Source organism: Mixophyes fleayi, chromosome 1 (assembly GCF_038048845.1).
Source record: "Mixophyes fleayi isolate aMixFle1 chromosome 1, aMixFle1.hap1, whole genome shotgun sequence".
NCBI lineage: Eukaryota > Metazoa > Chordata > Amphibia > Anura > Limnodynastidae > Mixophyes > Mixophyes fleayi.
Window position 1 is genome coordinate 170,516,846 of NC_134402.1, and position 72,089 is coordinate 170,588,934.

Sequence of the window (72,089 nt, forward strand, 5' to 3'; positions counted from 1 at the left end):
ATAAATGGTCATCCAATGTGTGTCAAAAATGAAGACTGTGGGAATTAAAAAAATATAACCATATCCAAATGATCAGACAGAATCCTAAACTATTCATGCTGCACCTCAAGATGCTAGAAAAAAAAAGTGTTTTTATGATCCTCTTTTAACTTGGTGTAAAGCAGTGATGGACAACATGTGACCCTAGGGCCAGTATGTGGCATTCAGAGCCTTCACCTGCATCCCACAGCCCTTTCTTGCTTTATTGTCAGATGTGTTTGTTATAGCTTGTAACACTTGGTTAGAATGCCTGCTGATATATTATTACAGATAGGTGTCCCTTTCTTTGATTAAATATTAGGGATGTGCACCGGCGACTTTTGAGGTCTCGTGTTTTGTGTTTTGGATCCGAATTTTCTCGATGTTTTGGGTTCGGATTTGTTTTGCAAAACACCTGCCGAAACGTTTTGGTTTGGATTTAAGGTTTTGGATTCGGATTTTTTTTGAAAAAAAACTAAAAAGTGTAAAAATCAAGTTTTTGGGCTTATTTTCACTCCTACGCTATTATTAACCTCAATAACATTCAATAACAATAATTTCCACTAATTTAAAGGCTATTCTGAACACCTAACACCTCACAATAATTTTTTTTTTTTAGTACAAAACGTTGCAACGAGGTATCTTTCTGGACTGCGTAGAGGAGTGTTCCCCACAATACAATTAAAAACCCATCCACTGGTCTAAATTACACCCAAAAATAGTATCTGGACTGCGTAGAGGACTGGCCACTGGCCACCACAATATAATATATAGAAAACCTTCAACAGGTCTGAATTACACCCAAAAATAGTATCTGGACTGCGTAGAGTAGTGGGCACTGGGCACCACAATAAAAAATATATAGAAAACCTTCAACAGGTCTGAATTACACCCAAAAATAGTATCTGGACTGCGTAGAGTAGTGGGCACTGGGCACCACAATAAAAAATACATAGAAAACCTTCAACAGGTCAGAATTACACCAAAAAATAGTATCTGGACTGCGTAGAGTAGTGGGCACTGGGCACCACAATAAAATATATAGAAAACCTTCAACAGGTCTGAATTACACCCAAAAATAGTATCTGGACTGCGTAGAATAGTGGGCACTGGGCACCACAATAAAAAATATATAGAAAATCTTCAACAGGTCTGAATTACACCCAAAAATAGTATCTGGACTGCGTAGAGTAGTGGGCACTGGGCACCACAATAAAATATATAAAAAACCTTCAACAGGTCTGCATTACACTGCACATACGGCTGCTCCTCCATCCTCTCCATCATATACATGTTGGAGTTCCAGAGTGTGAAAACCTCTTGTTTTTGATAATGTCAGTGCATTTTGAATATTTTTCAATTTGCCCCACAACACTGAATGTACTTTATCTATGATACGCATCTATCTATCTTGACTGCGTAGTGTGGTGGCCGCGGTACACAATTTGGTACCGAGGCTACAATATAATTAAAAAACCCTCCACTGGTCAGAATTCCACCAAAAAAGGGTATGGACTGCGTAGTGTGGTGTGCCCGGAACACAATTTTTTACAGCGCCAACAATATAATTAAAAAATTGGGCATCAACTGTCACCGTTGTTTAATATCTGATACACCTAAATATGGACTGCACAGTGGAGTGGCCCTGGTAGTAAATTTGGTGCCGGGGCCACAATACCTGCTCCAACTTCCAAGTGTAGTGTTTATAAAGACAGACAGCGTCGAAGTGTTATTAGTTGACTTTCTTAACCCTAAAATTGTCCCTGTTGCAAATATTCGTGCAATGGACAGTTACTTTTTCATTGAAAGACTCAAGCTTTCAAGTGTAGTGTTTATAAAATATAAACAACAATACAGTAGTTTTAGAGCACGTCAATACCTCTTGTTTTAAATTATGACAGGGCATTTTACTTTTGGTTTAATTTCTTGAATTTGTTTAAATTTGGTTTTACTTTTTGAACATGGCAAACGACTGTTGATTGGTCATATAATGCAAAAAAAAAAGTTCCAAGATGGAATTGTCCTTGGGCCCTCACACCCACCCTTATGTTGTTGAAATAGGACATGCACACTTTAACAAACCAATCATTTCAGCGACAGGGCCTACCAAACAACTTTGGCTGAAATGATTGGTTTGTTTGGGCCCCCACACCAAAAAAGCTATTCATCTCTCCCTGTACAGACTAAACAGGCTCTACTGAGGCAAGATGTCGTCCTCATCCTCAACCTCTGATTCCTCTCCCCCTACAGTGTGTACTTCCTCCTCATCACACATTATCAATTCGTCCCCGCTGGACTCCACAACCACAGGTCCCTCTGTACTATCTGGAGGGCAGTGCTGTACTTCATTGAGGAATTGATTATTAATTGCAGAATGTGTGAACTTTGTAATATTGCAGTACCACTGGACTTTTACTGCTGAATGTGTGAACTTGGTAATATTGCAGTACCAATGGGCTTATACTGCTGGATTGGTTTTGCAAATTTGGTTATAATTATTTTTTTTTTAAAAATTTTATTTTTATTTTTTTTATAACTTTTTTTTTTTTTAAAAAAAAAACTTGGGAATAATGGGGAAATAACTATGCCCTTAGAAGCACAGAGCACAGGACACAGCACCACTGGACTGAACAGGACACAGCACAGGACCCAGCAGCACCACTGACCTCAGAAGGACAGAGCACAGGACACAGCACCACTGGACTGAGCACAGCACAGCACAACACAGCACAGCACAGCACTGAACTGAACAGCACGAGATATAGCAGGACAGAGGACCACCTAACACACCCTCCCTCTACCCTGATCAATGCCCGAGTGAAGATGGCGGCGACTAGCGGGGAATTTAAAGGATCCGAGTATCGCGAGATCCGACAACGGGATTATGAGTCAGAGCCTCAGTTTCAGATTTGAATTTGGCGCCAATACCCGGATCTGTCTCGGATCCGACTCGGATCGGCAACGTTCGGGTGGGCTCGGATTTCATAAATCCGAGTGCGCTCATCTCTATTAAATATATTGTTTTAACTACTTACAAAGATTATGGGTAATGTGCTGCCCTTTTGAAGGTTAGAGGGCCACCCATAAGGCCCCTGAATTGTATCAGTTTGCCTAACACTGGTGTAAAGTCTCCCTAAAGGCTATGATATACCACTGTAGCCTTCAACGCATTTTGTATGTCCATCTGCTCACTTCTTCAAATAAAGTACCCTTTTGTGAGTGAATCTATCCCCTTTTTCTGAGCAAGTAAGATACACTCATGAAATACGTTGATGGCTACTGTGTTGTACTACCAGACTTTGATATTTTTTTTTCTATTTTTATTTAATTTACTATGCAGATCTTTGAGAAATTGCATTCATTAGAACCTCACCTGGTTGATTTTGAGTATAGAGTATTAAAGTATTTTCATCGTTTCCCAATAAGCATTGTCTAAGCGTTTTGTGTGGTTCCAAAGCACAAGCAATTAATTTAGCAAAAGCAAAAGTTTAGCAGTTCAATAAATAAGTAAAGTACAGTACAGCCGATATATTATACATATATACATACGCCGCACCCGCTGCACTCTGCTGGTACCAGCTACAGTCCTTCAGTCCTGAAGACTGTGGTCAGAGATGACTGTTTATCTGGTTCCAGGGAGCTTTATATAAACACTTAGTGATACAGTGAGAACAATACAGATGAGTTGGCTTGCTTCCATAGGTTCAGGCTTCAGGAGGGTCCAGTGCAATGCAAGCCATTGGCCAGTTCAAACAACCCCCTCCAAGGGTTGGGGTCAACATTCCAAGGGTGGGGGTCTGCTCTCCAGATGATGCATACTTAGTTTTCCCGACAAGAACTGGTCTATTAGCATTACACTGACAATATCATTCTAATCATTTATTCCCTATCATCGATAACTAGCGCATGCAATGTGCGATCCTTTCGGTGAATGAACCAGACAACTGCGGATTAATAGGGGATTAGAATGATACCAAACATTACATGCTTCCCATGACCTGAACTTAAAATATCACTAAAGTGTACATATAACCTTATAATATATAACTATAAACCAAATAACATCTGCTCATAAACGACTGTGGAATGGAACCATTATAAATATGAAATATATATATAAATGAATGTGAAAGTGCGAGTGTATGCGTGCGTGCTTTATTGCGCGATTGCGCCATGACACGTAACACGTGGCGTACTGATCGCAATCGCACGGTAAAACAATATTAATCAATATACTTTCTTTCATCCAATTATACAACTTCGACAAGAGTGACACACAGATCCAACAAATGTCATTTAACACAGTGCGCCCAAAACTTCTTCAAAACAGCCCCCATGTGTGCTGTTAGCTGGTGTACTTTACGCTTTTTGTACATTTCAACCCAATGATACAAGCAACAAGTCTTAAAGAAATCTATCGCTGTCTAGCTGGAGATTTTGAGTCCAAATTAATATAGTCACAACTTAAAACAAAATGATATTATTTTTACAGGTACGATTAGCTATTCATTACTGCAATATTTTATGTACTGTATGAAGATCAACTCCAGTCCTATTGCCAAGCAATATTTTACCACTGTCTTGGTCTGAAATAATAAATGCCATTTCCGAAAGTGCCAATTTGCAAAAGCAATTAGATAGCCATGGGTATACTGTACATTAATTGTATACTGTACATTAATTTAAGAAATCAGATGATGAAATAATAGCAGTGCACTGACAGATAAAACACTTGCTACCTTATTTAATAGTTAATCAATCAAGTACTGTGTTCCAGAGATCTTGGTAAATCCATCCTACACCATGCCATGAAATGTCACATAGATATATAATTTCATAGTTAAATAATTTGTGGTAACACCCAGTCTAGGTGACTGGCAGCAAACATCTGGGCACCAGTGCATAGTAGAATGAGGCTGCCCTTTAAATAAAACAGGTTGCATTCTGTTGCTCTGCATTTTTCTCTTTTTCTTTTAATATTCTCACTGTTTCCTATGTTTATCCCTTGGGGCTGTATTCTCTATCACATGAATGGTTACTTTTCCCTGTGAATCTTTTGCTCATGAAAGAAACACACATGCAGTCTCTGTGAAAGGAGAGCAGATTCAATTCTTCCATTTACCTGTACGTGTTTCAGGGACATTTGTGGCTGTCCTTTCACCTGCGTCTAGTCTCTGAAGGTGATTTTCAACAACGCCAATACCCATGTTTTTATCTGGATCTTGAAATCTCATTTGTTTGTTCACCTCCGGTTTGTTTTTTTCCTGCTTTGGAAGAAATGATTCTTTGCAATTTTAAGAAAATTGAAACGTTGCTCTACTACAGTATACTGACTCTGCTCACTGGCTTCCAAGGTAAGGATTTGAATATTATTAACTGCACTGTTGTTTTTAATTAAATATGTGTTGTTTGTTTCCATAATTATCCTAGAATACTTATCAAGTTTAAATTTATCTCAGGTAGACATATTTGTTTTTTTTATGTTTATGCGCTTAAACTGTAATACAGATATAGATTTTTCTTATTTCATATTAACAACATTACGTATGTAATCGAATTTTTTTTCAGATTTATAAATTAAGGTTTGTTATTAGGGAAATCAGTCTGTGATTGGATATCATTGATATATTGGGGAGCTGTCTTGATCTGTCAATGGATAAAGTAATAGGTTAACAGCAGCATTATTTGGTATATTGTATGTTTATTTTCAGAGGAATCAGTCTAATAGTATTATTTGTTTATTTTTATTAATTTTTCAGAAGCGAACAATAGTTTTATTTTATGTCACATATTTATAGTTTGTTTTGGTGAATTTTATTTTTAACAGAGACATGTGTTTTTACAATAACCCTATGCATTTTTTCTATCTATTGTTTGTAATATACATTAGTACTATGTGGTCACTTATCAGCAATGAAAAAATTAACAATTTAACTGCCAGAGTACGCTGCATTGAATTGCAGAAAATTGCAGGCCCTCTGGCACTAAAAGGGTTGAAAGACCAAGACAATTTAGTCAATGAAATTTTAATATGGTTAAGCCATGCATTAAACAAGGACTTAGGGGAGAGCTGCAGTCACAAGTACCTTGTGTAACATCTGCTTCACTTGTCATATCAAGATTAAGTGGATATTGCAGAAGTGCTCTGAAAACCTATTTTTATGTTCCATTCAGTATGTCTGCTCAATAAAACTTTAAAAATCTTGACGTTGCAAGGCTTTTAACCTAATTTACATGTCGAACAGGTTACTGTGAAGACCACTGCAGTCTTTCTAATTTTATCTATATGGTAGTCTGTGTGTTTAGGGGCCTGCGAATGAGGCATATAAGTGATCATTTTGGTGATGGCAACAAACTCAGCTTCCTTCATGGTGGTGCAACACATATTTTAATGCAAATGCTCCTATTATTCTGCTTGGAGTATTTTATACGAGCCAGAAACCGTGGTATCCCCTATTTCCTTTTTTATGTTTGTCTGTGCATTTTGTGTGACATCTTTCAGGCTTTATATGACAGAAAGGCGCATATTGACAAAAGTAAAAATGGCGCCTAAGGTTCCCCATACTAACACCTTTGGACGGCTGCTTGAAATACAAGTATTTCTTTTGTCACCTAAAACATACCTCACAATATTAACCCAGAAAAAAATGGCACAAAATAAGCCCCGTCTCACTAAAACTCCATGCAATCACTAACTGCCAAAACCCACACCTTTCCTGTAAACCCTGCCCCATTTATTGACCACAATTTAAAGCTGTCCCTCCAAAATGAGCACCATTGATAAGTATATCTAAAGTACTGCTCACTAGGGCCTTATTCATCAGGGGCATGATTCACCTTCTGATGTAAGTACCTTTGCAGGCCATATCTTGCGTGAAATAGATCTGTGCAAGCTCAGAAATGGACTTTACTCCATTGAATGCAATTGCATGCAATTCATGTCTGAACGCAAACATACCTCCCAACATTTAGAATTGCAAAAGAGGGACAAATTAAGCAGGGCCGCCATCAGAAATCATGGGGCCCAGTGCTAATGACGCAGGCAGAGCCCCCCCAATGAAACCCCTCACCCCACTCCACCCCCCCAAAAAATGCCTGCCCCTGGCGATTCACATTAATTACAATTTCATTTGCTTTTCATTTTTATTAATGCAGACCCTTGAAAACAAACAGAAAAACCCGAAAAAAAAATCTTTAAAATATACTTACAGTTAGAGATGTTGCAGCTGCTGCTCGCTGCTCCTTCTTCTTCTGCGGCGGCGGGACAAGGGAACAGTGGTGTGACGTCAGGTCACACCACACTACCAGTGAGAAGGGAGGATCACATGATCGCAGGGGCGGAGCAATGATTCCCCTGATCACGATTGGCAGCTGCCTGGCTGTCACAGGCAGATCACATGATTGCAGGGGAATGATTCCTCCTCCACCCCTGCGATCGCATTCTACTGGCTGGCTGTCACGGGGACAGCCAGGCTGAAGACAGCAGCAGACAACAGCGGAGACGCAGTGGAGACCAACGGAGACGCAGTGGACTGAAAGACAGCGGGCACCCTGGTAAGTTTGTGTTGCACCGCCACCGGGTCCCCTGGTGAGTCCGGGCCCGGTACAACAGTACCCCCTGTACCCCCCTGATGGCGGCCCTGAAAATAAGCCCCAATCCTGATCCACCCAAACCCCATCCACTTTTCTGTAATCGGGATACCCCACCAAAATGGGGACACTTGGGAAGTATGGACAATGACACGACAGTCTACGACTTCAGTGGTGGAACGGGGGAGGGAATGTGTGGACCAATGTAGGCAATGTACAGTAAGTGCATGTCAAGGGCATATTGACACAGATGCTGCTACATATGTGCAACTTCATGTCAAGAGAGTGAGATGGTGACAGTGACAGTGACAGTGTTCCAAACATGAGTATATACCAAGCTTCAGCCCAAAACTTATTTTAGCGTAAAACATAGTCCAAATTTGTCCTAACATTAACCTTACTCAAATGCTAAATGTATCCCACCCTAACAGAGTTGTGATGATGTCTCACCAAATTCTAGATGTATAACAAACCCTCACATGGCAACATTTCTACTAACGGAACCATAAAGAAAATGATCTTTTGCCTTGTCTGTGGAGACACTTGATTCATTATACTTGTGAAATACCGTTAGAAGTTGCCCTTAAAGTTTTGTAAAAGAATATGGATGCCCACTAATGTGATTTTTACAATAGGCCCATTATTGTCTAAAGGCAACAGGTCCTGTGAAAATCCTCCCATTTTGCATGACTAAGAAGATTCTGTGGACACCTGCTAAAATGAGAATGCTTCCAAATATGCACACTACATTTTTTTTTATAATATCTCATCTTTTCCTTTATTTTCAGAGTCAGGCTCATTACTGCATTTGTCCTACTTTTTCAATGGAACACCGTGATCCGCCTTTGTATGGACAGCTGCTCCCATAAAAAATGTTCTCCTCTTGCAAAACGTCTTATCTTACAAATCTAACTCATCTGTATGTCAATAAGAACAAGCTCAACTGCACAAAAATAACATCACAAAATCACTGACATTTTTCTGCTTTTTGGAGTGTTGTTGCTTACAACTATTGTACACAGACAGAAATATCTGCTAATAATTGGTTTGCAGTTACATAATAAGAGAGGAGTACATCTTTATAAAAATGATTTGTGACTAATTACTTAAATTTAAATTTATTTAAAATTTGTGTATTTGTTGAACCACTGGATAAACTGCCAGTTCAGTCAGTTCCCTCCACCCCTAGAACTTTCTTTCCCGTTCTCTGGTGTGGCTAGTGAGCTGGTAGTTAGTGAAGGTGTTTTCCAGCGCTGTTTTTCATATTTTGCTGTTTAAATTTGTACTTTATAACTGTATTGTTTTTGCAGTTTGTAAATTATCTTTATTGGTTTGGGCCTGATTTAGAATTGAATGTAGAGCTGGACAAACGGTATTCCATATTAGCAATAAGGCACATACACTCTTGTGCTCCCACATCTATATTTTGAGTTTCATGATCATTTTAAGATATGTGCAAACTTGTATGTAGTGTATAGAAACGTTCAGAGCAAAGATGTACCAGTCATCATCATCAACTCCTAAATTTGCACCCGGTTTATGTTGGATACTTAAAAATGCCTAAACCATGCGGAAAAAGACATTTCTGCATGGATTATGGCTTAATAAATAGGCCCCACAGACACATCTCACAGGGACTTGACAGGGGATAAACCATTTTTTATATGCTTTTTATTTTGATCTAAAATTTTATTTACACATTCATATTTTAAGGACATGATTATTTGATGTTCTGTACTACTGTATATTCTGAAATTTCCAGATTAAAATGAATAATTTAAAAAGCTTTTTACTACCTTAGGGGTGTGAACAAAAATGAATTAAACATATTTTCACACAAGATAATTACCACATGTTTTGCCATTTAATTGTTTACTACCCTATCCTGCCACCTTCGGCTACCCTGGCCATCCTTACAATTGCACAGTATTGACCTTTTTAACACTACTTGATATATGTTACCGTTTTTGTATTTCTACTAGTATTTGTTATTTGCGCTTCCAGTTATACTTGCGCTATGTATATTCTTGTGAACTTTTGTTTGTTTATGTGAACTATGAACCGTGTTTGTACTGTTCAAACTCAAATACGAGTTTAGTTTAAACCTATTAGGCTCTTCTTTCACATTGTGATGATCAGGTCCCAGACCTGCCTTTGAGAACTGGACACATCTGTGCTGTGTGTATAATACATTGGAACTTTTTACTTTTTATTGCTTGTGCTTGAGCCAGCGGGCACAGCTTGGCAGGTGAGCGGGGAGCGTGGTAAGGGCACACACGCAGATCCTACACAACAGTCTAGGCACTGGCTCATGGTCACAAGCCACACATGCCACTGTAGGCAGAGACTGGCACACACTTCACGTGAGGAGGAGAATGCACATGTATATTTTAGCTGGCAGTGAGGGCGTGGGGGCCCATGGAGTTGCTGCATCAGGACCCAAGATCCCTTTCAGTGGTCCTGGTGGCTTTATTTTTGGTGACTCATAATGTTAAGGGGTTGAATACACGACAGAAAGGATGAACAGACTAGGAGACTGTTTTAATTCCTCACATGCTCAGAAATTTTCCCCTCATGTTTGCTTTGCTAACACTCCTACAGACTCAAAAAAGGTTCTGATTTGCTTTCACAGTGATATTTTGGTTGAGGTCAGTGGCGAATTCCCCAATCTCCATGGCAGGTTTGATGTGAATTATACTATAGTTAATGTCTATACTGACTCTTTTTTACTAACTTTTTAAATATTTTTAACATAACAAAGGTTGAAAGTTTGAGAAACTAAAAATTGGTGTGTGTGTGAGGGGTACTTGAACATACCCCTTAATCCCACCAGCCCACCAACACACCACACTATTTCTGTTTGCACATCGGGTAACCCATTTGATAAGTGAGTGCAGTACTTTGATATGCTGGACATCTGGGTTCCACTTCCAGGGTTTATATTATTTTCATCCTTATCTCCATATCTCCTTTTCCTATCAGAACTATTTTTTCTGCTCAAGTAATTTGCTTTTTTTTTCAATTCTGACCTAAAAATAGTTCTAATAAGTTGGGTGGATTGCCCTATTTATCCTCTCTAGATAACCTCGACCTCCAAGTGCAATACCCCATTAAACTAAACTAATTTGGGGGCAGATCTGTTATAATCTACTTAAGGGTATGGTTGGTATGCTTAATGTGAGGACACATCTTGCATGGACCATTTAGCGGAACAGCTATTATAATCAATTGGTGGAATTTCTGAGTGTATGCTAAAATGACTAATATATTCATATATTCTCACATTCCTGATTACAAACTCAGGACAATTAAAATCTCACTGCCTAATCTGCTCAAATCACACTCGAGCCACAGACCACGCCTCTTTTTGGAAGGCCCATGTTCCATTGGTGGACAAAAATATTACTATTAACAACAATAATAAGACCAGAATGGGTGAACACACTGAATTATTAATGCTTGATGATGCATAATTGTTTACAAATGCTTCGGCACACATGAACTATAAATATAATACAGCACTGGCTACAGACATGTTCAGTATCAGTATTACTGATCAGGGCCGCCATCAGAGGGGTATGGCCGGTATGTTTTTTTGTCTGGCATCTCGGCAGCTCCCAGACACTAATAGACTGATGAGAGAGGGGGGAAGCGGAGCTTGTACGGCGAAGAGAAGGGGGGCATGTGTGTCAAAGAGGGAGGCATGGGGGCTCTGCCAGCTTAATTAGTACTGGGTCCCACAGTTTTGATAGCAGCCCTGCTTCATATTTTATGAAAAAATCTACTGTCCAAAAGTTTGATTTCAATTGACAAATGGAAAATCAGGAAACATCACATTATTGTTGATACAGTTATAAAGAATTAGTGAGTGTCACACTATGCCATTTACCACTCTAGTCATTGAGAAGTTAAATGTCATACCGCAACAGACATTTTTTCATGTTCTCTCATGAGATCACTCACAGTAACACAAAGTATTTAAGGAGAATAGGGTATAGGTCTTGTCTACTTGTGTGATTGTCTAAGGGAAGGATATGACAGGAGCAGTGTCACAATGTTGGGCGTGCAATAAATGCATGCAAGAAGCTTCTCGCACCAAACGCACCAATTTATGAATTTAAGTTCATGCATTCAACTTTGCCGTTTACAGTATTTCTTACATAATTGACCCAGAAACAATTACCCAGTATTTATTAGTATTTATTATTGTTTATTTACTTAGTACAAACAATATTATGCACAGCTGTACAGAGAATATGTAATCATACACAACAGTTCCTGCCCCATTGGCGATCTCACCCACAGACACGTTGTACCTGTTCACACGGGAGCTGTCAGCGGCAGAGCGTGATTATAAGTATTACAGCACTGCCACTACGAGCACAAAATGATGCTATATAAATTTAAAATTATTTATTTACTCACACCCATTGCCTAGTGCTAACAGCACACAGCTGGCTTGTGTCCTGGTGAGGGGGGCTCACATTTTATTTTGGAACCAATCACCCAAAGGGATCAATCCCATGCTAACTGGCCCAGTGCTGATTGGTGCTATGACAGCGGTGCCCCATTCTGTGGGTTTTCTTGCTGTAGTACCAAGTGTCCTGGCTGACATAGCCCAGTGCTGGTATTAGCATTTTCAAAGGGACCCCAATCTTTTCATCCCCTGATTTTGCCAATATCAGCATAGGTTAGCAGCACTAGAGCTGGTTTCTGTTAGGAACTCCCAAGTCAGTACAGTGAAACTCGGGAACTACTCAGAAGGCCAGGTGTTCGCTGGAGCCCCTAGTGGTGGGGACAGACTGGGCTGCGGGCCGACTGAGGGTCGAGTAGCGTATACTGACTTAAAGGAGTTTCCCAGAAGTGGAGTGAATAGTGGACTGTAGTATAAGAGGAATCCAAGGTCCAAAGGTCACAGGCTCAGAAGCAATATCCAAGGGCAAGCAAAAGGTCAAACTCACAGACAGAGAAGCGAAATCCGAATTCCAGGCAAAAGGTCAAGATCAGAAAAGAAGGGTCAAAGGTCCAATAACAAGCAGGGGTCAAACACGGGTGGTCAAATCTAAGGTAACAGGAACCTAAATGGATAGTACAAGCAGGCAGCAGGACTGAGGACAGAACGCTATAACCGGCAATGAGGCAGCAGACCTCATTGCCTTAAATACATAGTTGGCCCAATCAAAACTTACATGCACCCCTGCAGACTAATGAGAAACATAGCACCAGACCAATCAGGGCTAGTCCCTGATAGGTGCACCCAGATGCAGGCTAATGCCTGTAACTAGTCCCCTAATTAGCCCACAGGCTGTGTCCACTTTTGCGCATGCGCCTGGCTTCAAACAGCGCCGGGACGCAGCGCTATGTGTCAGGCGTCCGGCCGTTGCCTTGGCAACGGCCGGGTAGGAAGGGGAAGTGACGTCCCGGTCGTCATGGTGACATCCGGGACACTGGAGCAGGTAGGAAGCGAGCCGCGGCGGCTGTGAGTACCGCCGCGGCTCGTGACAGTACCCCCTCCTCAAGGAGGGGTCAAGAAACCCCGACATCCAGGCTTAGTGGGAAACTTCCTAAAAAATTCTTTAATGAGTCTTCCAGCGTGCAGACGTCTCTGCGGTATCCAAGAACGCTCCTCAGGGCCATAACCCTTCCAATGAACGAGGAATTGGACTTGACCCTGAACCCTCCTAGAATCAAGGATTTTTTCAATAACATATTCGTGGTCCCCGTTCACCATCAGAGGCCTGGGCCTGTTAGAGAGAGACCGATTAAACTTGCTGGGAGCAGCGACTTTCTTCAGAAGTGAACAATGAAAGGTCGCAGGTATTTTTAAGGAAGTGGGTAGTTTCAATCTAAATGCCACTGGATTAATTTTCCTCTCAATTGGAAACGGTCTGATGTATCGGGGCCCCAGCTTCCTACAAGGTTTCCGCAACTTGATGTTCCGTGTGGATAACCAAACATGATCCCCCACTTTCAATGAACAGGGTCTACGGTAACGGTCAGCGAAGATCTTGGATTTTCGGGAAGCTTGACCTAGTGCAGCGTGCACCTTTTTCCAAATGGACCTTAGCCTGGCCGTAAAAGCAGGCGTTCCGGAATCTCCACAGGGAACAGTAGTAGAAAATGAATTGGATTTTGGGTGAAACCCGAAGTTGCAGAAAAACGGGGACGTGTGAATAGTAGAATGGCAAAAATTATTGTACACAAATTCTGCCCAGGGCAGGAGAGAGGACCAATTGTCGTGAAATTTAGACACATAAATGCGCAAAAACTGTTCCAGAGCTTGGTTCATCCTCTCTGTCTGTCCATTCGACTGAGGATGATATGCTAAAGACAGACTGATAGAGATCCCGATAGACGTACAAAAGGCTTTCCAAAACCGGGCAATAAACTGGGATCCTCGATCTGATACTATATCTTCAGGAGTCCCATGAAGACGAAAAATATGCGTCAAAAACAAGGTGGCCAGGGTCCTGGCATCCGGTAGCTTGGGCAAAGATATAAAATGTGCCATCTTACTGAACCGGTCGACAACTACCAGGATGGTGTCTGCTCGGTGCCGGCAAAGGTAACAATAGCCCAGAAGGACGGTTCCTATTGGTCTTGTTTTTAGCACACTCAGGACAAGCCCGAACATAATTCTCCACATCGTTTGACAAGGTGGGCCACCACAACCAACGAGAAAGAACCTCAATAGTCCTACGGATTCCCGGAGGGCCAGCAGAGCAGTTGTTGTGGCCTTCAATGAGAACAGATTTCCTTAAATGGACGGGGACAAATAATTTGTTGACCGGTGTCTGAACTGGAGCGATTCTCTGGAAGCACCGGATGGTTGCTCCTAGGTCCTGGGTGAGACCAAGATGAACAGCAGTTGTAGGAACAATAGACAACGGGTCCGGAGACTGAGGATGATGGGCCAAAAAACTTCGGGACAAGGAATCGGCCTTAGTATTTTTAGAACCTGGACGGTATGTAATAATGAAGTTAAATCTGGTGAAAAATAAGGCCCAGCGAGCCTGCCTAGGATTCAGAGTTTTAGCAGTCTGAATGTATTGGAGGTTTTTATGGTCCGTGAAGATGGTGATGGTATGGGTAGCTCCCTCTAACCAATGCCGTCATTCCTCCAGTGCCAACTTAATGGCCAACAATTCACGATTGCCGACATCATAATTACATTCGGCCGCTAGAAATTGTTTAGAAAAGAATGCACAAGGATGTAATTTTTTTGCTCCTTGGGTCTGTTTGAGAAAGAATAGCCCCAGCACCGATATCAGAAGCGTCCACCTCTACAATGAACGGTAGTTCCGGATCAGGATGTCTCAGCACTGGAGCAGAAATGAACGCGGCTTTGAGTGCCGAGAAACTCGCCAATGCCTCCGAAGGCCACTTCGCTGGGTTAGCTCCCTTTCGAGTGAGAGCAGTGATAGGAGCTACTAATGAGGAAAAAGAGTCAATAAACCTACGGTAATAATTCGCGAATCCGAGGAACCTCTGGATCGCCTTCAGATTAGTCGGGAGGACCCAATCCTGGATTGCTCGAACTTTGGCAGGGTCCATGGCGAATCCTGTTGAGGAGATGATATATCCCTGTAATGACACTGTGTCCACCTCAATTTCACATTTTTCCCTTTTTGCATAAAGGTGATGTTCCCGCAATTTCAGCAGAACTTGTCGAACATACTGACGGTGCTGAAGTAAAGACTCCGAGTAGATTAAAATATCATCCAGATACACAACTACTGTTTTACCCAGGAACTCTCGTAAAACGTCATTGATCAGGTCCTGGAAAACCGCCGGAGCGTTGCATAACCCGAATGGCATCACGAGATATTCATAATGTCCCGACTGGGTATTGAAGGCAGTCTTCCATTCATCCCCTTTCTTGATTCGAATGAGATTGTACGCCCCTCTGAGGTCAATCTTCGAGAATATAGTGGCAGATTTTAATTGATCAAACAACACCGAAATCAATGGTAACGGGTACATATTCTTAATAGTGATGTTATTCAGTCCACGGAAATCGATGCATGGTCTAAGACTGCCATCTTTTTTTGACACGAAGAAACAACCTGCGCCTACGGGAGATTTAGAAGGACGTATGAATCCTTTTTTCAGGTTTTCCTCCACGTATAGCTCCATGGCCTGAGTCTCTGGAATGGACAAGGAGTACAACCACCCCTTGGGCAACTTGGAACCCGGGACTAAGTCAATGGTGCAGTCATACTCGCGACGTGGTGGAATGGAATCAGCTTTTCTTTTGCAGAACACATCAGAGAAGTCCTGGTAGGGTACCGGCAACAAGTCTGGACTAGGCTGTAAGATTCTAAGCGGCAGGGTCAAGCAAGACGTGGAACACTCAGGACTCCAACGAGTAATCTCTCCACTTTTCCAGTTGATAAGGGGATTGTGACTGTGAAGCCAGGGATACCCCAATATCAAAGGAGCAGAGGGACAACTAATGAGATAGAAGGAGAGCTCCTCTGTATGGAGAACTCCTACAGTCAACCGAACCATTGGAGTCCTAGCGAGAATCCTTCCCCCAGGCAAGGGGTTACCATCCAAACCACACGTGGTGATGCTTGATCCTAACCTGATATGCGGAATATCAAGCGTCTGAGCCAAATGTATATCCAGGAAATTACCAGCCGCACCACTGTCAAGAAAAGCTTTCAGGTCCATGGATCTCCCACGGAAAGTTAAACGTCCAGGGACTAATAAAGAGTTTTCTGAAGAGGTAATCTGAAGATCCAAGCGCACCTCTTCACCTGCACTTAGGCTTTGGAGTTTCCCGGTTTATTGGGACATGAGCGAACTAAGTGGCCTGTCTGACCACAATACATACACAGGCCTAGTGAGCGTCTTCTGGAGCGCTCCTCCGGAGGCAAGCGGTAAGCGCCCAATTGCATGGGTTCAGAGGAATCGGGCAGAGTGTTATTGGAGCTAGTGAAAACGTCCATCGGAACGGAGGACTCCCGTTCAGCCTTCCTCTCTCTGATCCGACGATCAATTTTTATGACAAGTTGCATCAAGTTCTCCAGCGTGTCGGATATCGGATACTGGACTAAGGAGTCCTTAATTTGCTCGGTAAGTCCTAAGCGGAATTGACTTCGCAATGCGGGGTCGTTCCAAGCGCTATCCGTGGACCATCGCTGAAACTCCGCACAATACTCTTCCGCTGAGCGACGTCCCTGCCTTAGCGTACGGAGATGAGCCTCAGCTGAGGCTACCCTGTCCGGGTCATCGTATAATAACCCCGCTTGAAAAAAGGCATCTACAGACTGTAAGGCTGGACTTGTGGAAGGCAAGGAGAAGGCCCAAGACTGAGGGTCGCCCTGGAGTAATGAGATGATGATTCCTACCCTCTGTTGTTCGGAACCAGAGGAACGTGGTTTCAGACGAAAGTACAACTTGCAGCTCTCTTTGAAATTACGGAAGGCTGGCCTGCTTCCAGAAAATCGGTCAGGCAAATTCATCTTAGGCTCCGGTGTGTCACCAGCGGGAACTTGCTGGGGCTGCCGGCCTCTGGAAGCCTCTTCTTGGACTGCCAGGCGCTGGGATAAAGCCTGCACCACTTGGGAAACCGCCTGTATCTGGTTAGCCAGAATCTGGGCTGGGGACAGATTCGACTCCTCTCTGTCCATGGCCGTACGATACCAATCTTCCTGGCCGGTTATAATGTTAGGAACTCCCAAGTCAGTACAGTGAAACTCGGGAACTACTCAGAAGGCCAGGTGTTCGCTGGAGCCCCTAGTGGTGGGGACAGACTGGGCTGCGGGCCGACTGAGGGTCGAGTAGCGTATACTGACTTAAAGGAGTTTCCCAGAAGTGGAGTGATTAGTGGACTGTAGTATAAGAGGAATCCAAGGTCCAAAAGTCACAGGCTCAGAAGCAATATCCAAGGGCAAGCAAAGGGTCAAACTCACAGGCAGAGAAGCGAAATCCGAATTCCAGGCAAAAAGTCAAGGTCAGAAGAGAAGGGTCAAAGGTCCAATAACAAGCAGGGGTCAAACACGGGTGGTCAAATCTAAGGTAACAGGAACCTAAATGGATAGTACAAGCAGGCAGCAGGACTGAGGACAGAACGCTATAACCGGCAATGAGGCAGCAGACCTCATTGCCTTAAATACATAGTTGGCCCAATTAAAACTTACATGCACCCCTGCAGACTAATGAGAAACATAGCACCAGACCAATCAGGGCTAGTCCCTGATAGGTGCACCCAGATGCAGGCTAATGCCTGTAACTAGTCCCCTAATTAGCCCACAGGCTGTGTCCACTTTTGCGCATGCGCCCGGCTTCAAACAGCGCCGGGACGCAGCGCTATGTGACAAGGCAACGGCCGGGTAGGAAGGGGAAGTGACGTCCCGGTCGTCATAGTGACGGCCGGGACACTGGAGCAGGTAGGAAGCGAGCCGCGGCGGCTGTGAGTACCGCCGCGGCTCGTGACAGTTTCACTTTGGGGGGAAGGGACTGCTTGATTTTTTTAAAAAACTATTTTTTTTATTTTTAATTTACGGGAGGGACAAGGTCTGTGTTGATGATGATGATCATCAGCATGGTTCTTGCACCATATATGCCTCCTAATAGGCGTATATGGATCTGCTTCCACCCCTACATAGGTAGTAAGGTGTGTAAACACATCTTTAATATACTGACTTACAGTACGGAAAGCACATTTTGCGCTTCCATTAAGGACTTAAATTCAAATCTACATAAGCCCCATCATGTCACAAGATAAAATAATCCTTTTTGCAATGTAACACTTTAATTTCATGGCAAAACATATTTCTCTGACAATGTAAAAGTGATTGTCTGTGTTGTAGTCTCAATTTTATTCTAGTTAATCACATATCCTAAGCATGCTATAGATGGGTTTTTTTTCTGTTTCAGTTTGTTATATGAGTTAAATATATTGTGTCATGAGACTTATTATTACTAAAATGTACTGTGTGCGAATGCAACCCCACCTGAATGCAAGACTATATTTTCCAATACCAGCGTAGGGAAAAGCATAACCAGATAAATATTTCCTGATGTAGCATAAAAAAATCAATAAAGTAATATGTTATATATCAGTCTTGTTCGTATTGGGTAAATATAGGTTATAGGATTTTACCATTAGTTCCGTGTTACATGATTTTTATATACTAAATCGACTTAAATATACTTATAATAGCCCATATCAAGCTCTTTGAACAGTGCAGGCATAGCTTATCAGAAAATGTCAGCACATTACCTTGGTATCATGGATATTAATAGTGTCAGTCTGTGACTCAGAGATACAGCATTGTATCAGCCACTGTGGTCACTTGCCATTTCTAGAGACAGCAAAATGCAGATCCTTTGCTCATTGCCAAAAGCAGTAGCACAGTAACACTGTGGCTGCATGTGCATGATTAACTAAAGGAGATCATCTGCATTGTCTGCAAGATATAATATATACAATGTATTCCTGAGAGGTAGCATAATTTAATTATATAATCTCTCTGCCTGAACCATGAAAAATAAAAGCTCAAAATAGTATTATTCCACATAACTCACACTTCAGCCATGCGCATAGTAGCTACCAAAACAACATATAATCCTGTTAGAAATGCTATGCTTTAGCCCAGCAGCAATGTAGCTTTACAGTGATTGTACATAGTGCAATATTATTCTGCTTGTCACATTAGACATTGTATTCAAATATTCTATATTAATGACAAGGTCTCGGTGGAGGGGTATCTGCGCTGCTGGAACAATGTAAGTAACAATCAGGTGACAACAAAAAGTTGTGGTCAGTAAAAAAGAGTGACAAAACATTGTTTAGATGAATTAGTGAAGAGAAAAAATAAAGGAGGAATAGAGAGGCTAAAAAGCCGTAAGGGATGGATATGTTGAAGGAGGCGAGAAGTGCAGATTGCCTTGATAACTGTAACAGAATTAGTACGCCATAAGGAATAAAACAAATGTGCAGTAACTCAGAGAATACAGAGGAACGGACAAAAGTGTGGAATCTTTAGTGTAATACATAAAAATGCAAAATAGTGCATGTGGGACACAAAATCAGACTACAGAATGAACGGTGATGGAATGTTTACAATCATATAGGAAAAGGAGTTATACAGTTTCAGATGATATCAAGGCAAGCAAGTAAAGGAAAACGCCAGTAGAATATTTGGCTGTGTAGGTAGATGTATTAGTAGAGAGAAGTTATATTACCACACTATGGGGTCTAATTATCCAGGCCTCATAGTTTTTACTGAAAGAGTGATGGAGCCATTGAGTAGCCTTCAAGTAGGTTCGGTGGAGATTCAGACAGTATAAGAAATAAAGAATGCATGGGGAAAACATATTCTCTTTGATTGGATTTAGATAGAAAATACGAAAACAACAAACAAACAAAAAATCTAGCCCCCCCCCCCCAAAAAAAAACCCTAAAACACTAAAAACAAACAAAATCACATAGTACTCAATATAGTGTTATTTCAGCTATCAAATTCTATGTTTTCTGTCTAAGAAAAAAAAAACTGTGCTGTTTTATCTGTTCTCACTCATTATACTGTTTTCAGGCTCCTCACAATGCGAGACTGAAGAGAGGCTTTTCCGTAACCTATTTGCACACTACAACCAGTACATACGGCCAGTAGAAAATGTATCTGATCCTGTTATGGTACACTTTGAGGTTGCAATAACTCAGCTTGTTAATGTGGTAAGTCACGTTTCCATATGTCCTATATTTACTTTACAATGTATATTTATTTGCTATGGTTCTGAATGCAATCATTATTGTGTATTATGCAATGTGTTCTCATGCTATGTAAATGTTAGGATAATAAACGGATTGCAAACTATTTCTAAAACAAACTAAAAGAAACATGACAGGTCATAAATGACTTATATGTGTTTTGACAAGGGCAAGCACCTTTCACACTTGCCCTATACTGTTGTCATTTATAATAACACACAGGTCCTGCCCGCCTCAGTCACATGACACATACATTCAAGGATGGCCTCAAACAAGTAACTTAGTTTATCTATGGTTTTTCATCTTGTTTGCTGACCCTCCCTAATGTCAGTAATAATGGGTAAGTTTATGTTGCATTTACAATGCAATAGATAAGTGCTATTTTGAGGGCATTTAGTGCTGACAGTTGCTCCTGCTCTCTGCATAATAATCTTTTTCCAGACTAACTGAAGACTACCAAATAAGAGACAGTGTTTTGAAATGAGACACACTTGGAACGTATGTGATGGGTAAATAGGACATTGTAAACTGCCAGAAGAGACAACGTTAATAGCTTGCTGGGGACTGACAAGATGTCTGTGATAATTAGATCTTTGGAGAGATAATGTTAATTGTGATTCGACATCAGTGCACATTCATTTAGCGTTAATCTGTTTTTGTGTAGCAATATAATTTTGGGATTATTGTTTAAGCCTAATTTGATAAAGACTAAGGTTTAAATACTAGTATCTATGATTTGAATGAATCTTTTCCAGGAAAAGAACTTTGTTGTGTATGTTGTACAATAAATAAATGATATGAATAATATATTACAATGATTTAAAACATTAGAAATTGTTTCAAGTTGGTGTAATGTATTTGTTTGTATTAAGTTGATTTATTTTTTTAACAGAAACCCAGAATCAAAAAGGGTCTAAAGAAGAAGTCATGTTCAGACCTATGTCCTAACATTTGTACTTAATGCATTTCATCTGTTGTTAAAATTTACCTGAAAATAATCTTTTGACTATCCATTAATTGCATTACAACATCATCTTGAATGATTTGCATTAACTGGCATGATCATTTAAATGACACCTATTTTTTATTGAAGAAGTATCTTTATTGTGTATAAAGGTACAAAAAACATACAATACATTACATTCAAGTGTACTGCGTTGCAGAGCGGCTGTAAGTACAACATACCGTGCAACATAATTAGACATATTTCTTAGCACAATACAAGACATAAGGTACAAGATATGACATCCTACAGTATACATCATGTACTGCACTAACAATACATCACTTAAACAATACAACAGTTTCAAACAAGATATGCTTGTGAGGGGACGATAGGTGAGAGGGGTAAAGGGGGAGGGGGAGGATCACAGGCCTTAAGCTCTATGGAGAGACAGACACATATATAGCGGTGGGTGTATTAATTAAAGGCAAGCACGATGGCTAAGTGATTAGCACTTCTGCCCCACAGCGCTGGATTCATGAGTTCAATCCCCGACCATGTGTGGAGTTTGTATGTTCTCCCTGAGTTTGAGTGGGTTTCCTCCGGGTGCTCCGGTTTCCTCCCACACTCCAAAAACATACTAGTAGGTTAATTGTCTGCTATCAAAATTGACTCTAGTCTCTGTCTGTCTGTGTGTGTATGTTAGTGAATCATTGGCGCTGTATAAATAAATGGTGATGATGATGATGAAGATATTTCAACAAAACTTCAAACAGAAATGGGGAAATAGGATGAAGGGGGTAACGGAGGGGGAGTTACAGGCCCAAAGCTTTATTGAAAAACAGAGACAAAGGGTAGAAGGAGAAGACAAAATCAATCATCTTCCTCTTCCTCAGGACTGTTGATGGTGTTATAGTCTCTTAGCAGGCTGTAACAGTCCTGGATAGACTTCTTATCCCTTTTCAAAATGAGGCGATTCCTGGCAAGCCATATAGCTCCTTAAAACAGTTCATTAGGCTCCAGGCCTCCTGGATTGCCCCAATAGTGTGGGTCCCAGGAAATAATCTATAAAATACCAAATGGTATGAAAGGCAAGTCCTTGGCACACTGTCCTTGAGTTCATGCTCCAAGACATCCAACATTGCCTGTGCATTGCGGCTGTCCTAAAAAAATATGCTGTACTGTTTCGCTTCTGGTAATACAGAAGGGGCAGTGAATATATCTGCACAGGTTCTGGGAGTGCATGAATGTCCTGAAAGGCAAACTCCCCTGGATAGCCATCTATTCAATGTCCTTATGTCTAGTAGTCAGTCTCTTAGAAGCCACATTCTCCCACACATGTTTAGCTGTAACAGCAGGGAGCCCTGGAACAGACTCCATAACATCCTTAGTTCTGATGAGCTTGAGGATAGCTTTTGGCTTCCACAAGTCTGGTTTAAATCCCTCCAGATGGTGTTCCCTTACAAATTGTCCAAAATCCGGGTAAAACCAAGGTGTAGACCAGTTGTAGGGAAAGGAGCTGTCCCACTTGTCCCAACCAAGGGACCTCCAAGGAGTCAGGAGGAAAAGCGGGACATGGACTTTCCAGCAGAGCAAGTGTTCTTTTCAATCAGAGTCCTGCGGACTCAGTTACAAACAAAGAAGGCTTGCAGCATGGTGGGGATGTCTGGTATCCCTTTCCCACCTTTAAGAGGCTCCTTGTACATAACCAACCGCTTCACTCTGTCCATTTTGGAGTCCCAGATGGAATGGAGACTGTCCTCGTGATGGTCTTGTAGACAGCAGCGAAAGGTGGCCAAGCTTTGGCCGTGTACTGCAGAATGGGAAGAATCTCGTTGCGCAGTACCAGTGCTTTCCCTTTTGATGGTGAGGTCTCCGAGGCTCCACAAACCAATCTTTTGTCTTACAGTAGCAAGTATTTCTTCCCAAAACTTCAGGACCACCTCCTCTCCACCAAACCAAATTCCAAAAAATCTTGATGAAGTCTGACTTGATTGTGAAAGGGAATGCAGTGAGGGATGACAGATGCCACTGCCTGAAGTGCATCGCCACGACTTTCGGCAGTTGACCTTTGCTCCTGAAGCTCAGCCAAAGTTCATGCAGGTCCGGACGAGTCCTGTCACTGAGCGCTTGCCAGCACAGAAGACAGTGACATTGTCCATGTAGAGCAAGCACTTGGCCTCTTGATTGTCTGGGCACGGTGAGGTGATGTCTTTTATGTCTGAATTCTGTCTGATGCACATCGGGAAGAGCTCTATACAACAAACAGAAATGAGAGATGAAAGAGGGCTGCCTTGTCTGACCCCAGACATAACAGAAAAAGGGTCAGTTTTTCCAGCCCTTATACCAACACTGAGCTGTAAATGTCAGGGTACATGAAGTTAACATATGAACAAAACATTTCTCCCAAACCAAATATGTGCAAAAAACTATGCATAAACTCATGAGAAGCATGATCAAAGGTCTTCTCCCGATGAATACTGACCAGAGCCACATGTGCATGGCGATCTTTGATGTAATGGACCATATCCCTCAGCACCGCAAGACTATCTGCAATCCTGCAACCATGAGTGCTGCAAGTCTGATATAGATGAACAATCTGCCCATGACAACCTTTAGTCTTTTGGCTAGTACCTTGGTGAGGATCTTGTAGTCCACATTCCGGAGAGAAATGAGACATCAATTTTTAAGGTCACATTTCTTCCCCTTGTGCTTTTACAGGATTGTAATCAGTCCCTCCCTTATATTAGGAGGCATTCCGCCCTCCACCACCAACTTCTCGTACAGCTCTAGCAGGTCCGGGCCAATGAGGTCCCACAGTGCTACTTTTAGCTCCACTGAGAGATCATCACTACCCGGGGTCCTGCCCAGCCTAAAAGATATAGTGGAGGAGAGCAATTCCCCCAAAAGCCAGAGGAACATCCATGACCTCTTTACCTGCATGATCAACAGTGCTAGTGATACCTGACAGAAATGAATCAGCCACTTCAGTGTCAATAGTATTAGGGGAGTAGAGGTTGCTGTAGTAGTCTGGGATGACTCCCATGATACCCTATTTCCCCTTTCTGGGAATGCCGGTCTCATCTCGCAGCTCAGTCAGGGGCGTGTGGCTGGAGTAGAGTTTTCTAAAAAAGAAAGAGTTCCATTTCTCACCCTTCTCCAGATTCTCCACCTTGGAACGGAGGATGATGCTTCTGGATTCTTCCTTGAAGTGCCTTTTCGGGCTCCCCCTTTGTCTCCACTAGATCATTCTTCACATCCCAGCCGCAAAGTTGGAGATCCAGCAGGACTGCAGTTGTTTTTGAAGCCTTCAGAAGTTTCTCTTCCTCTCACACGCCTGTTGTCTACTTTTAGCCTGAAAGAAACTCCAAATTTTTACCTTAACATATTCCCACCAGTCAGACATGCAATCGAAATAACATTTATCATTCTTCCATGTGATATATACATCCCTCAGATCCTCCAACACATCCTTCCTTTCCAGCAGAGCACAATTCAATTTCTAGGAGCCTGGGCCAGAAGGAAAGCCGTGGCCGAGAACCTCCTTAAAGAGAATGGCCCTGTTGTCTGAGAAGAAGCAGGGAACCATGAAATGCCTATTTTGCTTTACTGCTCTAGAGGTGACTATATATATATTAAAAAATATTTCTTTATATTTTGAAGGATGAAGTTAATCAAATCTTGGAGACCAACTTGTGGCTTCGCCATGTAAGTATCAGGCTATGTCTATTCTATAAAGGTAATTTTACGAAAGTGCAAATACGCAGTTGCACATATTTTTTATGCAAAAATGCTCCTGTTCATTACACCCTTGTTATGGTTTTAGGAACTGTGTCCATAAAATCAATGTGTGTCTACTTTAGCAGGATGGTGGGAAATCATGGTGGAAATAATAAAATATTACTTAATAGTCCATCATACTACCATACCACATCCTTCATAAAAGTTTTTGTTCTTTTTCCTAAATATAGATTATTGCAACCTCATTTATTTCTTGAGTGTGAGTGAACATCAGGACTGTAAAACTGTGTAACATCTCCTGGCATATGCTGCCATCTTCAAGCACAGATCCATGATCTTCCCATAAAAACAGGCTCATTTGTGGGGAAAAAAGGTCTGTGATGTCATCAATCAATAGATTTGTAATTAGGGGAAATTGATTACATTTATTTTCCTTGGCAATATAGATACGGTATGATGGAAGTATCAGAGAAACAGGGATTCCTTTATTGTACAGAACAATACATCTGCCATTGCACATTATCTACTACAATAAATAGTGTGACCTTTATCTGAATTTCAAATGCAATATAGAAAATCCTTACATAAGGAACATATTCTATACAATAAAACATAACCAATATTCTATGACTTTCATTTTCAATAAACATACATGTATTGCGGCCTTTTAAGGATAATAGTGTAGTATTTCATTATACCATGTTAAATGCTTCAATAAAATACTGTGTCCATTAAATATAAATGAAAGAAACCTTATGTGGGTACACAGTCAAAAGAGTAGTCCAGGTGCTCAAACTGCAAGTCCACCATGGCCTTCCATTGGTTTAAACTAAATATTCTTTTGAAAAAAACTAAATGCCAGGAACTTCAACGTGTACCTGTAGCTTATCCAAGAGACCACCATAACAGAGAATAACGACCAATGATTACAACAAGGACTAAAAACACGTACAATAAAACAGTGACAGCTTATCTGTGTAAGTGTAAATTTCACATCACAAACATCTGCCATCGTGCCCGAAACTAGGAGTGTCCAACATGATGACTTAGTAGCCCAATAGTCACCAAATTCCAACATCAAGAAACAGGGTGAGGGAGGTCACCCTATGCTATAAATATGTTCATGTGTCCATTTTAATTTGAGTAGTATCTCGGGGGGACTTGAATTGGAAGCTTCTGATAATTTGGGTTCCTGTCTCCTTATACAGCCATGGTCAAAAGTATTGAGAATGACATAAACATTGTTTTCACAAAGTCTGCTCCCTCAGTTTTTATGATGGCAATTTGCATATACTCCAGAATGTCATGAAGAGTGATCAGATGAATTGCAATTAATTTCAAAGTCCCTCTTTGCCATGACAATGAACTTTATCCCAAAAACAAAATTTCCTCTGCAATTGAGCCCTGCCACAAAAGGACCAGCTGACATCAGGTCAGTGATTCTTTCATTAACACAGATAAGACTGTTGACGAGGACAAGGCTGGAGATCACTCTGTCATGTTGATTGAGTTAGAATAACAGACTGACAGCTTTAAAAGGATGGTGGCGCTTGTGATCATTAATATGCAGGGTTGCTTCTCAGCCAAGGGACTGGGGTCACTCACAATTTTGCCTAAGAACACAGCCATGAATAAAAAATTGGTACCAAAACATCCTTGTGAAGATACCGGGTTTTCTGGATCAAAGGCTACCCACTTCATTCTGGCTGGCCACTCACGGGTGCCTCACTGTGCCAGGGATATCTACCAAGTACCTTCTAGGATTCGTATAGTCACTCAGGCAAATGCAGTTAGAAAGTAAAGCAATACATTTATTGTAATAAAAACAATCACTAGATTATTATGTACACACAGTAAATAAATGCCAGGTATCTGACCCTTACCTCACTAGCTTAAGGAGTTACAGTCACCTGGCTGTCCAGACTTGAAGACCCATGTATCTCTCTCAGCTGCATATGTAGACTCTGGTAGAGAATGACAACTCAAAAACCAGATCTTGCACCTTCCATGAATGAAATCCCAGAATGAACACCACCTCCCCCCCTGGAGTGGCTCCTTATATGTAGGGTCAAGTTTCCACGTTGCTTTCCTCTCTCTCGGCAAACCCTTGAGTCTCTCTCTCTTTAGGTCCTGGATCACAAGGGTTGGAGGGGGGAGTGGAGATGAGCTGTACTTCCACAGAAGCCCCCTGCTGGGATGCAGACAAAATGTCTAGACTAGCCCTGTGGAGAACAATGGATACTACTTGGCTTCCCCCACCTCTAAAGATAGGGTAGCAGTCAGCCCCTCCTAAAATTAACTCCTTACACTACTTTGTGATGTCACAGGGTTCCCAGCTGTTCCATGCTTCCTGGAGATGAAGGAGGGGGGAGAGTGAATGCAGCTCTAGCCCCCTCACCTGTATCCTGGACACCACCTGATCTTTACCCTCTCTGGCTTCACTTTAAGGACAATGAATAACAACCTCACTGCCACATCATCAATATACAATACACAATATACATATTTACAATGAGCTACAATGTCCCCTTATCCACATGTAAATAGACACTGCAGTGCTATTCTGTTGAGCTGGGGAACAAAAACAAGGGCTATAAAAGTACATACTATAATCCACATTTTGTTAGATACGAGAAACAGGCTAGTTACAGTGCTAACAATCTCGTTTCGTCACAATCTTCCAAGAGCAAATTCTCCCAACCATCCAAGAACAGTTTGGTGATGAACAATGCCTTTTCCAGCATAATGGAGCACCTTGCTATAAGGCAAAGAGATAACTAAGTGGCTCAGGGATCAAAACATCAACATTTTGGGTCCATAGCCAGAAAACTTCCCAGACCTTAATCCCATTGAGAACTTGTGGTCAATCTGCAAGAGGCGGGTGGACAAATAAAAACCCACAAATTCTAACAAACTCCAAGCATTGATTAGGCAAGAATGGGCAGACGTCAGTCAGTATGTGGCCCAGAAGTTGATTGACAACATGCCATGGAGAATTGCAGAGGTCTTCAAAAAGAAGGGTCAACACTACAAATATTGAGTCTTTGCATAAACTTAATGTAATTGTCAATAAAAGTCTTTGACACTTATGAAATGCTTGTAATTTTACTTCAGTATACCATAGCAACATCTGACAAAAAGGTCTTAAAACACTGAATCAGCAAACTTTGTGAAAAACAATTTTTGTGTCATTCTCAAAACTTTTGGCCATAACTCTACTTTCACAATTCAGGGTTATTTGCAGTTGGTTAAATTTACTGCTTGATTAGGTTTTGTAGGTGACAGCTATAAATTAAATTACTGTAGTATAATATATACCTGTCCACTTCTTTGTATGTTTTCTTTTGATACTGATGATATCAATGGTGTAGCTAGATAACCCTGGGCCTTGGTTCAAAATCTGATCCACAGCCCACCTAACCTACCTATTTCAGCTCCATTGTCCAGTATATGCTGCAGCGTCAGCTTGTAAAATATAGTTAACAATGGAAGCACTCCTCATTGCACAGGGATTTTCCCATTACCCAGTAACTTTTATCCAGACATTTGGGGCTAGATTTACTAAGCTGCAGGTTTGAAAAAGTGGGGATGTTGCCTATAGCAACCAAACACTCCCGTCTCTCCCCCCTCCGCTCTATACTCAATGCGGCCGCAAGACTTATCTACCTCTCACGCCACTCCTCCTCTGCCTCCCCTCTCTGCCTCGCCCTACACTGGCTCCCCTTCCCCTACAGAATTATTTTCAAACTCCTCACCACCACTTACAAGGCTCTCTCCCACTCTACTGCCCCTTATATCTCTAACCTCCTCTCCATTCACACTCCCGCCCGCTCCCTGCCCTCGGCCAATGACCGCCGCCTCTCCTCCACTTTGATCACCTCTTCCCATTCCAGAATCCAGGACTTTTCCCGTGCAGCCCCCCTTCACTGGAATGACCTCCCTCGCTCCATCCGCCTCTCTCCTACTCTGTGCTCCTTCAAACGTGCACTCAAAACTCACCTCTTTCTCAAAGCCTACCAAACATCCACTTAACCCCCATCTCCTCCGCTCATTCTCCCCTCTCTCCCATTCCCTCAACTGGCTCCTCTTGTGCCTGGTCTGTTTTACCCTCCCTTAGGATGTAAGCTCGTATGAGCAGGGCCCTCTTCCCTCCTGTCTCCTTACCCGTTCTTCTGCTCCGTGTCTATTGCATCTGCCTGCCTGGAGTTTCTGAAGTATTGGTACTTTTTGTTTATTGTTCTGTACTGTTATACCCTGTATAGTCTACTGTTTGTACTATGTGCGGCGCTGCGGAAACCTTGTGGCACCTAACAAATAAAATATAATAATAATAATCAGATTCTAGCTGTCATTTTGTAGAATGTACTAAATAAATGAAAGCTAGAATCTGATTGGTTGCTATAGGCAACATCCCCTCTTTTTCAAACCCGCAGCTTAGTAAATCTAGCCCTTGGTGTCTACATGTTCACCCAAAAGCTCCATGTGACTGAGGAAGTTTTGGGTCCATAACTATGAATATCTCTTTATTACAGACACTTATAGCAGTATGAGTGCCTGTTTGTTTAGATAGATGATTTAGCCATCAGTGAGCCTGGAACATCCATTGAGACATGTGAGTTCTGGAAAAACGTTAGGTACAGAACACTGTTAAGATTGTCTGCATCCTGCAGGCAACAGTCATAATGCATATGGGTCACAGACAGGGTTCCCTGTATTCCTATGGTCTAGTCACAATTGAGTCCACTGCAACTCCTCTTGCTATGCCTCTGGACATTATGCTATTACTTGCTATTGATGTAGCTTTTAAAGGATGTGTAACCTAAAAAGTGTATTTATGGAATTTTGACAGGATTATTGTATATCTCAATAAATTGACAGGAGAGCTCAGGGAGAAGATAAAGGGATTATGGGGAAGAGAAAACAAACAATGGCAACTCTTCTAAATATTGAGCTTATCCTTGTTTTATCAAAACGTAATATGATCACCCATATCTTCAAGCCACATATTTAATCAGATAATAGGCAGTACAGATGAAACAGGGGCCCCATCAAATTTATTGACCCCTCCCCACGGAACAGTAACATTAATTATCCTCAATTTGGGAGGTTGACTGTGTGTACCAATAGGAAGCCACAAGTAAAGAGAAAAACTGCTTTAGCGTGCAGTTCCACGAGGGGGAAGAAGAAGCCTCATTAAGTGTTAGGGGCAAAGGTTTCAGGGCCCAACACATGTTATTTTGACCTGGGGTCACCACAAATCTTAATGCAGCCCTGCATATATATACTGTATACTTGTAGAACAGAAAACGTCTGTTTTTTAAATGAAGTTCTACTACATCACTAGTTAGAAAGCTATAATAGCTTCCTATCAAGTTCAAATAAATAAATAGTTTTTATTGCTTTGTTTTGTAGATTTGGAATGATTACAAGCTGCAATGGAATCCTTTGGATTACGACGGCATTGAATTCATGCGTGTACCAGCACACAAGATTTGGAAACCTGATATTGTTTTGTATAATAAGTATGATGTCTACTTTAATTGCTCTATCCATGTGCTATACAATGAGATGCCATCATTTACACAATATTTTCTTCCTACAGTGCAGTTGGAGACTTTCAAGTGGAAGGGAAGACAAAGGCCTTACTTAAATATAATGGCTTAATAACCTGGGCTCCACCGGCAATATTCAAGAGTTCATGCCCAATGGATATAACATTTTTTCCATTTGACCATCAAAACTGTTCAATGAAGTTTGGTTCTTGGTCATACGATAAAGCAAAAATAGATCTTTCCATCATTGGGTCGAAAGTTGACATGAAAGATTTTTGGGAGAACAGCGAATGGGAAATAATAGATGCTTCTGGGTACAAACATGATATTAAATATAATTGCTGTGAAGAGATCTACACAGATATAACTTATTCTTTTTATATCAGAAGACTCCCCATGTTCTACACCGTTAATCTTATTATGCCATGCCTCTTCCTTTCATTTTTAACAGTGCTTGTCTTCTACCTTCCATCAGACTGTGGGGAAAAGGTGACGCTTTGCATATCAGTGTTGCTTTCCTTGACTGTGTTTTTGTTGGTTATAACTGAAACAATTCCATCTACTTCTCTGGTAATTCCCCTTGTTGGAGAATACCTCTTGTTTACTATGATATTTGTAACTCTGTCTATAGTGGTTACAGTATTTGTTCTAAATATCCACTACCGGACTAGAACCACACACAAAATGCCCGGGTGGGTGAAAGATGTCTTCTTGAAACGTCTGCCGAAATTGCTCATGATGAGAAAGACGGTGGAGAAGAAGGATCGACCTTCTTCAAAAAAGACCAGGAAGAAAACTTGCACCAAGACATCAAAACTTCTGAGCTCCCAGTGCAGAGATGTAGAAGTGTTTAAAGAGGAGACATATTACCACTGCATGAAATCAAAGGAACGGCGCGCCAGGAGCCGCAGGCTACAGCCCCGGGAATCTTGTAATGCTGTGGAACAGTCTCCTGGGGAAATGAAAGATGTTGTTGACAGCATTCAGTTCATGGCAGAAAACATCAAAGATCATAACGAGAGGAAAGAGGTGAAAATTATATGTATTATAAAGTGTTTACCTCATAATTTTTCAGTTCTTAAAGTCCTTCATTGTTAATCCACTATGACTGCTAACAGTACAGGATGTCTCAATATTAATATTTAGAGTAATTTACTCCACTACTGCCCTTAAATACTATTACTGTGATCTGTAATATCACCAGCCTTTAAAGTATAGAGGTGGGCTATTATATTACATAAATGATATGTTTTTAAGATAAAACTCAATATTATATGTGTTCTACCCACAGGCCCTGTTTTACTTTTCTTTTTAGAGGGCTTGTTAGAACCCTTTATTGATGCCTGTAAAAAGGAGTATAACCAGAATTGATGGGGACACATAGCAAAATTGTACATGAGACCTTTGGCTCTGCACTCCCTATGTGAAAACACCACTGTAATGTGCTGCATTCCAAATCAATGCCCAACACTGCAATCTATTAATTGCATTCACAACAGTGTGCAATAATGCAATGTGTGCACGCAAAAATAATTGATGTGCAATTAGGCTCATATTGAAATGAATTAGGTAATTTTTGGCCATGTGGTCTGACCAGAGATTTTCCTTAGATGCATATAACAGGATTTGGAGAATAAATGGATGTACATCCAAATGTGAATAAGGCCCTAAGACACTTGATTACATCAAACTCTTCTCAACAATTTTCTTCAAATATAATACTCAAACCAGTTAAAAACTAATACACCCTGAAATATTCTCTGCATGATATGAGCATCACACTATATGTCATCTCCAAACGGCAAAAGTTGAAAACTGCAGTGTGGACTGCTAAGGGGGTAGGATGACAGATCTCCTTAATAACAGTCCAGGGGTAATTGGAGGGAAGGTGTGTGGTGGGGTTCATTGGAGACATATTTTAGATATATTTTATATATAGTCCAAGCAGACTATCCCTAAAACAAGCATAATTAATTAATTTAAGCCTAAACCATAAATGACCATGATTTATTTTATACATTTTCTGTGAAACACATATAATTATTTACAAACTTCCAACAGGATTTATCACTTTGTAAGATAAAGTTTACATTGAATTCTCCATGTTTTTTTAGGAAGAAGATGACTGGAAGTATGTTGCTATGGTCATTGACAGAGTCTTCCTCTGGGTGTTCATACTCCTGTGTGTTTTAGGGACCACTGGTTTATTTCTGCAGCCTATGATAGATGGGAATAAAACATAATGCTTTTATATAGAAACTTTTTATCTTTTTTACATATCATTTTTATAGAATTCATACAGACACTATTCATACAAACTTACAAGTGAGTATTCCATTAAATCCATGTACATTCACACCAAGTAGTAGAAGAGAGTGCACTTGCATAGCTTATCAGATCATGAGAAATACAAATTTAACAAATATGAGAAATAATGTGTAGTAAAGAATACACTTTCATTCAGGTGTAACGCTCCTTAGGCTAAGCAGCCTTAGTTGGCTGCACCACACAAGAAAATGTAAGAGTAGAGATTAACATCTTAACCAAGCAAAGGGAAGACTGTTTGAGTATGAGTAATATCTGAGACGCAGAGTATGAGTAGTATCCGAGACGCCTTCGTTCAAGCCCATTGGGATAGTCTTGACCATGTCTGGTAGTCGACTGGAGGTATGCTGAACAGAGAACTAATAATAGAGGTACAGAGAGATATCTCCAGTTAAGAGATGTACTAAGGCGAGCTCTGAGTAGGAGATTAGTGAAATCCATGCAGAACTACAGAGACATTGAATACATTAACAAGCATGCTGGAACTGCACCTGTCAGATCAACCCATTAAGTGAACAACACTGTGACGTCAGTTAGTCTGAGTATACTCACCAAGCCTGGATACTTGTAACCTATGTAATATTCCTGAATAAAGAGAAAGAGACAAGGAACACTTAAGTGATTTGGAAACAACCTGATGTTGGGAGACCAGTGGAGGTACACAGGACAGTGGAAAGGACAAGAGTGAGTTTGATTATCCACAAGTGGCACTCCAGATGTTATTGCAACTAAATACTATGTGCTGCAGATGTTCAATAAAAGAGTTGGCTTTCTTGAGAGATGGTCTGGCCCGTTTATTTCAGCTGTTAGCTATATTAATGTAATGGTGATGTTCTACTGGTTTTCAAACTTGATTGATTAACCCACAGAGCCAGGGATGTGCAGAGTCTGAACTAGCCTGGTGGAATCGAGAATAGGAGGTAAGTGCACTGGCAGTGAGCACCCACATTACATACATTTGTGGAAAGGCTAGTGCACACTTAGGAGGGTATTTCTGATCGCTCCAAGGAGACAGTGTAGCTGTGGCCTCAATACTTAATGGAATTGACACCAGAATGCAGTACATGCAGGCAGGCAGAGCACTAATTGTAATGATATTTAGAAAGAAAGTGTATATAATCTAGAGATGGGCGGGTCCGGTTCCCCGAGAACCGAACCCACCCGAACTTTGGGTATCCGAGTACCGAGCAGCCCGCCTGTTCCGAATCCAAATCGAGGCCGAACGTCATTGTGACGTCGTCGGATCTCGGGGCTCGGTTCTCGCGATACTTCAACTTTATAAATACACGCCTCCACAGCAATCCATCGCCATTTGACAGAGGGAGAGAGCAGGGTGTAGTCATAGGCTGATTAGAGCAGGGACAGAGAATACAATATTGTTCTTGCAATTGCTCTAACCAAAATCGCTAGAGAAGAGAGGAGGATAGAGGTTTATTATTTTTTGTTAATATTTGGCACTCCCCAGTGCTTTTGGGGTGTCCCCCATAATTGTGCATAAATATTTCTGTCTGTCAAAAGTCATATCTGTCAGCAGTATCTACCAAATAATTTTTAGCACTCCTCAGTGCTTTTGGGGTGTCCCCCATAATTCTGCATAAATATTTCTGGCTGTCAAAAGTCATATCTGTCAGCAGTATCTACCAAATAATTTTTAGCACTCCTCGGTGCTTTTGGGGTGTCCCCCATAATTGTGCATAAATATTTCTGGCTGTCAAAAGTCATATCTGTCAGCAGTATCTACCAAATAATTTTTAGCACTCCTCGGTGCTTTTGGGGTGTCCCCCATAATTGTGCATAAATATTTCTGGCTGTCAAAAGTCATATCTGTCAGCAGTATCTACCAACTAATTTTTAGCACTCCCCAGTGGTTTGCGCTCAGAATGGATTCAAAGCAGTCCACATATGATCAGAATGAGCAACCAGGTTCTGTCACCAGTCCTGATGTTAGTGTTCCCAGTACGTCATCTGGCCAAGGCGATGTCAAACAACAGAGTGTTTCCAAATTAGTGCAAAAAACAAAAACCCCAAAAAATTTTACTGTATTGAAGCGTAAAAGAAGTGTAACTGAGCAAAAGTTAAGCAACGATAAAAAAAATTGCAAGCATGCCATTCTACACACGCAGTGGCAAACAGAGAATGAGGCCTTCACCTTTGGCTATTAGTGGCAGATCCCAAAAAGTTTCCCAGCCTACAATTGGTGCACAACTACTGTTACGCGTCAAAGCCGAGCTGCAAGATAACAGTGAGGCATTAGAGGAGAATGTTTGCTCTGATTCACAAATGACAACAATCCCTGTGGAGAGTCCATCCAACAGTGGTATGTCTAATCGTGAGCATTCTGTTAGTGTACCCATAAAGAAGGGCCCTTTCAGCAGTTCTGGTGATGTGTGCCTGAACAGCCCGAGTGTAGCCGCTGATACACCAATTGAGGATGCCACTTTGGAAATAGAAGAGGATGAGGGGAAGATTTATGGAGGTGACGAGGGCGCTAATGAGGATGATGATTATGATGCAGACAGATACCAAATTGCCTTTCTCAATTTCTATTTATATTCTAGATTATATAACGGCTGAATAGTTTTCTATTTTACTCCTTGTGGAGAGGGGATCTGATGCAGACAGATACCAAACTGCCTTTGTCCATTTCTTTGTATATTCGAATTTCTAGTTCTACGGACTATGCAGGCTGTTTTTTTTTCTATTTTACTACAAGTGGATGGGGGGGGGGGGGGTCTGATGCAGACAGATACCAAACTGCCTTTGTCCATTTCTTTGTATATTTGAATTTCTAGTTACAGTCTGTGCAGGCTGCTTTTTTTATATTCAACTACAAGTGGAGGGCGGGGGGAGCATAGATAGCCACCAAACTACCGTGGTCCATTTAATTTTACTTTCTAGTTCCACAGTCTGTGCAGGCTGCTTTTTTTAATATTCAACTACAAGTGGAAGGTGTAATATACACCCAAAGACGATGGCTACATTGCCAATAATCAAAGATGGAGGAGGTAGACAACCAGGTTTGTCTGTATAATTTGCAGACAAGTGTTCGAATTAAGGGCGGCCTACCAGGGATTAAACTGTTTTTTTCATAATTTATTAGCTTTAGAATTACCCCACTTATCTAAGAAACTGGTGGAGCACTAAATTAGGTTATTTTAGACCAAAAAAATGGTATTTTTTGCGAAAATAGCAAAACAAAACCAAACAAAACCAAAACCAAAACACGCAAGGGCGGTTTTGCAAAACCAAAACCAAAACCAAAACCAGAAGGTAATCCAGATCCAAAACCGAATACAAAACCAAAACACTGGGGTCAGTGACCATCTCTAATATAATCACATTTCTCCTCTGTGAGCATAGTGGGAGGAGCATGATATGGAATAGCAGCCGATGGAAGACGGTCCAGGCCAGGACTGGATCATTGTACAGCGCGGTAAGAAGTAAGTGAGGGGTTGGGTCATTGAAGCATTACAGGGGGGCAGGCCGTAAAGCATTTAGTGGGGACAAGAAGAAACACAATTAGGGTGGTAATCAAACAGGAGTGGTGGTCATGAGGATGCCAATCAGACAAGGTAATTAGGATGGATATGAGACATGGCAGGGTGCAAAGAGAATGGCAATGTAGCATGAAGGGGACAATGAGGATAGCAATGACAGATATCACAGAGGACACTCTGTGTCAATGTGAAAAGAGGGAAGACTGGCTATAATATGAAGTAGTGATGGGAAATCTAGTTAATTTTGAAGATTAGTTCATTCTGATCTAGTTCACACAAAATATTAGTTAAAAAGATTAGTTCATTTCACTCATTTCACTCAGTAGTTAATTTCACTCATTTCACTCAGTAGTTCATTTAGTTTATTTAGCTCAGTAGTTCATTTCACTCATTTCACTCATTTCACTCAGTAGTTCATTTAGTTAATTTAGCTCAGTTATTTCAGTTAGATCACTGGCTCTGGAACACTGCTGAGAGAAGTGATTGGAGACATAGAATTAGTCTATTACACGTACTGTAGGCATATATACTACTACCTCATTAGATGAGTTATAGTCCTGTTAAAATTATCAGATAAGTTTAATATGTCAGATCATTTTTAATATTTTAAAAAAGGGCAATCACTTATACAAAAACTAGTAGTGACATGTTGAGCTCTGCAAAGTTAATTACATTTTCATTATTATTTTTTACTTCCATAATATGCAAATGAAAAAGGCCCAAATTCAGAGTATTATAAAGTGTCACTTTTTTGCTTTTAAAATTGAGATCAGTGCAATCAGGATATAGGGGAGATGTATCAAACCTTAGAAGGGAATTTTTACAGCTGTAAAAAGACCCAAAATATGCATCACGTCCTGGGGGCGGGGCCAAAATGTCACAATTCATGAAGCCCTGCCCCATACGCCCATACCCCGCTCCAGGAACTCCCAGATGTAGCCAACATAATGTTGGCAATTATGACTAATCAGCTTCTGTCATTTATCTAGCAGAGTCTATAAAATGGCAGAAACTGATTAGTTGCTATGGGCAACGCTTCCACTTTATCTCTCTTGAAGGTTTAATACATCTCCCCTGTATATATGGTGCAGTAAACAGAACTACAGTATATAGCATGCAGAACTCAGCAGTGCACTATGTCTTGAGCTGACAGGGAAGGGAATGTATTCTGTGACTCATGAGCTAAATGATCTAAATGATTTAAAAGATTCAGAGAGTGAAAATTTTCGGATGACTGAAAAAGATTAAGAGAGTGAAATGAGTCAGAGACTCATATGAGTCAGAGAGTGAAATGAACTAGATGAACTAATGAACTCCTGAGCGAGGAGAATGACTCATGACTCAGTCAGTGATCAGCTCCAGAGTCTCACACAATGTCTGAGCCCAGCAGTGCCACCTTTGGTAGTTTAGAGGTACTGACTCATGAGTATTAAATGAGAGAGCTGAATAGAAACAAAAGAGCCAGTGTGAATGAGACAGTGAGTGAGGCTGCTGGAGCTGCTCTGCTTTATCTCTAACTCCTCCCACTTGTTTTAGTTTCTGGTGAACTAATCTTTGCCAGAGCTTTGAACTAAATGATTTAGTTCACTTTGAAGATTAGTTAATTTGAACTAATCATTCGTGAACTACCCATCACGAATATGAAGGAGGTTTTTCTGGATATTATATAGCAGATACAAATACAAAAGTGGAAGTTGCTCAAATCAATTTATAGGCCATAACAGGTGCTGAAAGGGTGGGGTTATCCTGCAAGGAACATTTATATACAGCATATTATATAGCAGATGAATGTAATTAGAAAGTAAAGACCATTTAAAGTATGACCCCTGTCGTGTGGCTCTGCAAAGCAAGGCACACCAAGGGCGAACCGCACAGCACAGCATTATAAAAGAAAATCTTGGGGGCTAGTGGCGGACTTGTTAAGTGCTAGACTTGGACGGATTGGGAACTTAAAGTGGCCCTGAAAAAAGTTCTGGAAGTGGGCAGGAACAAATCAACTGTGGAAGGGGCCAACACAAAGTAGGCTGGATTTGCACACAGTTATCCGTAGCCACATCGGTAGTAGGTGAGGTAAATGCAACAAGAATTGGTAGGTGGAGTCTTATCGATGCAAGGCTGAACAAATGCATACGAAAAAAGGCTTTAAAGTATTGTGCACCACCCAAAGTATTTAATGAATGAAAAGAACTGAAAACTGGGCTACAACCACATTTTGTAAACAAAAAGGCATTTGATTATCTGCACTTACCAAATGCATTATTTTTGCTCTTCTAGCTACTTCAAGCTGTAAAGGGAATGTTAATTTCACATATTGCAATACATGTTAAGCTGAGCAACTGAAGCGAAATTCTTCCCCTTCTGGCCAATCCTATACTAAATATTAACATGAATTCAATCTGAATTGTAACATGATTATTTCTAGGCTCTGTAATTGGGATGAGTTTTACCTGCACAGCTTTTAAATCAATAGCAGCTATTAGACACCTATGGAATCATGACATAAGTTGGATAGGGACTTAACAAACAAGTAGGCAAATCATTGCACTGTGACTTCTGTAAAATACAGAGAGATTTCTAGAGATCTATATACAATGCAGACCGGAGGTAGTCAGTTTAACGGTACTGACTACCCCGACACCGAAGAAAACGACATGAGGAGTCCGATTGGATACTACAGCGACCTGCAAAAAAAACTACTTACCAGTATGCAGGTCACTTGATGTGATGACTCACTCTCTTGCCGACTCTACTAAATAATGTCATCAGAAACCGTGACTTGTCTTAAAGCGGCGATGACAGACTCCACTGTCATTTATGTCATGTAAGTATTATTTTAGGGGTTAGGATTAGGGTTAGGGTTTGGATTAGGGTTAGGGTTAAACCTAACACTAACCTTAGCTCCTAAGCCGAATACCCCTAACCCCTAAAATAATACTTACATGACATAAATGACAGTAGAATCCAATCGGAGTCCTCATGCCATTTTTTTCGGTGTCGGGATAGTCAGTACCGTTAATAGGTACTACACCCATGCAGACAGCATCCTTGCGACCAAACAAAACAGAAAGAAAAGTTGCTCAATCAATTTATAGGCTAACAGCAGGTGCTTGAAAAGGTGGGGGTATCCTGAAAGGAGCAAATACAGAGAAAAAAAACTGCTATTTCTACTTGTACATAAAAATGCAAAATTTTTAGTTACACACATTTGCAAATGCATGCTAAGCCACCCGCCACGTCACAGTGCTTCTGCTAATAGAGTGGTCCTAACTCTGATCAATGAGTCCCTATTTTTGGGCAATACACTTTCAAGCACCTGCTGTTAGCCTATAAATTGATTGAGCAACTTTCCTTTCTGTTTTGTTTGTTTGAGAGGCATGCTCTGGTATCAGTAGCTGATGGGGAATACTGGTGATATACTGTCATTTGGAGGCTCTTGGGGTATCTCTTGATAAGTTAGCTCTCAATTTAAAAGCATATATATGCATGTCCCAAAAATAGGGATTGCACGCTATGCGGAGATCTGGAAACAGACCACCAAAAAATGATGGGTCCAAGAGATTGTGGTCAGTGGCAACGCCATAGAATTTCACACCTGACCACAAGGAAACACATTTATCCAATCACAAAGTGCAACATCTTTCATAGAGCGACAAGTCCTAAGAGACAGCCTCAGGAGTCTTGTGGAAGCAGAAGCTATTGTTTCTGTCCCGACAGGTCAGGAAGGTATGGAAAATACTCAAAATTGTTTCTAGTTTAAAAGGCATCAGGAGCCTTCAAGACTGTGTTGGACTTACGGTCCATCAATTGTTTTGTACTAGCAAGACATTTCTGGATGGAATCAATCCACTCCATCCTCAAAGGGATAGAGAAAGGAGATTTCTTGACCGCTATAGATCTGAAAGATGCATATTTTCATATCCCCATAGCAACTCAGCACCAGCAATTTCTAAGGTTCTGTATACAGGGAAAGCACTTTTGGATTACTTGCCTCCTGTTCAATCTTGCCACGTCCCCAAGAACCTTTTTGAAGGTCCTAATAGTTTTGGTAGAAGCACTTACAGAGTGAGACATAGCTTTATGGCTGTACCTGGACGACATTCTGATCATAGCAAAGTCAAGAATGTTGGCCCAAGAGGCTACAGGTCAGGTAGTCCTTTTTCTACAACAACATGGCTGGCTGGTCAACACATCAAAAGTCATCTGGAGCCTTCACAGCAACTCCAGTTTCTAGGGGTTCAGAAAGATTCAGAGCAGGACAAAGTATGCCCAAAGCACAATGTTCTGGTGGACTATCTAAGCAGATACCAAATACATCCAGGAGAATGGACGTTACACGGGGAAGTTTTCAGGTTAATAAGTCAGAAGTTAGGGATTCCCGAAATAGATCTTATGGCTACAGCAGACAATACCAAGATACCCCAGGTTTACTCCCATTATAGGGACAGCAAGGCGCTGGGAATAGATGCCCTTTCGACAGTATTGAACTTTAATCTAGGGAACATGTTCCCCCCTTTCCCAATCATCTCTCAGCTACTGAGGAAGATAAAGAAGGAAGCGGCGGAAGTGATAGCAGACCTTTCATGTTGGCCTCGTCGTCCCTGGTTCTCGGTAGCGAGGAGAATGCTGAAGGGGCATCCATGGCCACTGCCAAACAGAGCAGATCTCATATATCAGGACCCAGTTCTACATTCAGACCAAGACTCCCTTTATTTGATGGCCTGGCAACTGAGCGAATCGCTCGTAAGACTCAAACGTGTTTCAGACAAAGTGGTAGATATATTAGTTCAAGCAAGGAAAAAGAACTCGTCTACAATCTACTACAGGATCTGGGAAAGATTTATTTTCTGGGCAAAGGACAGAACAAGTGATCCCATGATAGCCAGGGGTCTGAGAGTTCCTGAAAGATGGCTTTGCTAAGGGTCTAGCTCCCTCCACATTAAAGTTACAGATATCTGCACATAGTATTCTGCATGATACCAAGCTGGCATCACGAATGCTTATTGTTCAGATCTGCCAAGCGATGAAAAGGTTGCTGCCGAGAATAAAACCGTTCCTAGCCCCCTGGGACCTTAATACAGCTCTGGATGCTTTAACTGTAGGTCCATTCGAACCATTACAGAGCATTTCTCTCAAGTGGCTCACCTTAAAGGTGCTATTCCTAGTGGTAATCACCTCAGCTCATCGAGTGCAAGGTAAACATGTATATAAGTGGTTTTACGAACTAACCCAGATTATCTACCAAAAGTGGTATCGTCCTTTCACATCAATCAAGAGTAGTACTACCTTCACTCTGCGCACACCCAACTAATGAAGAACAGAAACGGCTTAATACTCGAGACGTGGTCAGAGCAATAACTATATATATTATTAGAACACAAAGTCTCAGAAAAACAAGACAACTATTTGTACTTTCAAAAGGGTCTCGCAGAGGATGTGCTCTTTCTAAACCCACATTAGCAAGGTGGATCAAAGAAGTAATTGCACAGACTTACAGGGGGAATGGGCGTGAAGTGCCGAATCTGCTGAAGGCGCACTCAACGAGGGTGGCGGCTACCTCCTGGGCGCACAGGGTTCAGAAATCAGCGACAGACATATGCAAGGTAGAAGGGTGGCCTTTAATGCATACCTTTTCTAAACATTATTTACTCGATGTATCAGCCTCTGCTGATGCACAGTTTAGAAGGAAAGTCCTCCAACAAACTCTTTAAATAAATATTCCTTTGGGTGTTATCTATGTGTTGACTATTTATTGCCCACCCTACTATTCTTTACTGCTTTGGTATATCCCATCGTGAGGGCTGCCATGGAGTAGGAAAACGAAGATTAGAGAACTATGCTCATGCTAATTTCTTTTCCTTGAAATACTCCATGGCAGCTCTATGTCTCCTACCCGTGTTCTATAGTGACGCTGAAGGATGGCTCTGGAAGTTACTAAAGACACCAGGATAGAGGAGGAGCCACCTTACATACCCTCAAGGTGGCAAAAAATGTTCCTGTCTACAACTCAACTGAGTAGGGTATTATTATTTTGAGGGCTGCCACAGAGTATTTCAAGGAAAAGAAAGTAACGAGATTATAATTCTCTAATTTCTGCTGTTATCAAATTATCTTTGTACCTTCCACCTTATAATTAACCCCTGCCTTCATAAATTGTTAATGGCTTTACATTTGTGAAATGATGATTATGTGGGAGGTATGGCACAGAGCAGATCTAAAGTGACATGATGATATGCTACATGGAATTGCTCTCTGAGCAGTTAAATAACATATCTGTTGTATTTGAGTTCCTGAGGAGCCATTTATATTGAAATATGGAAATTAATCAACTAAAATAGTTGCAGGTGACCTCACTCTGAAATATAGAGAATATCTACATCCCCCATGAAATACATTTATCAGGATGTTATTAATGTTTGTTACACATAAAATGTATTTTTACAGTTGCTCTTGATTGCAAACAAATGTTCTATCATGCATACGTGACAGTCATCACTCGGCACTCTGCCCTGCAGCTGGTACAGATGATATGAATGAAAGACACGTAACTTAGTGATCTTGAAAACTTGAATCGTATGTTGCTGCATGCACTCATGCCCTCGACCTTTGCACCCCCTTACTGCACATTGACTAGATGCAATTCTGCCCCTGAAATTGTAGCCTGTGTCCTTTGTGTTTGAAGATGAATTGACAAATTTATTCCTGATTCCTGGACAGTTGTAAGTTATGCCCTGCTAATAGGTGTGTGAAATTGAAAGGGTGGGTCTCGTACGCACACTCAATTGGAAAAGTTGGCAGGCATGACAACATGATATACCAAGTAAGTACAATCTCCAAATCAGTTTCTCTAGTATGTACGTTTGTGTTACTGATTTTTTTTTTTTTTGAAAGCCCGGGAACAGTGCTTTCTTGCCCTAATAAACGAAAAAAAGTGTGAAACTTCAAAAACGTGTACTAGGGTGCGGTCTATGGCCCTCCTCAAAAAAGGATAGGCCTTAGTCCCCGACCCCCGGATCCATAAGGACCCTTAGGGGGCAAGGGTCTTCAGACCCCCCTTCGCTGCGAGGCTAGGGGGGTCCCTTTGGCCCTGGGATCCACCAAGGCTTCACCCAGGGCTCGACAACTAGCTCACCCCCGGGAGGGTGAGCCAACGATGGGGTTTCAGGGGGGTAGGAGCCATAAGGCCGCACAACCCCCCCTAGATCTTAGGGGACGCAGAGCCCAGAAAGGGCCTACCCGCACCCCTAAAAATCCGTGAAACAATAAACATAAAAGTGAAAGTGACAAACAAGAAGTGTCATAAATAAAGTGCCGAGTGGTTACGGCCCCAGCCTCATAGCTGGGCTATTATAAAAAATTTTCTCGCCCAGCCATAAGGCCGGGGCAAAGAATAAAAAGGCGGTGCGTATAGAAAGTGGTCTAAAGTGCTCGGTGCCAACATAATCACATTATATCTGTTTCAAGGTGCTGCTGACCCGTGATTTTTTGGCACCCCCAGATCGCCACTCTGGGGGCACAATAGTCCCGGGCTTTCAACGCAGCTCACCCAGCCCCTGGCCAGAGGACCAAGTGCAGCTCTGCCACAACTGCACTTGATCTTAGCCAAAAGGCCGAGAAGCGATTGTTTGTGTTACTGATACCCTCGGCACAGATTTAAGGCACAGAATGACACCTTAGGCACTAAGGTAAGTGGGTTTCTGAGGGTTTATGTTTTGGTGGTTTAACTGAATTATGGCTTACGTATCAACTGCAAAGTTTATATACATGCAGTGCATTTAACTTTGTGGAAATGCACCTATTAATCCACCTAGCACATAACAAGGCACACACCCAGACCATCCATACAAAAATTCTCTGCAGACATTTCCAGCATTGTAAACACAGATTAGAATATGCCGACCTACATGAAAAAATTCAACTCCAAGTCCTGTCTGTAAGAACTTTGGTAACACCCCTTAATTCATTTCAGCTTTGTTATTGTTCTCTCAAATAATGCTCGTTTGAGCCTCATTCTCTTAATAATTCATGTGTCACATTAGTACTTTTTAACGCTCTAATTACATTTGGATTTTGTGAGAAACAAAGAGTGAGTCACCGCACCAGATTCCTATAAATTCAATAAGATTCTTCCCTTCTGTTGGCATTATATGCTCGGTTCCTAGCCGAAACTAATTTCCCAGTCTAGGGTGGTGCTACTACTTTACTTTCATAAGTTCACAACAATAACCAAAGTAAAAGGCAAAGAAAATAAGTCTAGTAATTAATCATTTTAATCCATAATATTTGCCAGCAGATAAGAACCACTTGGCCCAATCTAGTCTGCCCATATTGTAAGTTAATTGAAATCTATTTATGATCATTATGCTCACTGAACACCAGCAAAATAATTTAAATTGTGTGCCCTGTGAGTGAAATTAAAACGGTATGCTGTTCAACCTTTTAATTATTGAAATGTGGCATCCAGTGGTTGTCCCAATATTGTGCCACTTAATTCCATTCAGTATATGTCTGGGATTGCTATCTCACTGCTGGTTATTTATATATAATAGTTTCTGACATAGAATGATGATACACTTTATAGGATACAGTAAACATCTGCAAGCTCTGGTAGGTGTGCATATTGTCCAAATTTGAATGGAGAGGCACCACACTTGTTATTTTTGTTGTATTTTGTTTTTAATTGGTTCAACCTATTGAGGTTTTTTTACATGGAGCCACCAATTGGATCTCTTCATATGACTGGAGGATTATACACTTTGAATGATACACTCTGTTTTAAATTGAATAAGTAAATTTGCCTAAGGGGTGTTTTTCCCTGAAGATGACAATCACATGTGGTGCTAAATGTGATTTGCACAGTGGTGTTTGTGTCAAAATAACATGAAATACTACACTATTTATGTTTTTTGCTTTGTATTCCACTGTATATCTCAAGCTTCTGAGGCACTTGAAAAAAATCACTTATTTATGAAGAAAAGACAAGTCACGGGTTATACATACTGTACTTTCTTCTACATGGACTTATTTGATTTAAAAGTTTCAATTTGATATTTCACATTTATTGATTCTATCATAGATTTTTTTTTTAAATTGTTATAGGTACGGAATGTAGCACCCATTGATGTGTATTGCTTTTATACAATATCTTGTTCATTTATAAGGGATACTGACAACCCTTACACATTGTAGACTGTCACATTTAGTTTTAGAGCCCTCCTAAGTTGTTTCCCTATTATACCACATTGATGTTGGTAATAGTTATATATTAGTTGTGGATCTTAATTATACAGTCCTTTCACTCATATCCACTAGCCACTTCACATGACTTTAGTGCAGATGAGGCAGAGAGACCACATATCTGAACCTGTTTTCTATTTCTACGTGGAGTTGGAGGGAGGTGATTATATGCTTCCCCCTTTCTATAGTATATGGATACATACTCATAAGCTCCCTACTCTCAGATGTGTAGAAAGCGAACACAGAGTGAAGCTATTGATATCATTCACTCCTAGGGGTCTATTTAAGGGTCAAATATTGTTAATGTTAATAATCATTTCTTCAATTGCCACCACTTTATTTCCAGGTTCTGACCTGTGGCCTTGCAATTTGCAATAGGAAGGAGGGCAGGAGCAAGAAGCCTACCAGGAAGGGATACCGAAGATCCCTCTCCTGTGATGCTCTCCTGATAGGATAAAAAAATAGCCTAATGCTATCTTCAGATGACATTTGCTGTGGGGGTCTAGCTCCGAAAAGCTAAGTTCTAATAATAAATAGACATGATACTTTAAAATGTGGTAATGCAATTTTTATCATGGTTTTACCTGGGAATTTACTAGGATAAAAATGTCTTTGGAGGTTCATAATTAGTCCACTGTTACTAGCATTAATATTATGTCGAAGTCAGTAAATTGGATAAAGTCATTTCAATTAAAGTCTAGCAAACTTGGTTATCTTTGTCTGAAAAGATGCGTACGGTACGCTACGGCGTACAAGGGCACGCTACGGCGTGAAAGGGCGTGCGCATCCACTACACGTGGCAGCAACAGTAATCGGTCTTTTTCCACACATTCGCACTAACACGCATACTTATAAAATAGTACACATTAATGGTAGTTGCAACACATAGTCAGTTATGTCAAAATATAGTTGTATTTATATGTTATATCAGAGTTACATGCATATTAGTGAAATACACGGAATGGGTTGAAGGAATAACATCATGAGTGGTATCATAATGAACCTTGTCACATATCCTACTGTTTGGTTCATTCTGCGAGGGAATCGCAGAATGCATACTCAAGTTATGAATGATAGGGAATTATGAACTACTTAAGACTGAGGAATCTTGGCGGGAAGAGCAGAGCATACCCCCTGCTGAGATGACCCCCTCTTTTGGATTCCTTTGTATGAACTGGCCAATGATGACGACCCCTTGGACCTTCCTGAGACCTGGACCAATAGATGCAAGCTATTCCATCTTCATTGTATTACTGTATGTGATTGCGTATATAAGCAGCAGCTTGTGATCCAGAGGGCAGACTTCTTGTCCCCAGACTTCAGGATTGAATGACTGCACTGGATCCAGAGCGCCTGCGATAAGTAACGGCTGTATTTACTATTACTTCGCTTGAGCATATTATTCTACTTATTTGCGAATAAATCTTTGTGCTTTGGAAACACAAATCGAGGTTCGACAATCGTTATTGGTTAGCGACAATACGCACATAACAATTTGGGGGCTCGTGAGCTTTGGAGGTTTCGTTGCCGATGATACGCAAGACCAACGGATTTCGGTTCCTCAACAAAGGGTGGAGACGCGTCATAAACGGGTAAGAACGCATGGTGTTCAAAACCTGAATTTTACTCTGTGTTGCGAAACCGAATGTCCGTTTTGCATTATCTAGGGCACGCTAACAAGAACCTAGGGACAAAAGAGAAAACTGTTTCTTTTTACTGTCATTGTGCGTTTTAACTGTATTGCATTGCATAGCGTATGTGTACTTCCTGCTGTGCGTACGCGAACCTCCGGTAAACTTGCCACGTGGTTAAACAATCGTTTTGATAGTTATTATACATGCATAGTATAATTACTTGTGAAAGCCTCTGAGACATTATTACTATTGTTGGGAACTTTTGATTTTCTGCGCAGAAAAGGTGTATAGTGTGTGATGTTGTAACGTAGATACACTGTTTTATTGTGGATTGTGCTCAGTTGCTGTCTGACGAGGCGGATTGCCCAACTGAAGGACGGTATACAGGGCAGGTATACCGAATGCGAAAACGTGTTTTTCGCAAAGCGCTACCAATAGATCGCAAGGTTTGCTAATAATTAGTATTGGTAGGCAGTGCGATCCGATCGCACCGTTAGTGCGAATTGGTGAAGCAGCTAGAAGGAATTATACTGGAAAGGCAGGTTGATTGTTACGACTTTGCGCTCCCAGCGATAATAAACTCAGCAGATTTTTGTGGTTAAGACAGGATATCGAGGAGCTGATAGCCCTTGGGGCCCATAGTGATATTTCTGTATTAGGGATCCTCGCCTGGTGCGAGAAAAGCGAGTGAACGCGGCTAAAGGAAATACGTTCACCGAGCATTATAGATCTCTAGCGGTGAGTATAGCAACAGAGTTGAAATCATTAGGTGGAAAGAACAGAGCATTGCGGTGTGTCTGTGTTCCGGGTAGAAGGTATATTGTTCAACATGGGTGCTAAGCATACGCTAGAGATGGTCAGTGTACTGCCTAAGGAAGGCCCTATTGGTTCAGCTAGGTTTCTCATGTGTAAGAAATATGGTGCATATGCAACTGTGTATTGTGACACGTGGGTCGGGATGACCAAAGCTTGTGATAGGCCTTTCCCAACAATAGGGAGTTTTAATGCAGAGGTACTAAATACTGTAAAAGATAAGGTATGGTTGATCAAGTCAACGAAAAAGAGAAATAGACATAATGATTGTTTAAAATTGTGGCAAATGGAAGGTAACACGTGGCAGAGCAGCGAATGCAAACTGGAAGTAGGCGTGGCGAAAATCGCGCGCGAGGCGGATGTAACCATTGAGAAGCGTGGCGAACTCAGCGCAAGCGCGCCCCCGCCACCTTATGTGGCGGGAGGGGTAAGTACAGCCGTTGTTAAAACTGAAAATAGAAAAATTACTAAGTTGTACCCTGTTTTAAGCCAGTTTCAATCAAGTGTATCTGAAAATGAAGATGAACCCACTGTGATTTCGGCCATTGCCCATGCAGTTAGTGTACTAGAGGCTCAGCGCAAGTATGAGAAAATGGCTGAGATAGGTGAGAGTAGCGTGATCACTAGGAGTGAAAGTGTTCTAAATCTAGGGCCTGTAAATCCTGTAGTGTCCCCTGAAGTTAGTGTACCAGAGGGTGTGTTCCCGGTCCGCACAATATCGGTTCCCAATGGGAAACCGGATAAGGATGGTGTAGTTCCTTTAAGAAATGTTACAATGCATTGTCCCTGGACTAGATCAGAATTACGTTCCATTATGACTGAATTCCCAGACCCTAGAAAGGAGTTAGCTAAATGTCAGAAATTTGTTAAAGACTTAGGGAATGCTCACGAACCAACCAGTAAGGATTGGAGGGTAGTGTTGAGGGCGTGTCTTCCTCCCAATACTAACATACAAAAATTTATTGAAGATTGTTTGTTGGAGGAAGATGACACCTTGACTGATGAGATTAACCAACGGAATATAGAACAAATTGTCAAACATTTAGCCATCTGTTTTCCAGTAGTAGTAAATTGGAGTAAGATTTTCACCATTAAACAAAAGGATAGTGAAACTGCCTCAGATTACTTTTCTAGAGCTATAACAGCGATCGCACGATTTACTGGGATATCCAACATAAGTGAGGATCCACATCACAGAGAGGTAGCTGTAGGAGTACTGATGGACGGCGTTAGAGAAAATTTAAAGATGAGAGTATAAACCACATTACCTAATTGGAGAGGCGTCACGGTAGACTCTCTTAGGGAGTCTGCTGTGGAGCATGACAAGAACCTCTTTAGAAAAAGGGAAGAGAAAAGTGATAAGTTAATGATGGTAAGTATACAGGCTCTAGAAGGGGTGCACACACGACCACCAGCATACAACCCATATAACAGGAAACCTAAAGTGATCAGGTGTTTCAACTGTAACGAGGAAGGACATTACAGGAGAGATTGTAATAAAGAAAGACTCAATACACATAGGGGCGGGTCACATAGATATCCTCCAAGGAAGGATTCACATAGACTAGAAGACTCACATCTACCCGCGCATATTACGGCAGCAAATGCTGCGCGGGAAATCAATAGTCAGCACTAGGGGTCAGGTCATACCTGTAGTCTACAGCCAGTGAGGTTAACTGAGAGTCAGAGTGAAGAACCAACAATGATAGTTGACATAGCTGGTAGGAAACAAACTTTTCTTGTAGATACAGGGGCGGCCCGATCTGTGATAACCTCTCCTTTCAATCTACAGGTGACCAGTAAAACTATTCCAGCTATGGGGGTGACGGGAAAAGTGCTACATTATCCTCTAACTAAACCCGCTGAAGTTACTATCGGCCCTCTGCATACTAAGCATTCGTTTCTCTTAGCTGCAGCGGCTCCTACTAACTTGCTAGGGAGAGACTTGTTATGTAAAATGGGATGTGTCATATACTGTACTTCAGATGGTGTGTTCCTAGATATACCCGAGAAGGTTGCACATGAGGTACAGGACATATTGGACACCCCTCAAAGGTTAATGTTACACTCTCCTGTTATAGAACAAAGTCCATCTCAAGTAAAGGGGATGTTGCTGGAAATACCAGGTTCCCTATGGACCAGAGATGGACAGGACACTGGACTGATGGCAAACGTAGCCCCTGTCATGGTCAATCTAAAAAGTGGTAGGATAGCTCCAAAAATCCCACAGTATCCATTAAAACCGGAGGTGGAACTAGGGGTATATCCTGTTATTGAGAGGCTGATACAACAAGGGATTTTAATCCATACGGCCAGTACAGCAAATAGTCCCATTTTCCCTGTGAAGTAGAGTGGGGGGAGGGGCTATAGATTAGTCCAGGACTTAAGGGGAATTAACAAAGTTGTTGAGAGCCAATTCCCCGTAGTGCCGAATCCAGCTGTCATCCTCATGCAGATTCCACCGTCTGCCAGTCATTTTACTGTCATTGATCTATGTTCTGCCTTCTTTTCAGTCCCTCTTCACCCTGACTGCCAATACCTTTTTGCATTCTCCTACAGGGGAGTGCAATACACATGGACCAGACTACCCCAGGGGTTCATTAACAGCCCCAGTATTTTCTCCCAAGCCTTACATGACTGTTTGCAATCCTTTCAACCCCACAATGGGTCTGTTCTAATGCAATATGTGGACGATTTGTTGTTGTGCTCTGATTCTTTTATGTCATGTTTACATGATACTAAATTGTTGTTGCTTCATCTTTCACAAACAGGGCACAAGGTGGCAAAGGATAAATTACAGCCATGTCAGACTAAGGTCAAATACTTAGGACACTGCCTCACTAAGGGGCTAAGACACCTGACAACCGACAGAATTGAGGCCATACAACACATGACCCTGCCACAGAGCCAGAAGCAGATTTGTACTTTCTTGGGGATGTGTGGATACTGTAGGTCCTGGATCCCAGGTTTTTCTATTCTGGCATTACCATTGCAGGAGCTAGTCTCTTCCTCAAAACCAGAACGTGTTGTACACACAGAAGAGTAAGAGCAAGCGTTCTTTAATCTTAAAGATAGTCTGACTAGAGCACCTGCATTGGGAATACCTGATTATGAAAAGCCTTTTGAGCTATTTTGTACAGAAGCTGATGGTTGTGCAGCAGGTGTCCTCGCACAGAAACATGGTGACGCTAGCAGACCGGTAGCATACTACAGTGCACAATTAGACAATGTGGCAAGATCACTCCCAACATGTCTCAGAAGTGTAGCAGCAACGGCCCTTCTAGTAAGTAAGAGCGAGGATGTAGTATTAGGACATAATTCAACCATCTATACACCCCATGCTGTATCAGCTCTGTTAAATTCAGCCCAAACCAGACATGTTTCTTCAGCTAGATTCACAAAGTGGGAACTAGCCCTGATGGCACCCTCAAACATCACCATCAAACGATGTAGCACCTTAAATCCAGCTACATACCTTCCGTATGTGTCTCGAGAGACACAAAGGGTGGGAGGTGAGGAGACCCTGGTTGATGATGAGTTAGGCAAGAATACTGACACGCATGACTGTATGGAACACCTGAATCAGACCTTTACTGCAATGCCCGACATACGTGACACCCCCTTAGAAAATGTAGATTTTACGTTTTATACAGACGGAAGTTGCCATAGACAGACAGAGACAGGAGAGCTATGTACTGGTTACGCTGTTGTAGACGATCAGGATGTGGTAGAAGCTGAACCCCTTGGCCCACCTCACTCAGCCCAGGTGGCGGAACTAGTAGCTCTAAGGAGAGCGTGTGAATTGGCAGAGGGTAAATCAGCCAACATATATACTGACTCTAGGTACGCCTTCGGGGTAGTGCACGATTTTGGGGTCCTTTGGCGTCTTAGAAACTTTACGACAGCAGCAGGTACACCAGTGGCACACTCACAACACATAAAAGGACTTCTGACAGCGATACAGTTACCCAGAACAGTAGCCGTCATAAAGTGCAAAGCCCATACCTTTGAAGAAGACCCAGTGTCATTGGGCAACAACAGGGCAGACGAAGCTGCTAAATGGGCAGCAGGCCAACCTATGACTGTATCGACCGAGACTATGATGGTTTTTCAGACATTAGACACGCAGAAATTAATTGAAATGCAAGATTTGTGTTCCCTGCAGGAAAAGGCGGTCTGGAAGGCGAAGGGATGTGGTCAAGAGTCCTCAGGACTCTGGAGGGATGGACAAGGTAAGCCTGTAGCTCCCCGAACATACTATCCAAGCCTGGCTGAAGCAGCACACGGCCTGACTCACCTGGGTAAAGAAGGTATGTGCAAACTGGTGAGAGCATACTGGTGTTCTCCTGGATTTTCCTCTCAAGCTGGTAAGAAAGCAATGTCATGTCTTACTTGTTTGAGGAAAAATGTTGGGAAAACTATTCCAACTGAGCCATCCCACATCCCTCCTACAGACGGACCTTTTCAGGTAATACAAATTGACTATATCCTATTACCACCGTGCAGGATTCTAAAGTATGTGTTAGTGTGTATTGATGTGTTTTCCGGTTGGGTAGAAGCATATCCGGCAGCCACTAATACTGCTGTGTTCACTGCAAAGAAAATTGTACAAGACTTTGTGTGTAGGTTCGGTATCCCTAGAATCATTGAAAGTGATATTGGTACCCATTTTACTGGTGATATCTTCCAAAATATGTGTAAACTCATGGGAATCAGTAGCAGACTTCACACCTCTTACCGACCACAAGCCAGTGGTAAGGTGGAGAGAGTAAACGGTACTATCAAGAACAAACTGGGTAAGATAATGGCTGAAACTGGGTTGGCATGGCCTGAGGCTTTGCCGTTGGTCCTCCATAGCATTCGAACCACTCCTAGACCTCCTCTTAATCTGTCCCCCTTTGAGATACTGTTTGGACGACAACCTCATTTGATCGCGAGTCCACAAGATGACTTAAAGTGTAATAATGAAGTGACTGTGCAATATCTTATAAGAATGAGTAGACAGCTGAAACAACAACAACAAAAACTAAAAATGCTGTCACCTGGTATGCCAGAAACTAACTGTCATGATGTTGAACCTGGAGACTATGTTATGATCCGCAATTTCTTACGTTCAGGTTGTTTAACAGACCGTTGGGAAGGCCCGTACCAAGTGCTGCTGACCAGTACTACATCACTGAAGGTTGCAGAGAGAGACACTTGGGTCCATTCCACCCACTGCAGGAGAGTCCATAATCCGGAGAAAGTGCAAGACAAAACTCAGACCGACGACATAGAACTGTCACTTGTGAGCCTGTTCCGGGAGACCTAAAGCCTGCAGTTGAGACACCTGAACCAGAGACGTTGCCTCAGAACTATCTTTCCAGCGATGGAGTGGCGGTTTTTGTTTTTCTTATGTTCCAGGATTTTCCTTGTTTTTACTTTTTCTAGGACATTCTATTTTTGTGAAGGAGAATGGAGGACGGAGGAGAGTTCTGGGAGTGATACGGATGAAATGGAGGCCGAAGAAAAGTTAATAGGATACTCTGAGCAGCCCATTATTAAACTTGGTCCAGGGGTTATAAAAAAGGTCTGCTAGCTCAGGAACTCGGAGGCAATGTGAGGGGCTATTGTCTGATGAGTATTGTATCTGCAAGTTCTGCGACTCCCTAGTTGAAGAGAGATGCATCCAACGATGCCAGTCCCCCAGTACTCTGAATATAGGCGGGCATCCTTTGGAGGATTATCACTCCCTGGTGGGTAAGGTGCAAAACCAAACCAAGTGTTGGGTGTGTTCTCACGTGCCTCAAGGGCAGCATAACATAGGACTAGTGCCATTCCCTCTAAACATATCCGAAGTACTCGAATTGAGGGGTGGGAGGCCCATAGAAGGGAGGTTCAATAACACTAGGTCCCCTAGTCTGACGCTTCGACAATACTCCATAGGCAGATCTTTGCTGTGGCTAAACATATCTCAAGCAAAGCGCCTGGAGAATTGGGAGGCTGACCTATCAGATCAGACAATGGCTCGCCACACTCATTTTAGAGGAAGACTCACAAGGTCACTGCTAGGCAGGAATGTTGATGGAAGTCACAAGTTAGGGCGTATAACCAAACATAAGAAGGTATCCATTGGAAAAGTCTCTACAGATAAATGTGAAAATGTCATTAATGCCGACACGTGTCTAGAGCAGATGAAGACACTAGGCATGGGTAGTTTTATCAAAACTCTGTGTGATATAATTCATGGGCATACTGTTCCTTATGTTCTCCCTGAGGATGTGTATTTTGTTTGTGGGAGAAAAGCTTATTCCTGGGTGACTCCGAGTTCCAAGGGCTTGTGTTTCCTAGCTAAACTGGTTCCTGAAATCATGACTATTACTCATGAAGAAATGGTTGATATTCACAAGACTACATCACCACCATACATACACACACAGTATGAACACCGTGGCAAGAGAAATATGATTCCTGGTGAGGAACCCATAGCTACAAAATTGATTAGTGAAACTGCTGGTTTCCAAGTTGTGGTTGCTCTAGATCTCACCAGGACCGCTCGAGGAACATTAAACTTTAAATATATCCAAGACCTAGCCAAATTAATAGATAATATCACCGAGATGTATGATGACACTTTCAGGTATACTGGAAGGGAGCTACAAGCGTACAAGAAAGAGTTGGTGCAACATAGACTGGTACTAAATTATCTCACCTCTATTACTGGTGGGTACTGTGTGACACTGGCCACCCAGTTCGGTGTCAAATGTTGCCCGTACATTACTAATAATACGGATGACCCTAAAGAGGTTATAGACCGGATGATGGATAAAATTTTGCAGCTGAAATGGGAATTTCGAAAGAGCCATAATTCTTCGTTATATGAGGTCGGGGAAAAGGTGGCGGGTTGGTTATCGTGGTTGAACCCTGTGAAATGGTTCTCCGGTCTGGGGGAGTGGGTACAGGAAATGGTTGCTAGTGTAGGTAAGCTCCTTCTCCTTATACTGGGTGTCATCTTAGCAATTGGTTTAGTTGTCAAATGTGTTCCTACTGTGTTGAAGTGTGGAAAATGGTCTCATAGGAGTAACACTGAGAAAGAGACTGAAAGGGTGATACCAGATACCGAGATCATGGTCTGTGGAGAAGTATTGTATAATCCTGAACTTGAAACGGTGATTGGGTGATAGTTTATTACACTATCAAAGGGTGGAACTGTCGAAGTCAGTAAATTGGATAAAGTCATTTCAATTAAAGTCTAGCAAACTTGGTTGTCTTTGTCTGAAAAGATGCGTACGGTACGCTACGGCGTACAAGGGCACGCTACGGCGTGAAAGGGCGTGCGCATCCACTACACGTGGCAGCAACAGTAATCAGTCTTTTACCACACATTCGCACTAACACGCATACTTATAAAATAGTACACATTAATGGTAGTTGCAACACATAGTCAGTTATGTCGAAATATAGTTGTATTTATATGTTATATCAGAGTTACATGCATATTAGTGAAATACACGGAATGGGTTGAAGGAATAACATCATGAGTGGTATCATAATGAACCTTGTCACATATCCTACTGTTTGGTTCATTCTGCGAGGGAATCGCAGAATGCATACGCAAGTTATGAATGATAGGGAATTATGAACTACTTAAGACTGAGGAATCTTGGCGGGAAGAGCAGAGCATACCCCCTGCTGAGATGACCCCCTCCTTTGGATTCCTTTGTATGAACTGGCCAATGATGACGACCCCTTGGACCTTCCTGAGACCTGGACCAATAGATGCAAGCTATTCCATCTTCATTGTATTACTGTATGTGATTGTGTATATAAGCAGCAGCTTGTGATCCAGAGGGCAGACTTCTTGTCCCCAGACTTCAGGATTGAATGACTGCACTGGATCCAGAGCGCCTGCGATAAGTAACGGCTGTATTTAATATTACTTCGCTTGAGCATATTATTCTACTTATTTGCGAATAAATCTTTGTGCTTTGGAAACACAAATCGAGGTTCGACAATCGTTATTGGTTAGCCACAATACGCACATAACAATTATGTATAATCAGCACTCAAAAATGTACACAGTATCCTTTGGTATCAATTATATAAATCTCAGTAGTATCTGTAATTCATGATTGGGATCTTTACTTCTGATCCGATCCTACAAATATAGCTCTAATGTTACTCTTACAGGAATTGAACCTTGGTAAACACTCTATGCGATCCCTCGCTATTTGTCGCAGTCACAATGACACATTCTAAATCTGAATTGTCTTATCTGATGGGGGCCTAGGTAGTGCTAAAATCAACAAAATGGATTCATAATTGCACTAAAAAGGGTTCATGTGTAAAACTCAAATGTGGATACTATCCAGTACTTAGCTAGTATGTCCTGATGCTTGTTTGTTCGATTACATATATCCAGGACTGTCATCAGAAATTGTGGGCCCAGTACAAATGAAACTGCCAAGGTTCCCTCCTCCTCGATGCATCCTGAACTTTCCCCAGACATGGTGGTCCATAGTGCCCAGAAAAGCCACATGCTCCTTACATGCATATGCTCCACAGACCTCCCCATCTGCCACCCAGCACTCCTCACAAGCCCCTTACATCTGCATCAGACCTCCTCACATGCCCCTCAGACCTCCCCCATGTCCCTTACATGTCATCAGATCCCCACATATACTGTACATGCCTCTCAGACATTCTTGTATGCCCCTTTACAGATTGACACTCTTGAGATTTCTCCACACTGGTGAGAATAAGTGATCAGATGCAATGCAGCCAGAGCACTACTTGCCTTTCACTGAGCAGCAGATCACACCATCACTTGGCTGCAGCTGTCATTATGTGTGGCGTGGACAAGGAGGCTGTCACTGGAGTGGGTGGAGCGGCTTTACCCAGCCGGCTGGTAAAGAGAAGCTCACTGCCGCCAGGATAGGTGATAGGGCCGACCATGGCCTTATCTGTGTGGAGTTTGCATGTTCTCCCCGTGTTTGCGTGGGTTTTCTCCGGGTGCTCCGGTTTCCTCCCACACTCCAAAAACAAAGTAGTAGGTTAATTGGCTGCTATCAAATTGACCCTAGTCTCTCTCTGTCTGTCTGAGTGTGTGTGTTAGGAAATTTAGACTGTAAACTCCAATGGGGCAGGGACTGATGTGAGTGCCTGCTCTGTACAGCGCTGCAGAATTAGTGGCATATATAAATAGATGATGATGATGATGATGATGGGTAGCAGGCCCCCTTGTGAGCCACTTACATTAGTGCCCCTTTACCCAGTTAATGGAGGACCTGTCTCTATCAAAAAATATTGAGCATTCTTCTGTTTTTATGGTAAGATGCATATTTAATCTATTTCTCTTCTCATTATAATGAGTCATAATTTGTATTCCCGTTTAATCGTTGGAGCATAAAAATGTGCCTTATTGTACCAAATGTGCCTGAAAGGTATCATTGAAAGCATAAGCTGTTGCCCAAAGTCTTGCACTTCTGTATAAAAATCAAGTCATTACCAGGGAATAGATGCTCTGCACCATTCCACTCCCCCAGCTAACTAGACATTGCCACATAAATGTGCATTGTCCACCGCCTGAATCTCATTTAAATATCTCATCTTACTACACAATACCTTGTTTTTGCCTCTGGGCACAATACCTTGTCTGCAATACCTTGTCTCATAGTCTGCATTCTACAAGCAATTCACTGATCCCCCCCAACTCAATTAGAAAGATAAAAATATGGCACTCTTCAGTTGTTGCCATTTTGACATAGTATGTCATGCATTTATCCATATCACAAACTGGCATTTGCCCTATGTAGTCAGCGGCATTTTTGCAGCTTCATAAAAGCTTAGTGCCTTTTATATTGTGCATTGTGTACAATGAAACTAACCTAAAACATTTTTAGTGTGTTAACAACATTTTTCAATAAATAACTAATGTAACTATAGGTGCCAATGTGTCCAGATAATGCATTTTTACAATCATTTGAAGATAGAGGGTTTGTAATTGTTGCTACATTCCAGATACTGGCAAACAGATAATGGATAATAAGAAGAGAAAGTGTAACAGTGTGACGAATATATGTAGACATATCTGGGACACTCGTTTACTAAGATGCTTTGGCCAAAGGCAAAACTACTGCTTTGGTTGTATTTAAGGAAAAGAGATAACGCATTCATGTTTTCTCTGTGAGGTAGGGTACTGCATGCATTCTACGTGTTTTACCTTCTCATCTCCACTGCCAGCTAATTAATTAAAGTACACAACCACTTTCTTTTTCAATAAAGTGTTTTTATTTTGATTTTTAAACACATACAAAACATACAATAAACATTCTATGTATCTAAACTAACCAGACAAAGCAGAGATTCAAGCATAAGCAAATACTGTATAAACCTTTTGATCCAAAGAACAGAAGAGAGCGAGGGGTTATAGAACCATATTAGAGCAGCTCCTTAGACATAGTGGAACAGTGATATTGCAATAACAATAGGGTTAATAGGGGATTGTCACCAAAACCTTAAGAGCATCGTTGCGCAGAGCTGAGAACCATCCTCCTCGCAGGCAGGAGAACAAGGGGGGCTAGCGAAGGGGCTCCAGCTTACACCAGTACGTCATCGTCAAACTGGGATTTGTACCAGTGACACTACACCTTGTGATACTTGTGCATGGCCTCCCTGCTCTCATACATAACCTTTCATGTTTCCAGACATCATTGACCAGAGTAATCCAATTGTGGACCCTGGGAGGCTCAGATGCCATCCAACTCCTGGCAAGAATCACTTTGGCCAGGGAAGTTAAAGTAAATATATATTTAAACATCGGCTTGTTAAAACTCTCTTCTACTGAGACCAAAGAGGCAACCCCTTGGGCAGAGGGTCCCTTCCTCAGGTTGGTATCAAAGATCATAAGCGTGCAAATATATAGTGGTAATGTCATGAGCAGCACATTAACATCAAATCAGACACATTTTCAGTTTTGCAGTCAATAAAAAACTTTAAAGCAATGCAACAAAAATAACATCGTGAAAACATCAATATATCAATAATACAATACATATTATTATATATCTATATATTAATGAATGTTAAATATGCCTACTATTTTTGGCTATTACAAAATTTAAAATCATTTAATCACATGAGGAATAACTAAGATTTTATTTTACACATAATTGGATAATGTTTCTAACAAACATATCTGTTTCCAATCCATAGAACATTTGATAATGTTTATTTATAAATAAAGTGTAAAATATCAACCTTACTGTCAAATAAGTGGTGAAATACAATTAGCGGATATTTTATCAGCATAATGTAATTAATATAAGACAATCAGACTGGTACAGTATTATAAGCAAGGTTACATTGCATTGTGCAACATTTTAATAAATTACATTAAGTCAAAGCTGTAGGTGTGATGCGTGTCATTAATTTAATGTGATTATTTTAATGTGATCATGTGGTTAACAGGTGCATGTGAAGCTAATTAATATACAAAATGAACATTAAAATATTGTAAATGTATATTAATAAGGACCAGTGACTGTGCAATATGCAGATTTGCAATTATAATATTTATATTATTAGAAATATTTTACATCAAAATTAATTGATCAATTGAATATATAAAGATACCTTGAAAAAATTCCCTAGTGTTTCTATCAAAATATGCTACAAAAGAAATGACAGCTATGGAGTCCGGAGTATGGTGAAAACGTATAATATTTATTGAGCAGATATGATCCATATAGTGCAGAAAATGGTATAAGCCAAATATTACAGACACTGAACAATGGATCTCTTGGTTAGGCTGAAAGCAGGTAACAACAAAAAAAATACATCTGCTGCAGGCAGGGCCGGACTGGGACTTAAAATCAGCCCTGGCATTTAAAGTACATAGGCCCACCTCAGTTCCAGTAGGAAATAAACTGTGCCGCCGCACGGCGGCGGCGCCGAAGTGGGCGTGACCACATTGTGTTGTGGGTGTGACCAACATGGGGCATTGATACATACATTATAATAAAACATTACATTTATGAGACAGTCACCCAAATTCAGGACTGCCCCACCAGATTCAGGACAGTTGGCAGACTATCCTGCTCTCTCCTACCTGTCTTGTCACCACCATTGATAGCAGCTGGTTTCTTAAGCTCAGTTCTTTCTTGTCTTGATCCTGGAATATTGGATGCCCTATTTTAATAAAAAAATGGGTACACAAGATTTAGAAAACTCCAACCAGCCCCGGTGTTAAAACAATAGCACTCACATTTTATAATTAGGCCTCCCTCCAGTCCAAATTATAATATTCACATTTAATAAGTAGACCTATTCCCCTCCAACCAGCCCCAAAATTAAATTAACAGTATACCCATTTACTCAAAACCCCATTTCCCTCCCTCCAAACAGTCCCAGCAATAAATTAAATAGCATTAAAGTTTAATAAATATAGCCATTTTCCACAACCATCCCTGGCAATAATTCATATTCACATTTACTAAATAGCCCTCCTCTCCAAAATTAGCCCCATATTCAATTGTCACCCAACTCAGTTGCCTGGGTGTCACCCTTGACTCCTCTCTCTCTTTTGCCCCCCACGTCCAATCCCTTGCTCAAGCCTGTCGCTTCCAACTGCGCAACATCGCCCACATCCGACCCTTCCTCTCACAAGACACCACCAAAACCATCATCCATGCACTCATCATCTCCCGCCTGGACTACTGCAACCTCCTCCTCATCGGCCTCCCTCTCTCCCATCTCGCCCCGCTCTGATCTCTACTCAATGCAGCTGCTAGACTCATCTTTCTCTCACGTCGCTCCTCCTCTGCCTCCCCTCTCTACCAGGCCTTACACTGGCTCCCTTTCCCCTACAGAATCCTCTTTAAACTCCTTACTACCACTTACAAAGCTCTCTCCCATTCTACTGCTCCCTATATCTCTAACCTCCTTACCATTCATACTCCTGCCCGCTCCCTGCGCTCGGCAAATGACCGTCGCCTCTCCTCCACTCTTATTACCTCTTCCCACTCCAGAGTCCAAGACTTTTCCCGAGCTGCCCCCCTGCACTCGAATTACCTCCCTCGTTCCATCCGTCTCGCTCCCAATCTGTGCTCCTTCAAACGGGCACTCAAAACTCACCTGTTCCTGAAAGCCTACCAACCATCCACTTAACCCCTCATCCACTCTGCTTGTTCTCCCACCTGTCCCCTGGTCCCTTTTTCTCCCTTGCACCACTGCCTCCCTTTGTGCCTGTTTTGTCCACCCTCCCTTAGGATGTAAGCTCGCATGAGCAGGGCCTCTCTCCCCTCCTGTCTCTATACCGACTCTTCTGCTCCGCCCTCTCTCCATTTGTCTGCCCGGAGTTTCTGAAGCATTGGTACTTAGTGTTTATTGTTCTGTAATGTTTTACCCTGTATGGTCTACTGCTCGTACTATGTAAGACGCTGCGAAAACCCTGTGGCGCCCAACAAATAAATGATAATAATAATAATAATAATAATAATAATTGATAGCCCTAAACCATCCCAGCATTAAATTATAGGTTCCTTCCCCTCACCTTAAATAATTAGTACCCACCTACACTCCACCGTTAAATATCCTACCTCCCACACTATATTAAGATCCTCCCTTTCCTCACATATTATATTAAAAAACTGCGTGCACACATACATGCACACTCTATGAACATGGGGACTCACACGCACACTATAGCCACATGGGGCCACACACGCACACTATATCCACATGGGGCCACACACGCACACTATAGCCACATGGGGCCACACACTATAGCCACACACTATAGTCACATGGAGCCACACACTATATCCACATGGGGCCACACACGCACACTATAGCCACATGGGGCCACACACTATAGCCACACACTATAGTCACATGGAGCCACACACTATAGCCACATGGGGCCGCACACTGTAGCCACACACACTAAGTAAAATGGTTCCGCGTACCTTACCTAGTCTACATTGCTGCCTTTGGGAATGGTGATGGGGTGCGTCCCAATCCCCAAGAATAATAAATGGTAGATAAAAGATTATTTCCCAGGCGCAGAAGTAAATTGCTGAAATGTTGCATAAAATAAATTTATTTTGAACCAGTGCACTGGATTTGTTGAAACTAATCCGCATAAGCACATAAACACAATCCAGTGTGTGTTCAGCCACAATGTAGTATAAACCAAGAGAGTTGCTCCATAAAATAATAAAATACAGCAAACAATCTCTAAGCTGATTAGTGGAATGGACTAAACTCAGACTAGTACACTTTGAAAAAGTCATCCAATGTTGTGAATGTCCGATATCCACACACATAAAAAATAGTCAATAAACTGGTGCATAAGCAATACCGTTTGTGAGTGCCTGAGACTGTTCAAATTTGGAAAATCACAAAATAATACAAGCTACTGATGTGCACATTACCATGCTGACAACCGCATGACAAGTGGCAATACATAACACATCCACTGTGTTGCCTATAAACTGCTATATCATACCTCAATAACTTTATATGACATTTGCTGAGCACATCAATCAGTACCACACTATGTAAGGATAGTTAAACAAAGGACACATTAAATTAAAGCCATCAGGACACACATATTTCCTTTGCCCAAGAGCCACTCTGATTCCCACATTAGTCTATCCCGATCAAGTGGGCTTTATCCAGGGCTGATAGTCCGCAGATAACATGAGGCAGGTGATAGATTTCTACAGTTAACTATCCCAAATTTACCCCTCCTCTGGTGGTGTTTCTAGATGCTGAAAAAGTATTTGATAGGGTTTACTGGCCATTTTTGACAGATGGGCTTCAAGGTTGATTCTTATGCGGAGTTCCTGCATTGTTCCATAACCCTTATGCTGCTGTCCTTGCTAACGGTGCAGCTTCAGTTCTTTTTCCTATTGAGAATATCACCAGACAAAGCTGCTCATTCTCTCCTCTCCTTTTGGCCCCCTTGATGGTGCCATTGGCGTCTAGGATTCGCAAAAGCCACAAAATCACAGGCATACAAGCCGACCCTGAAGAATTTAAGCTTTCGTTGTACGCGGATGATATTCTATTAACACTTAAAAACCCTCTTGTTTTATCGCTAGCTGTTGATATGTTTTGAGCACTGTAGAGGTTTGTTAATTTGTTTATTGAGGTTTTATATTTTAAGGAAATATCTGACACGTAGGTTTAATACAAAATGAAAAACAAATAAACTAAAACTTCTGGGTGCAGCCCACCTTTATCTATCTCCTTGTCTAAAATGACCATCCGATAAGCCAGTGCTTTGCCAATATGTTTCATATGGATTATAGCATGCTTTGCAAACAAAACTTTTTTGTTTATCATCAACCTCCTCCTCATCCTTTCAGCATAGTAGTGCTAAGTCATTCACAGGGAAGCTACTCTTTGTATTGCTGGTGTCACTAAGAAACATACAGGTGTCAAGCTGTTGGAAAAACTGAGGAATATCATAGCAAAATGGCTCACTCCACTAAGGCTCTCCTCCGGATTTCTCATTGCCGATAACGGAGCAAACCTTGTGTGTGCATTATTACTGAGTGAATTTTAACATGTACCATGCTTTGCACCAGGGCCACCTTAACAACATTACGGGCCTCCGGGCAAAGCAGTGCAGCGGGGCCCCTACACACACACATTATATATATATATATATATATATATATATATATATATATATATATATATATATATATATATATATAGTGGCAATGGGAGTGGTTTGCAACAGAAGGTGGCAAAAGTGCCAAGAGAAGGGTGCGGTTTTGTTACAAGAATACCCAGTAGACATCAGCAACACGAAACTTCTTGTTTTCAATCAAACATATTTATTGTTGGCATCACAATAAATAACACCTCTGTCAGGATGACACCAGCAAGCAATACCTTTACTTGCACCTCCTGGTGACCCTAAACACTAACTAGACATAGCCCAGCTCACTACTGACTGGCCAACTAGTTCAGCGTCAGTCACCCCTGACAAGAGCACAAATCCAGGATTAAATACAGATGTCTCCTCCCACAGGCTTGGATGACTGACAGTCGACACTCCCACCTTGTCTTTAAAGGATGGCTCCTCAGGTGTTCTGTAACGCCTAATCAGCACAGCCACCCCTATCAGCTCTGTGGATACAGACACGTTAAAGCATGCAAGTAAATTACTTTTTACATTTACTTTACAACATGTCTCTGACCTGTACATTACTGAACTTAAGCCCAGTGCTACACCTGTATATAACTTGGTCTGCAGCCTTTTACCTGCAGACAGTTAGCACCATAGCTAATTCCACTATTAGAGGCCTGTGGAAAACCACTCCCATTGCCACAATATATATATATATATATATATATATATATATATATATATATATATATATATATATATATATATATATATCTCACCTTTTTTTTTTTCTCAAATCCCCCCTTAACTTGCCCCCCTTCACTTACCTTTTAATCTGCTTGTTGCCCGATGCAATGCAATCCTCTTTTCTTTTCTCCGATTCACTGCTGCTGCCTGCTGATTATAATTCTTCTCGCGCTGGGGACTCCTCCGTCATGCTGCGCTCTGCAATGGATGTCGGGCGTGATGACGTCACGCCCGACATTCACTGCGAGCGCCGCACGGAGGAGGAGATTAGGGAGGGACCGGATTGCCAGCTGACGTGACAAGGTAAGTATTTCATTTTTATTTTATTTTTTTCCCAGGATTTTTTTTTTTTCCATTATTAAGGGCCTTACATAGGCACCGATGCTCCCCAGCCATCCGTACACAGAAACTGGGCAAACCCTGCATGCAGCGCTGCCTCGGATGGGCCCCCTTTCCCGCAGGGCCCCCGGGCAACTGCCCATTGTGCCCAATGGAAGAGACGGCCCTGCTTTGCACACATAATAAACTTGGTGGTGCAGATTTTCTTAAGAAATGAGAGGTCAGTGTAGGAGATGCGGTCTGTGACCCATAACATTTTTGGGCATTTTCAGCATTCTTCTTGGTGTCCGTGGCCCCAGAAACTCCCCAGAAGATAAGCCACCTGTCAAGTTTTGGTGGAGGCACTTTGCTGAATAAGAGAGGTGAAATCTAACACCCACACCATTTACATATACCAATTCCAAGAGGATCCTGGAAAAAGAGTGTTACATGTATAGTGGAAACACAGAGATTGGTCTGGTTGCCATGCAACAACTGTATAGAGTGCATAGACCCTGAGGAGTGATGTTACTGGGGGGTGGGGACACGTGGAGGTGGGATACCTCCCCTAGAATTCTACTGCCTCACCTATGTATAGAAGCAGCTAGGAATAACTCTAACCCTTACTGCCAATAATGGTATATAGGCCACTCTGGCACATTTATTAGATGAGGATTGTGCAGCAACTATTTTTCTGGATTTTATAGCAAAAATATATCTTTGACATGAAATAATGACAGGGCATAAAACAGTTCAACATACAAGAATAAAGGCAACAATTACTTAAATGTTAGAGAGCAACTCCTATAATTTCCCTTGCACTATTACCTTTACTTCTCACTAGTGCTTTTATATGGGGTAACTCTAATTACTCTAGCTGGTTTGACTGCACAACAGCCTGCAGCAGCACTCCCTTAGCAGTTTAACTATATAGGTTTTGCAATCATTTTACAGTCTTATTTACGCAGTTCACATCACTCTGTACCACTCACAAACCCTTTAAACATGTAACTGCACAATAATACTTTTATCCCTCTTGTTAGTGTACACTGGTGACCTGTGATCCATCACAGTCTATACATGTGCATAAACTAGGCATCTAATCCTCGGATACAGTACTTTACACAGGTGCCTTTGAATAGAGACCTCTTACATCCACTTCTCTGGTGATCCAGTTATCACTCTTCCCTAGAAACAATAGCAGAGTTGAACACTCTCACTCTGTGCTGATGAGCAACTGGAAATTAATCACAGTCACTTGAATAAATTTTGTGTAATCACAAACAGCAGGTGATAGGATAAATCACTTGACTGTTGAATAAATGCAGCTACAGATTTTGATAGCAAATAGCACAACTTTCTCTGTAAACTCAGAAGAACCTCATGGGATGAATTGTATTCACACAAAATGGTGGGTAGCAAGCTCAATTCTCTCTGTTTAGCAGCTTTATTTTTCCTGTAGTCCTGCAACAGCAGTAGCAATTTGTTAGCACAGCAGACATCTATATCACTACAGCCAGGTCAATCTCAGTATTTCAAATCTAACCACCTTCTCTCCATAATCTCTATTGCCCTTGCAAAAGATATCTCAGTCCAGCACTGGACTGAAGGCATAAACCAACTCCACATTTTCAGGATTCCCCACATTATCCCTAATCTCTTCACTCTAAGAGTAGTGTCTCACTCCACCAACCAGTGGCGGATCAAGGGGGGGGGGGGGTCGATCGGGGCATTCGCCCCCCCTAGCAGCAAAAAGCTAGGTCCCAGCCGCCGATTAAAATGGGAGGGGCGGGGCTAAGCGCGAGCAGGGGGCGGGGCTAAATGTGGGCAAGCCAATCAGAGTGGTCCCAGCCGGCGACCACAATGGGAGGGGGTGGGGCCAATCGCGGGCAGAAGGCGGGGTTAACGCAGGCCAGCCAATCAGAGCAAAGGAGGGGCGTGATTATTCAAAATCGCTCCCCCTAAACATAAAGTCTAGATCCGCCCCTGCCACCAACAAATAGGTAATATAACCAGCTATACTTATTTGCCATTCCTCCACTCCAAAGCTCCTTGTTTGCACTCTCCTTCAATGGCAGCTGTCTTCCATTCTGTTCCAAATGGCAACTTTGGACTACATATTATCTCTTACTCTCCCTGCTTTGTTGCTGTCTGTATCTGCTCCAGCTCTGTTTTCTCTCCTCTCACAAACTTGGTGTCTTCCTCTGTCTGCTTCTCTGTCATCACAGCCTTACCCCATAGATTTTTCCTCACATTATTTGACTCCACCCCTTTGTCTTGGTGCCCTTTTCACTCCCTTTGGGCAGGCATATACACTGGGCTGGCTTAACTCCTCCTCTGGCCTCTGCTCAGCAGCAGTCTAGCTTGCTTGGCGATGTAGTTTTCTCCTATCCTGGTGCATGCACGGTTGCACAGTGGTGCCTGCTTTACATACAGTTATTATGTTAATATTACTAATTGGTAGTAGGAGATATGCAGAGCGGAAACAGTCCTGGGGGTATATTTACTAAAGTGCGGTTTTGAAAAAGTAGTGATGTTGCCTATAACAAATAATCAGATTTTAGCTGTCATTTTGTAGAATGTACTAAATAAATGATAACTGGAATCTGATTGGTTGTTATAGGCAACATCTCCACTTGTTCAAACCCGAAGTTTAGTAAATATACCCCCTGGAGTAAACCAGTATAATACATAGGCAGATCTGCTCTATTTAGTATCTTTAATTTGCAATAAAGTACCCAATGGTTTGATTTTAAATTAGTTGAATTTGATTCACTCGTACAGATTATTTAAAAACACCTGAAAGTTCTACTTACACCTTAATTATTGCTAGTTAATTGGTCTATTATGTTTAGCACTTCTCTTAATGATACTTTCCTATAATTTATAATGTTGTAGTAAAAGATAGAGGAGTAGAACAAGATGAATGAAGTCCTTAGAGAAGATGTGATTGTTTTCTTAAATCTGTAAATGTGGCCCAGCGGTTGTGACAAGGGGGCCACGCTGTTAATGAAAAAAATATCCTGTCTTTTATATTGCATCGGAGTATATTTCGATTTTAAAGGAATGGAAGTGGACCAATTTATGACACTGCAGATAAATCGTGCATTTGCTCTTATGTAAGTGTTTATCCTTAAAGGAAAACAGAGCATTTTTTTCACGTGGTGCTGCATGCTATATATTATCTCACTGGCTAATAGGGGATTCATAGAATTTACCGGTTAGTTGCCAGATATAAATATTACTGAGATATTTCTCTGGATGTTTTTTTACATGGAACCTACACTAATGGATTTGGGAGAATATCAGGATGGATCATCTAAGCATGAAAATTTAATTGTTTGAAGTGAACATTTTATGGGACTGTGACTTTGATCGTTGTTTACCATTTAAAATGCTATATATTTTTGTATGTTTGTTGTATACACCTATAGCGCCATCTAATTCCTTTTGTATTGTATGGAAATTATCACCCACCGTTACCCTCATCGGAGGCTGCTCCATGAGACATTTTTCCCGCCACCCTATCTTTAAATCTCTGTAGATTTCTATTAGTCCTCCTGATGCTACCTATATCGGTGACCATTTCAAACTGCTCAATAAAAAAAATGATTCATGGGTGCAGAAAGAGAGGAAAAAAAAGTTTTTGGCATTTAATTGCCCGAACCCCACTAAGGGGCAGATGCAGGTAAGTTAAATTGCAGCTGGTAATGGGACTACTGCTTTAATCATGATTCTGCAACAGGTTTCCTAACTCTTACTAACTTCATTTCCAAGTAAGTTTAATATGTTAACTATGTTTTCTATGTTTTTTTTGGATGATCAGCTATCGTTAGTGTTAGTGTATTTTATGTGTGGCCCAAACCAACTCGTCGTCTTCTAATGTGGCCCAGGGAAGCTAAAAGGTTGGACACCCCTGCTGTAAATAATCCATAGTCACCATAGGTGTGTATAAAATCATGCCATTTAGAGAAGTGTGTGTTACACCTCTGTAGTCATTAATACATCTCTAACTAGCATCCTGGAGGCAAATGTACCAAAGTGCTGCTTAGCACAGCTGTATGTTTTCTAGCAATTTTATGTACGGTTTGGAAACTCTGAGATTTTCTGAATCTACATGATTTGAAACCGGCTTCCTGATTTTTTAAAATGGCAAGTAAACAAACTGAGCTTTCTGACGCTACGGTTTGCACTATCTTGCTATTCAGAATATAGGAGAAGGCACCATTGACTTCTTAATTCTGATGGCAATCATTATTTATTGAATAAAGAGATAATATTAATGGCTAAATAACTTATGTGGGCAAAAATAGTGATATAATATTTGAGAATCAGATAAAGGGGTCAATACGCAATCAGACATCAGAATCTGATTCATAGTGCTGCTGATAGTGATCATAATCATTGAAAATTATTGCACCAGCTGTCCAGGACCCACAAGAGATAAGCCTCCTGAAAAGGGATATGTCCACGTCTAATTATGTTGCAATTATATTAACATGCCATTATTGTACGCAGCTTTTTCTTGCCCCCCACTGTATACCCCCGATCCCCCTCTCCAGGCATAATGGGTTGCCAATATGCAAAAATCTATGTAAGGATATATGGATACATATTTTTTGATGTGCTTGCGCAGAACTAAAATGTGTATCTTTCGAAAAGATTTGGCATATGTCCAACTCTGAGCACCAAAGAGTACATTATAATGCTCAATAAATATTAGTCTACAGTCAGGGCCGGAATAACCATAGGGCTAACTGAGCTACAGCCCAGGGGCCTATGGCATCCAGGGGGCCCTTGAAAGTGCTCAGCAGCAGTATTGATCGGTCGGGGGTGCCCCCAGCCCGATCAGTGCTGCTGAGCACTTTCCCTGCAGTACTTCCCCGGCGCGCTGTATTCTCACGAGATCTCCTCAGTAAAAAGTGTACAGCGCGCCGGGGAAGGAGGAGAAGGAGGTAAGTGCCGGGAGGGGACGGCTCGGATCACCGGGGAGGGAGGGGCGGCTCGGATCACAGGGGGGGGGGAAGAGTCCATAAAGACGAAAGCACTTACACAACAGACGTTTGCTTTTCGTTAACTTTTCACTTACCAGTAAGGGTTAAATTATTCCTGTGTCCAGGCCAATCAATAAGGGTAAAGTGGGAGTACCTTGGCAGTTTAGATAAGTCCCTAGGGAAGGGTAGTCTGTCCCAGTCTGCTTCACAAGATCCCACCCATCCTCCCTAATTATAGGATTTGCATCCGCCCCTGTTCCATGTGTTTTAATCAGATTTTTCCCGCATCTCAGAGCAGGCACAGTTGGTAGGAAGGGCACTGCGAGCAGTGGCTTATAAATACGGCGCTATCGCTGATTGGCCTCAGGTCACTGCCCTCCTCGAGGTAAAGTAACTCTTGGGGGTAAATGTATCAAGCTGAGAGTTTTCCAGCGGGTTTGAAAAGTGGAGATGTTGCCTATAGCAACCAATCAGATTCTAGTTGTCATTTTGTAGAATGTACTAAATAAATGATAGCTAGAATCTGATTGGCTTTTCAAACCCGCCGAAAAACTCTCAGCTTGATACATTTACCCCTTGGTCTTTTTTGTGTGAGGGATCCCTTAACCTGCATAGAAGCACGTCATTGTGAGTCGAGAGGGGGTGTAGTCACTTGCCACCAGATTTAGCGCCAGACAAGCATTTAGGGACTAGCCCCCAGCTTGTTAAGTGGATTCAGGGCCAATTCACCGTCCACACTTGGTTCCGGTAATCAGTTTGTTAGCTGTCCCTCAGTGCACTTTATCTGCCACCAAGTTCTTTAGATATAATAAACTGTGACCTATTTTGTCACGTATATATAGTCTCCGTGTCTTTATTTTAGATAAGTACGGTAATACAAGGTATAGTAAGGGTAAGAAAAAAGGCTTCCAGGATATGTTGTTTATCCATAACATTTTCAAAGGGGATTGTTATTTTTATAATACACAAATGTTTCTGAATATTGAAGTGCTGAAATATACATTATAAGAATCTAGACATATTAAAGTCAATTAGTAGTGATGCGAAAAGTCAGTTTTTGTGAGGACTGTTAAGCACTGTTCAGTAAATGCATTATAATCTATGAATATTGCACAGTATTTTAGTGTAAAATCATACAAGCTCACTGCTTTCATGCTTGTATGTTCTGTGTGCAGTTCCACTGCAATACTCCCCAAATAGACCCCTAGTAATTGTAGGGAATTAGTCACATTGGACTCTGCAATGGCTATGGAAGGCCCCCCAAAAAGTTGCTGTACTGAGGCCTGAAATTCCTCTTGGTGGCCCTCCTGCATTGTCAGCAATTTCTATTGGGTTTGGCAATTATTATTATTTTTGTTATATTATTGGTGTTCACAAATCTTTTAACCAGGCCATGCCTTACGGCAATAAAATATAACTTTTGCAGGATCTCCTGGCAGTTCATGACCCATACACTGCAGCATTTTGGCCTGACTGGAGATTTCCTGATGGGGGTGCAAGCCTTATATTCCTCTCCCTCTGCTAGAGTTATGGTCAATGGCTCTCCTTTGGACTACATAACGATCAGCAACGGTACACGTCAGGGTTGTCCCCTTTCCCCCCTTATTTTTGCCCTTGCCATCGAACCCTTGGCAGCCATGATTCGAGCATCACCAGATGTAAGGGGTGTGCACACGGGGGACCTGGAGAGCAAGATTTCTCTTTTTGCCGATGATGTGCTTTTGACACTTCTGCAGCCAAGAATATCCCTGCCCAACTTATTCTCCATCATGTCCCACTACGGAGATCTCTCCGGCTATAAAATTAATATCACTAAATCTGAGGCGCTCTTACTTAACCTCCCTCCCCGTGATTGTCACAACATCACCTCCCAATTTCATTTTAGGTGGCAAAGGAAAAAGTTAAAATACCTGGGGGTCTACATCACCACCACCTATGAGTCCCTCTACCAGGAGAATTACCCGGCTCTCTTTCTCAAACTAAAATCTGACATCCTCTCCTGGAAGCCCCTAATTATCTTGTGGCTGGGCAGGATCATCGCCATTAAAATGTCTATTCTCCCTCCGCTCCTTTATCTATTCCAGACACTCCCCGTTAGGGTTCCCATTTCTGAATTAATTGCTATGCAGCGACACTTCGTTAAATTCATCTGGCGGGGCAGGACTCCCAGGGTCCGACTAACTCAGCTTAAGAAACCTACAAAATGCGGAGGTAGGGGTTTCCCGGACCTGAAAACATATTACTGGGAAGCCCATCTCAGTTCCATTGTCACCTCTTTTGCTCCTCCGGCTTCCCACGCATGGGCGGATATAGAAGCAGCTTACCTCTCCCTAC

The 72,089-nt window shown here is 41.7% G+C and overlaps 1 protein-coding gene across 1 annotated transcript; it reads left to right on the plus strand.

Annotated features, from left to right (window-relative positions):
* Positions 1-4,945: 4,945 nt before the first annotated feature.
* On the plus strand, positions 4,946-33,670 carry CHRNA6 (cholinergic receptor nicotinic alpha 6 subunit). Its single transcript, XM_075203859.1, has 6 exons — positions 4,946-5,372; positions 20,157-20,296; positions 24,939-24,983; positions 30,429-30,538; positions 30,619-31,597; positions 32,683-33,670. The coding sequence occupies exons 1-6, from the start codon at positions 5,297-5,299 to the stop codon at positions 32,809-32,811; spliced, it is 1,479 nt and encodes a 492-aa protein (XP_075059960.1). The 5' UTR covers positions 4,946-5,296; the 3' UTR covers positions 32,812-33,670.
* The last annotated feature ends 38,419 nt before the right edge of the window (positions 33,671-72,089 follow it).

Coding starts and splice junctions, on each gene's coding strand:
- CHRNA6 (XM_075203859.1), top strand. CDS start 5,297: ATGATTCTTTGCAATTTTAAGAAAATTGAAACGTTGCTCTACTACAGT. Junction 20,297..24,938: donor TAACTCAGCTTGTTAATGTG/GTAAGTCACGTT, acceptor TATATTTTGAAG/GATGAAGTTAATCAAATCTT. Junction 31,598..32,682: donor ATCATAACGAGAGGAAAGAG/GTGAAAATTATA, acceptor ATGTTTTTTTAG/GAAGAAGATGACTGGAAGTA.